The sequence below is a fragment of the Triticum aestivum genome, chromosome 4B (genome assembly GCF_018294505.1).
Source record: "Triticum aestivum cultivar Chinese Spring chromosome 4B, IWGSC CS RefSeq v2.1, whole genome shotgun sequence".
NCBI lineage: Eukaryota > Viridiplantae > Streptophyta > Magnoliopsida > Poales > Poaceae > Triticum > Triticum aestivum.
The window spans coordinates 594435317-594507405 of NC_057804.1; the positions used below are offsets into that span (position 1 = coordinate 594435317).

General features: G+C 44.5%; 1 protein-coding gene across 1 annotated transcript; it reads right to left on the minus strand.

Annotated features, from left to right (window-relative positions):
* Window positions 1-19077: 19077 nt before the first annotated feature.
* LOC123093459 (probable mitochondrial adenine nucleotide transporter BTL3) lies at window positions 19078-25853 on the minus strand. Its single transcript, XM_044515435.1, has 4 exons — window positions 25146-25853; window positions 20604-20907; window positions 20049-20516; window positions 19078-19475 (listed from the first exon to the last, which is right to left on the minus strand). The coding sequence occupies exons 1-4, from the start codon at window positions 25565-25567 to the stop codon at window positions 19407-19409; spliced, it is 1263 nt and encodes a 420-aa protein (XP_044371370.1). The 5' UTR covers window positions 25568-25853; the 3' UTR covers window positions 19078-19406.
* Between the last annotated feature and the right edge of the window lie 46236 nt (window positions 25854-72089).

The following is a 72089-nucleotide window of genomic DNA, read 5'->3' on the forward strand; positions in this document are numbered from 1 at the left end:
TGTGCTGAAATTCTTGAGTTATCCTTCCCTTGACATGGAGAAGGGCATTATAAAGACGGTGTTAACTGTTAATGTAAGGTAGTCTTTCTAAAGCCTTTATCCTCAACTGCTGTTTAATTTGCTCATACTCCCTATCGTTTACTGCTATTTAGTTTGCTGTTTCTACCAAAATGCATGTTTGTAAGAACCGTAAGTTCTAAGTTTTACTTGTAAAACCAAATTTCTTATTCATACCATGCACATTACTTAATACTCCCTATATGTATGCTTGGTTTTGTGGATCTATAATCCAGTGTGTGGTGAAGCAGCCCACATTTGCACCTTGTCATCTCCTGTTTTATCTTACTGATGTGGCTGATGATATGAACAACATGCCATGCACATTATCCAAAATAGATACAATGATTTTCTTTGCCCTTCATCTATGCTTATTATGTTGACATGGTAATCCAGTAGTGTGGTGAAGCTCCCCGCATTATGAACAATGCCAAATTATGCTATTGATATTTTGAACTTACTCTTTATTTTCTAATTTGAAATTGGATAGAATTGACAGAACATTTATCATCTTTGTTTATACACGTGCAAAACCTGTCATCTCTCTACTTTATTTCAGGGTGATATGCCTGATGGCATGCACAAGTCTGCTGAAGGTTGTGAGACAAACCCAACATATATTGCAGCAAAGAAGGCAAAACATCTTGAAGATAGCGAGACAACTCCAAAGTCTTGTCTTGATGCAGTGTTCAAGTTACTTGAGACTAACAGTCAGACAAGCTCACAGAATTCATTGTCTAAATCAGTTGGACTTCTTCAGTCCCAAGTTCTAGCAGAAAGGCATTCTGCAACTCAACTTCGACTTGAAGTCCTATCTCTAAGAAAGATTGCGGAGAACACCAATGAGAACCTCATCGCTCAACAGCTACACCTGGAAGCTATGACCGACATGCTAGGCCGGTCTCACAGCCTTGCTCAGCAGCTTGCGCAGCAGTTCCCCTGCAAGGCTAACCTTTCTTGAACTGTCTTGGAAGTGGTCTCGGTTCAGTATTATTTTGTTACGCTGCAATGGTGCCCCGTTTTTGTAATCTTCTTCTTCGTTGCGCTTTATGATCACTGGTGGCGAACTTCGATGCCCAGTGGATGTAATATACCTTAAATCCTTTATTGTATAGTGTAGGTTTATTCTTAGTTACTATGCCATAATTTCTTTATTGTACATAGTAGGTTTGTTCTTAATTCCTACTAGTTACTACCATCATTCGCTATCTGAAAAAAAATCAGATGTAGTCGACCGGGCCGAAACATTCGACTCTAACGGGCCAGGTTTTTAGCGGGCCACAATTGGGCCGGCCTACGTCTTTCTTGGGCCCGAATGATTGGGGCCTTCACACATTGCGCCAGGCCCAAACTTACACCAGCCTATATTTTAGTTGGGCCTTTTGTCGACCCAACGCTTAGTTTGGCCTAGGTAGCGTTGGGCCATTAACAGGCTGAATATTGTACTGGCCTGTTACGGCCGAGATGAAACCACGGGCCTTTAGCAGGCCAAAATGCATGTTGGGCCTCAATTTTCACTAGTCGTCGACGGGCCTTCAGTAGGCCGAAATGTAGACCGGGCCGTTATGGGCCCAGTTAGCTCATGGGCCGTTAGCAGGCCGAAACATATCTCGGGCCTTAGTTGACCCACTGATATCATGGGCCTTTAAGAGGCCGAAAGCTTAGTACAGGCATCAACGGGCCAAATTACGCGACAGGCCTTTAACAGGCCCAAAGTCACGTTGGGCTTAACTGTTGCCACCTTTAGCACGGGCCGTTAGTGGGGTCGATGTCCCGTCGAACCATATATGGCCCATGGGCAGCACGGGCCATTCCCAGGCCGAAAGTCACACCGGGCTAAAATGGGCCCATGTCTACATCAGGCCTCTAACAGGCCAAAAGTCACTGGCTGTAGTTGGGCCCGAATATTCGGTGAACAATTAACGGGCCAGATCGAGCTTCGGGCCGCAAATGGTCCCAAATATTGGGCAAACAATTAACGGGCCAAATCTGGCTTCGGGCCGTAAATGGGCCCAAATATTGGGCGAACAATTAACGGGCCAGATCTGGTTTCGGGCCGTAAATGGGCCTTTATTAAGCAGGTTGTTATTGGGTTGGCCCACTAGTACCTGATTAAGTTCTACGGGCCTTTGACTGGGCCGGCCTTTTTAACCTATATGGGCCTCTGTTGGGCCCAGCCATGTGTCAACGTACCATAGGCATGTCTCCTCCAATGGACGGACGACATCTGGCCCACTGACGAGCTGACAGGTGTTCCCTTCGGCCAATCAAAATTTTACACGTGGAAATTTCCCATTGGTCGGAGCTGTTAACGGGTTATCAGATCCAAAATCCGACCCGATAGCTTAACGGCGTTCCGTTACGGTGGATGCCACGTGTCGGTCACCCTTGACGAAAGCACTTCTGTGACGCGTGATTTATCGTCATGGAAGTGGACACTTCCATGATGATAATTTTGGTAATGTCATGGAACACTTCTACGACAGCACAGGTATGACTATGTTGATTCTGTCATAAATTTGTCATGGATGTACATGCATGACAAAAAACGTGACCTAATGTGACAAACATGTATCATCACGGAAGTGTATTTTTTTGTAGTGTAATGAGTCTAGGTTTAACATCTTTATTTTCCATAAGATATTTTATAGCAGCATGATCGGTGTGAATGGTCACTTTCGAATCAACAATATAGGATCTAATTTATCACAAGCAAACACCACTACTAAGAATTCTTTTCCAGTAGTAGCATAATTTCATTGAGCATTGTCTAGAGTTTTATTAGCATAGTGGATAACATTTAGTTTCTTATCAACTCTTTGTCCTAGAACAACATCAATAGCATAATCACTAGCATCACACATAATTTCAAAAGGCAAGTTCCAATCAAGTGGCTGAACAATAGGTGCAGAAATTAAGGCTTTCTTGAGTGTTTCGAAGGCTTCTAAACAATCATCAACAAACAACAAAAACAACAACAAAGCCTTTAGTCCCAAACAAGTTGGGGTAGGCTAGAGGTGAAACCCATAAGATCTCACAACCAACTCATGGCTCTTGCACATGGATAGTAAGCTTCCACGCACCCCTTTCCATAGCTAGCTCTTTGGTGATACTCCAATCCTTCAGGTCACTCTTAACAGACTCCTCCCATGTCAAATTCGGTCTACCCCGACCTCTCTTGACATTCTCCGCATGCTTTAGCCGTTCTCTATGCACTGGAGCTTCTGGAGGCCTGCGCTGAATATGCCCAAACCATCTCGGACGATGTTGGACAAGCTTCTCTTCAATTGGTGCTACCCCAACTCTATCTCGTATATCATCATTCCGGACACGATCCTTCCTCGTGTGACCACACATCCATCTCAACATACGCATCTCCGCCACAGCTAACTGTTGAACATGTCGTCTTTTAGTCATCCAACACTTAGCGCCATACAACATTGCGGGTCGAACCGTCGTCCTATAGAACTAGCCTTTTAGCTTTTGTGGCACTCTCTTGTCATAGAGAATGCCAGAAGCTTGGCACCACTTCATCCATCCGACTTTGATTCGATGGTTCACATCTTCATAAATACCCCCATCCTCCTGTAGCATTGACCCCAAATACCGAAAGGTGTCCTTCTGAGGTACCACCTGGCCATCAAGGCTAACCTCCTCCTCCTCACACCTAGTAGTACTAAAACCGCACATCATGTACTCGGTTTTAGTTCTACTAAGCCTAAACCCTTTTGATTCCAAGGTTTGTCTCCATAACTCTAACTTCCTATTTACCCCCGTCCGACTGTCGTCAACTAGCACCACATCATCCGCAAAGAGCATACAACATGGGATATCTCCTTGCATATCCCTTGTGACCTCATCCATCACCAATGCAAAAAGATAAGGGCTCAAAGCTGACCCCTGATGCAGTCCTATCTTAATCGGGAAGTCATCAGTGTTGACATCACTTGTTCGAACACTTGTCACAACATTATCGTACATGTCCTTGATGAGGGTAATGTACTTTGCTGGGACTTTGTGTTTCTCCAAGGCCCACCACATGACATTCTGTGGTATCTTATCATAGGCCTTCTCCAAGTCAATGAACACCATATGCAGGTCCTTCTTTTGCTCCCTATATCTCTCCATAAGTTGTCATACCAAGAAAATGGCTTCCATGGCCGACCTCCCAGGCATGAAACCAAACTGATTCTTGGTCATGCTAGTCATTCTTCTTAAGCGGTGCTCAATGACTCTCTCCCATAGCTTCATTGTATGGCTCATCAGCTTAATTCCACGGTAATTAGTACAACTCTGAACATCCCCCTTGTTCTTGAAGATTGGTACTAATATACTCCGTCTCCATTCTTCTGGCATCTTGTTTGCCCGAAAAATGAGGTTGAAAAGCTTGGTTAGCCATACTATCACTATGTCCCCATGACCTTTCCACACCTCAATGGGGATACAATCAGGGCCCATCGCCTTGCCTCCTTTCATCATTTTTAAAGCCTCCTTGACCTCAGACTCCTGGATTCGCCGCACAAAATGCATGCTGGTCTCATCAAAGGAGTCATCCAGTTCAATGGCAGAACTCTCATTCTCCCCATTGAACAGCTTGTCGAAGTACTCCCACCATCTATGCTTAATCTCCTTGTCCTTCACCAAGAGTTGGCCTGCTCCATCCTTGATGCATTTGACTTGGCCAATATCCCTCGCCTTCCTCTCTCGGATCTTGGCTATCTTATAAATGTCCCTTTCGCCTTCCTTTGTGCCTAACCATTGGTAGAGGTCATCATATGCCCAACCCCTTGCTTCACCAATAGCTCGCTTTGCGGCCTTCTTCGCCATCTTTTACTTCTCTATGTTGTCTGCACTCCTATCCAGGTATAGGCGTATGAAGCAATCCTTATTCTCTTTAATCGCCTTCCGGACATCATCATTCCACTAGCAGGTATCCTTATCTTCGCTTCTCCTTCCCTTGGACACTCCAAACTCCTCTGAGGCCACCTTATGAATGCAAGTCGCCATCTTCATCCACACATTGTCCGCATCCCCTCCTTCCTCCCAAGGGCCCTCCTTAACGACCCTCTCCTTGAACGCCTGAGCTACCTCCCCCTTGAGCTTCCACCACTTTGTTCTAGCGACTTTGGCACGCTTATCCTGTTATACACGAATCCGAAAGCGGAAGTCAGCAACCAACAACTTATGCTGGGGTACAACACTCTCTCCAGGTATCACCTTACAGTCTAGGCACGCACGCCTATCTTCTCTTCTCGAGAGGATGAAATCAATCTAGCTAGAGTGTTGGCCACTACTAAAAGTCACCAAATGTGATTTTCTCTTTCTAAAGAGGGTGTTAGCTACAATCATGTTGTAGGCTAGAGCAAAGCTTAAGACATCTTCTCCTTCTTGATTCCTGATGCCATAGCCAAAGCCCCCATGCTCCCCTTCAAAAACTGTGTTAGATGTACCCACGTGGACATTGAGGTATCCTCCTATGAAGAGCTTCTCACCAATCGGTACACTCCTAACCATGTCTTCCAGGCCTTCCCGGAACTCCCTCTTGGTGTTCTCATTGTGGCCTACTTGCGGAGTATACGTGCTGATAACATTGAGAACCAAGTCCTCAACTACCAGCTTGACCAGGATAATCCGGTCCCCACGTCTCTTGACGTCTACCACTCCATACTTGAGGCTCTTGTTGATCAAGATGCCTATGCAATTTATGTTTGCAGCCGTCCCCGTGTACCACATCTTGAAGCTGGTATCCTCCACCTCCTTCGCCTTCTGTCCTCTCCATTTGGTTTCTTGGACGCTAAGGATATCAACACCTCTCCTCACCGCTGCATCAACTAGCTCCTGAAGCTTCCTTGTCAGAGACCCTGCGTTCCAGCTACCTAAGTGAATCCTCCTAGGCTCGGCTAGCTTCCTTACCCTTCGCACTCGTCGAGTCAAATGCAAAGACCCTTGCTCATTTTCCACTACAACTGGGCACCGATGTAACGCGCCACCAAGGATGCGACGACCCGATGCTCACTCACTTGCCACCGTATTCAGATCAAGATACGGCGCGCCACCTTGGGGGTGACGGCCCGGTCCTTGCCCATTTTCCACCACACCCGGGTTCCGATGTAGCGCGTCGCTGAGAGGGTTACGCCCTAACGAAATTTTTTTGGGTTTCATCTCCATAAGAGTGGCTGAGTTTTTACGTTGGCTCGCCAAGCCTATCACAACCCCCCTCCTTTACCCGGGCTTGAGACCGGCTTCTAAACAATCATCATCAAAAACAAAAGGAGCATCCTTTTGCAAAAGATTTCTAAGAGGCCTAGAGATTTTAGAAAAGTCTTTGATAAATCTCCTATAGAAACTAGCATGACCAAGAAAACTACGAATACCTTTGATATATTTAGGACATGGCATTTTCTCAATTTCATCAACCTTGGCTTTGTCCACTTCAATACCTCTTTCAGAAATTTTATGGCCCAAAACAATACCTTCGTTAACCATAAAGTGGCACTTCTCCCAATTCAAGACAACATTTTTTTGCTCACATCTCTGCAAAAATTGATAAAGATTGCTTAAACAATCATCAAAAGACTTCCCATAAACAGAAAACTCATCCATGAAAACCTCAACAATCTTTTCACAAAAATCAGGGAGTATAACAGTCATACATCTTTGAAAGGTAGCAGGTGCATTGCATAGACCAAAAGGCATACATCTATAAGCATAAGTTCCAAAAGGACAAGTAAAAGTGGTATTTTCTTGATCAGGTTGTGAAACAGGTATTTGTGAAAAACCAGAGTATCCATGAAGGAAGAAAAAATGTGTGTGCTTAGACAATCTTTCTAGCATTTGATCAACAAAGAGCAAAGGGTAATGATCTTTTCTATTTGCTTTGTTTAATTTTCTAAAATCAATTACCGTTCTATAGCCTGTGACAATTCTTTGTGGAATAAGCTCATTCTTATCATTAGGAACACAATGAACATGACTTACCCATCTACTATCAGCTATAGGATAGATTATACATGCTTCCAGAAGTTCCAATATTTCCGTTCTTACCACCTCTTTCATCTCGGATTTAACCAATGTTGGTGATCAACAACAAGTTTAGCATCAGGTTCCATACTAATCTTGTGCTAGCATAGAGTGGGACTAATGCCCTTAAGATCATCAAGAGTATATCCAATAGCAGCTCGGTGCTTCCTTAGAACTTTCAATAATCTTTCTTCTTCATGTTCTGAAAGGTTAGCGCTAATAATAACATGATATATCTTTTTCTCATCAAGATAAACATATTTCAAAGTGTCTGGCAATCATTTTAATTCAAACACAGGATCACCTTTAGGTGGAGGAGGACCTCCTAGAGTTTCAATAGGCAGATTGTTTTTAAGCAGAGATTGTTGTTCGAACAAGATCTATCTATTTCATTTCTTTCACGCATATGCAAATCATTTTCATGGTCTAGAAAATATTGTTCTAAGGGATCAGTAGGAGGTACAACAATACAAGCAAGACCAATAGTTTCATCCTTACTGGGCAAATCTTTCTTATGAGGTTTTCTACTAAACTTAGAAAAATTAAACTCATGAGATTCATCACCAAAGCTAACACCAACAGTTTGTTTCTCACAATCTATTTTAGCATTAACGGTGTTCAAGAAAGGTCTACCAAAGATAATGGGACAAAAGTCATCTTGTGGGGACCCAAGAAAAATAAAATCAGCAGGGTATTTTATTTTCCTACACAAGACTTCAACATCTCTAACTAACCCAATTGGTGATATAGTATCTCTATTGGCAAGCTTAATAGTAACATCTATGTCTTCTATTTTAGTGGTGCTATGTCATTCATAATTTCTTGATATAAGGTAAAAGGAATAGCACTCAAGCTAGCACCTATGTCACATAAACCATGACAACAATGATCTCCTATCTTAACTGAGCCAACAAGCATGCTAACAATAGCTCTATGTTTATCTTTTTCATCGGGTTTGGCAATTCTAGCAGCTTCAGCACAGAAGTAAATAACATGCCCATCAATATTATCAACCAAGATGTCTTTAACCATAGCAACACTAGGCTCGACTTTAATTTGTTCACCTGGTTTAGGTGTTCTAATATAACTTTTGTTGACCACAATTGAAACTTTAGCATGTTCCTTCATCCTAATAGGGAAAAGTGGTTTTTTCATATAAGAAGTGGGAACAACTAGGTCAACATTATAAATGATAGTTTCTTCTTTAGCTTTTACCGGTTCTTTCATTTCTTCTTTAATTGGTGGGTGATATTTGAACCACTTCTCTTTAGGAAGATCAACATAAGTAGCAAAAGATTCACAAAAGGAAGCTATTATGTCAGAGTCAAGTCCATATTTAGTGCTAAACTTTTGAAAAGCATCGGTATTCATAAAAGATTTAACACAATCAAACTTAGGCTCAATACCTGACTCTTTACCTTTGTCAAGTTCCCAATCTTCAGAGTTGCGTTTATTTCTTTCTAAAAGATCCCACCGGAATTCAATAGTCTTCTTCATAAAAGAGCCAGTACAAGAAGTATCGAGCATGGATTGGTCATTATGAGAAAGTCGAGCATAAAAGTTATGAATAATAATTTCTCTTGAGAGCTAGAGCGATACTTTCTACTTCATGAGGCCAAAATATATATATATATATAATTCCGATCATGATGAACTAGATGCATATGGATAATTTTTTTTTATGGAATTCCAATTTCAACCGATTTCAGTTCCAAGATCCAATATCATCGCATAGCCTATACCATGTCAATGGCTTTCCCTTCAAAGATAAAGGGAAAACCTTCTTCTTAGCTTCATCTCCGGGTAAACTTGCAAGCTTAAACAATCTACAAATTTCATCCACGTATATCAAGTGCATATCAGGATGTTCGGTTCCATCTCCTGCACAAGGATTAGCTAGCAGTTGTTCTACCATACCCTAAGGAATTTCATATTAAATATTTTCAGTAGGTGCAGTGGGTTGAGGGGTAACTAATTTTGGTTCCGGTCAAGGTGAACATACCCCAAACAAACCCTTCAAAGGATTGTTTTCCATAGTAACAAGTGAGAATAAATTTCAGCATGTAGTAATAATTTTGCCTTACCAATTTCCACTTACCAAGAGCGCTTCACTCCCAAGCAACGGTGCCAAAAAAGAGCCCTAATGATCCACAAGTATATGGGATCAATTGTAGCCTTTTCGATAAGTAAGAGTGTCGAACACAACGAGGAGCAGAAGGAAATGACAAGTGGTTTTCAGCAAGGTAATGTCTACAGGTGCTGAAATTGTAAGTAACCGAGTAGTTTGATAGCAAGATAATTTGTAACGAGCAAGTAAGGGTAGTAGTAACAAAAGTGCAGTAAGGTAGCCCAATCATTTTGAGGCAAAGGACAGGCCAAAAATGGTCTCTTATGATAAGCAAAGTGTTCTTGAGAGTACATGGGAATTTCATCTAGTCACTTTCATCATGTTGGCTCGATTTGTTTTTGCTACTTTGATAATTTGGTATGTGGGTGGACCGGTGCTTAGGTGTTGTTCTTACATGAACAAACCTCCTACATATGATTACCCCCTCGCAAGCATCCGCAACTACGAGAAAAGTATTAAGAATAATTTCTAACCATAGCATTAAACTTTTGGATCCAATCAGTCCCTTACAGAATAGCGCATAAACTAGGGTTTAAGCTTCTGCCACTCTCGCAACCCATCATCTAATAACTACTCCACAATGCATTCCCTTAGGCCCAAATATGGTGAAGTGTCATGTAGTCAACGTTCACATGACACCATTAAGGGAATCACAACATACATATCATCAAAATATCAAACACATACCAAGTGCACATGATTACTTGCAACATGATTTCTCCCGTGACCTCAAGAACAAAAGTAACTACTCACAAATAATAATCATGCTCAAGATCAGAGGGGTATTAAATAGCATAATGGATCTGAACATATAATCTTCCACCGAATAAACCATATAGTAGTCAACTACAAGATGTAATCAACACTACTAGTCACCCACAAGCACCAATCTATAGTTCCGGTACAAAGATTGAACACAAGAGATGAACTAGGGTTTTAGAGGACATGGTGTTGTTGAAGATGTTGATGGATATTGCCCTCCCCATATGGGAGAGTTGTTGGTGATGATGATGACGATGATTTCCCCATCCGGGAGGGAAGTTCCCCCGGCGGAATCGCTCCGCTGGAGGGAAAAAGTGCTCCTGCCCACGTTCCGCCTCGAGATGGCGGAGCTTCCTCCCGAAAGTCCTCTCCTCATTTTTTCTAGGTCAAAATGACTTAGGTACCAGAAGAGGGGCACTAGAGGTGGGTCAAGGTGAGCACAACCCACCAGGGCGCGCCCAGGTGTGTTGTGCCCACCTGGAGGCCCCCCCCTCTGGTACTTATTTGCTCCAGTAATTATCATTTATTCCATAAAAAATCATCGTGAAGTTTCAGCTCATTTGGAGTTGTGCAGAATAGGTAGCCTAACGTAGCTTTTTCAGGTCCAGATTTCCAGTTGTCGGAGTTCTTCCCCTTTGTGTGTACCTTGCATATTATGAGAGAAAAAACATTAGAATAACTCGAAAAGCAATATTATGCAATAAAACAACATAAATAACAGTAGGTAAACGTGATGCAAAATGGACGCATCATAGGACAATAGCAATTTTTCCCTCAAGTGGATGATCTGAGGTTTATCAATCCGTAGGAGGCGTAGCATGAAGATGGTCTCTCTCAAACAACCCTGCAACCAAATACAAGAAATCTCTTGTGTCCACAACACACCCTATACAATGGAAAATTGTATAGGTGTACTAGTTCGGCGAAGAGATGGTGATAAAAGTGTGATATGGATGGTAGAAATATATTTTTATAACCCAAATAAATAAAAACAGCAAGGTAGCAATTCATAAAACGAAGCACAAACGGTATTGCAATGATTGAAAAGAAGGCCTAGCGTCCGTACTTTCGCTAGTGCAATCTCTCAACAGTGCTAATATAATTGGATCATATAACCATCCCTCATGTGCGATGAAGAATCACTCCAAAGTTCTTATCTAGCAGAGAACATAAGAAGAAATTGTTTGTAGGGTACGAAACCATCTCAAAGCTATTCTTTCTGACCGATCTATCCAAGAGTTCGTACTAAAATAACACCAAAGCAAATTCAGATTCATAATACTCAATCCAACACAAAGAACCTCAAGGAGTGCCCCAATATTTCTACCGGAGAAACAAAGACAAGAACGTGCATCAACTCGTATGCATAGATTACCCCAATGTCACCTCGGGAATCTGCGAGTTGAGTGCCAAAACATATATCAAGTGAATCAATACGATACCGCATTGTCACCACGGGTATTTATAACAAGACATACATCAAGTGTTCTCAAATCCATAAAAGTATTCAATCCGATAAAATGAAATCTCAAAGGGAAAACTCAATTCACCACAAGGTAGATAGGGGAAAACACCATATAATCCGACTATATTAACAAAGCCTGTGATACATCAATATCGTGACATCTCAAGAACACAAGAGAGAGAGAGAGAGAGAGTGAGAGAGATTAAGAAGATAGCTACTGGTACAAACCCTCAGCCCCGAGGGTGGACTACTCCCTCATCATCATGGTGGCCTCTGGGATGATGAAGATGGCCACCGGTGATGATTCACCCCTCCGGCAGGGTGCCGGAACGGGGTCTAGATTAGTTTCTTGTGGCTAGAGAGGCTTACGGCGGCAGAACTTCTGATCTAGGGTCTCCGCGAGGGTCTTTGGAATATTTGATGATTTATAGGGCAAAGAGGGGGAGTGAGAGGCCACCAAGGTGGACACAACGCAAAAGATATAAGTGAAGATCAATGAGTAGTCGAATAATTACGTAACTATGTGAAGATTCTCTAACATTTAAGAATTTTTGATCTTGGGATATTATTCAAACAGCAAGCAAAACAAAATAAAATGGCATTGCAAGGATAGCACATATCATGTGAAGAAGCAAAAACTTAGGCTCAACCAAAACTGACCGATAGTTGTTGAAGAAGAAAGGTGGGATGCCAACCGGGGCATCCCCAAGCTTAGATGCTTGAGACTTCTTGAAATATTAATTAGGGATGCCTTGGGCATCCCCAAGCTTGAGCTTTTGTGTCTCCTTAGTTCCTCTCATATCATGGTTTTCCTAAATCTTAAAACTTTATCCACACAAAACTCAACAAGAACTCGTGAGATAAGTTAGTATAAATCCATGCAAAACCTTATCATTCTCTACTGTAGAAAATCACTAACATTATAATTTGAACTTGCATACTAAATGCCTCGGCATATTTAATACTCCCATCCTCGAATAGAATCATTAGACAAGCAAACATATGCAAACATAACAACAATCTGTCTAAACAGAATAGTCTGTAAAGAATGCAAGAGGAATCATACTTCCCTAACTCCAAAAATTCCAAAAAAATCCACTTAGAAAATTTGTTGTTACTCATTGTGTCAAAATTTCAAGATTTTATCATGTTCTGACTATTCCCCAATATTCAAAACATAACAGCAAACTTTCTGTTTTCAAGCAGCAACCTATAGACTTGTAAAATAAGCATGGTAAAGGCTATACTTGACCTTTTTATTGAACTAAAAGATAGAAAACATGTCTCTGAATAAAAGCAACCAAATATAAACAAAAAATATGATGCTCCAAGCAAAACACATAGCATGTGGTGAATAAAAATATAGCCTCAAGTAAATTTACCGATAGATGAAGACAAAAGAGGGGATGCCATGCGGGGCATCCCCAAAGCTTAGTTGCCTGGGTATTCCTCGAATATTACCTTGGGTGCCTTGGGCATCCCCAAGCATAGGCTCTTGCCGTTCCTTATTTCATAGTCCATCGAATCTTTACCCAAAACTTGAAAACTTCACAACACAAAACTCAACAGAAAACTCGTAAGCTTCCTTAGTATAAGAAAATAAAATCACCACTTTTGGTACTATTGTGAACTCATTATAAATTCATATTGGTGTTATATCTACTGTCTTACAACTTCTCCATAGTTCATACCCTCCGATACTACTCATAGATTCATCAAAATAAGCAAACAACACAATGAAAACAGAATCTGTCAAAAACGGAATAGTTTGTAGTAATCTGAAAACTTTCCATACCTCCGTAATTCCAAAAATTCTGAAAAAATAGGTCAACCTAGGCAATTTGCATATCAATCTTGTGTAAAAAATTCAGATCAGAAGCACGTTCCAGTGAATTTTCAAATTTCCTGCACTGAGCGCAAAAGTTTCTGTTTTTGCACAAAATCAAGTCAACTATCATCCACACTATCCCAAAGGCTTTACTTGGCACTTTATTGAAACAAAAGCTATAACACATGATTACTACAGTAGCTTAATCATGTTAACACATTAAAACAGTAGGGGTAAATATTGGATTGTCTCCCAACAAACGCTTTTCTTTAATGCCTTTCTAGCTAGGCAAGATGATGTCAATGATGCCCACATAAAAGATAAGAACTGAAACATAATGGGAGCATCATGAAGCATATGACTAGCACATTTAAGTCTAACCCACTTCCTATGCATAGGGATTTTGTGAGCAAACAACTTATGGGAACAAGAATCAACTAGCATAGGAAGGTAGAACAAGCAAAACTTCAAAACTTTCAGCACATAGAGAGGAAACTTGGTATTATTGCAATACTTAAAAGCATGTGTTCTTATCTCATAATAATTTTCAGTAGCATCATGAATGAATTCAACAATATAACTATCACAGAAAGCACTCTTTTCATGATGCATAAGCATAGAATTTTTATTACTCTCCACATAAGAAAATTTCTTCTCATTCATTATAGTGAGAGCAAATTCAATGAAATAACTATCATGTGAGGCATAATTGAATTGAAAATTAAAATCATGATGACAAGTTTCATGGTTATCAATATTCTTTATAGCATACATGTCATCTCCATAATCATCATAGATAGCAACTTTGTTCTCATAATCAATTGGAACCACTTCCGAGATAGTGGATTCACCACTAAATAAAGTCATGACCTCTCCAAATCCACTTTGATCAATATAATCATCATAAATAGGAGGCATGATTTCATCATAATAAATTTTCTCATCAAAACTTGGGGGACAAAAAATATCATCTTCATCAAACATAGCATCCCCAAGCTTGTAGCTTTGCATATCATTAGCATAATAGATATTCAAGAAATTCATACTAACAACATTGCAATCATGCTCATCATACAAAGATTTAGTGCCAAACATTTTATAAACTTCTTCTTCTAGCAATTGAGCACAATTATCGGAATCCTTATTTTCATGAAAGACATTAAAAAGATAAAGCATATGAGGCAACCTCAATTCAATTTTTTTGTTTTCTTTTATAAGCTAAACTAGTGATAAAACAAGAAACTAAAAGATTCGATTGCAAGATCTAAAGATATACCTTCAAGCACTCACCTCCCCGGCAACGGCGCCAGAAAAGAGCTTGATGTCTACTACACAACTTATTCCTTGTAGACGTTGATGGGACTCCAAGTGCAGAGTTTTGTAGGACAGTAGCAAATTTCCCTCAAGTGGATGACCTAAGATTTATCAATCCGTGGGAGGCGTAGGATGAAGATGGTCTCTCTCAAACAACCCTGCAACCAAATAACAAAGAGTCTCTTGTGTCCCCAACACACGCAATACAATGGTAAATTGTATAGGTGCACTAGTTTGGCGAAGAGATGGTGATACAAGTGCAATATGGATGGTAGATATAGTTTTTGTAATCTGAAAATATAAAAATAACAAGGTAACTAGTAACAAAAGTGAGCGAAAACGGTATTGCAATGTTTGGAAATAAGGCCTAGGGTTCATACTTTCACTAGTGCAAGTTCTCTCAACAATTATAACAGAATTGGATCATATAACAATCCCTCAACGTGCAACAAAGAATCACTCCAAAGTCACTAACTGCGGAGAACAAATGAATATATTATTGTAGGGTACGAAAGTCATTCTTTCTGATCGATCTGTTGGGCTATTCCTATAAGTGTCACAAACAACCCTTGAGTTCGTACTAAAATAACACCTTAAGACACATATCAACCAAAATCCTAATGTCACCTAGATACTCCAATATCACCACAAGTATCGCGGGTTTGATTATACGATATGCATCACATAATTTCAGATTCATCTATTTTAACCAACACAAAGAACTTCGAAGAGTGCCCCAAAATTTCTACCGGAGAGTCAAGACGAAAACGTGTGCCAACCCCTATGCATAAGATCACAAGGTCACATAACCCGCAAGTTGATCACCAAAACATACATCAAGTGGATCACGTGAATATCCCATTGTCAACACAGATAAGCACATGCAAGACATACATTAAGTGTTCTCAAATCCTTAAAGACTCAATCCGATAAGATAACTTGAAAGGAAAAATTCAATCCATTACAAGAAGGTAGAGGGGGAGAAACATCATAAGATCCAACTATAATAACAAGGCTCGCGATACATCAAGATCGTGCCAAATCAAGAACACGAGAGAGAGAGAGAGAGAGAGAGAGAGAGAGAGATCAAACACATAGCTAGTGGTACATACCCTCAGTCCCGAGGGTGAACTACTCCCTCCTCGTCATGGAGAGTGCCGGGATGATGAAGATGGCCACCGGTGATGGTTTCCCCCTCCGGTAGGGTGCCAGAATGGGGTCCCGATTGGTTTTTCGTGGCTACAGAGGTTGCGGCGGCGGAACTCACGATCTAGATTTATTTCAGGGGGGTTGTATATTTATAGAAATTTTTGGCGTCGAGAAGAAGTTAGGAGGAGCCCACAATACCGGAGGGCGCGCCCTAGGGGGGCGCCCTCCACCCTTGTGGAGGCCTCGTGGCTCTTCTGGCCCAACTCTTTTGCTTCGGGGACTTCTTTTGGTCCATAAAAAACCAGCGTAAATTTTCATGTCATTTGGACTCCGTTTGGTATTTCTTTTGTGTAAAACTCAAAAACAAGGGAAAAACAGAAAACTGACACTGGACTCTAGGTTAATAGGTTAGTCCCAAAAATAATATAAAATAGCATATAAATGCATATAAAACATCCAAAACGGATAATATAATAACATGGAACAATAAAAAATTATAAATACGTTGGAGACGTATCAGGGTTTTAGTTCCAGGATGAGAATGTTGTGACTGAGCATGGAGGAGTGGCAACGTTTGAACAGTTCACCTAATTTCATCATGATCTGCGTGATTGGGAAACTCATGTGCAACTGCAAAGTGATTTGGTTGAGTATATGTGGGCTCATGTTGGCAATCAATAGATGTATCTTTTTTATTCGGCTTGCACAATTACGTGAGACATTTTTACTTTTATTCGACTTGCAAAACTATGCTATTTTACTCGATTGAAACTATGATATTTATTTGGTTGTGGACTATATGTTTGAATGCAAAAGTAAACAATGCAAAAATTGAGCTATTTATTAAGAAAAGGCGGTCAGCCGGCCATGCTGGCACATATGGGTTGGTGCGTTGGACGCACTGCCGACCCAAATCTCAAACAGGGCGGATGCCGGACGAGCGGACGACCCAAACAAACAAAAAAGGACCATCCGTTTAGATCGGCGCGTTGGAGTTGCTCTAATTGTGCCGAAGAAATGGAGAATTTTCGCAAAGAATCTGGACAGGTATAAATCGGCATGTGTTGCTCCAACGTTGTCGTGCTCCGAACCACGCACCGCGCACCGCCACCACGCCCCGCAGCTCCTACCGCCACCACTCCAGGGGAAAGGACGGAAAGAGCAGGGAAAGCGATGAGTGCCGCGCGCGCGACGGTCGCCCTGATCCAATCCAAGAAAGATTCGATTCGCGGAGAAGAGAATGATGCTCTGTCTCCGCGTACGATCCCACCCCGAAGGAGCCCTTCTCGCGCGTCCAAGCTCTGGCGGGCGACGGGGGAGGGGAGCAGGGCGGTCGTTATCCGTCGCCGTCGCCCTCGCGCGCCCGTCCGTTGAGAGCTCCCCCGGGCCGTCCGTCCCTGTCGCTGTCCCTCTCGGCCTCGGCTCGTGGGCGCGCTCCCCGCCGTCTCGCGTACGCCTCGTTGTCGCTCATGACTAGTCCTCTTCTCCCCTTTTGGATTTCTGATGACTACTCTCTCTCAGCCCAAAATCGATGCTGATATTCTTTTCTATGCCACGCACTAACGCTTAGCCTGAAAGAAGTGATGATCGTGGCAAATGCTTCAAGTCTCCTGGCTCCTGCATGGGGCAGAAGAAGAGATAATAATTGACCTCCACGGAGCCGGAGCCAAGTGACCACACGTCCCGGTCGCTCTGATCACGGCGTGCTAGCCCGTCTCCCAACCGTGGTCTGGCTTTGGCACGCGCGCGCGCGCATGATTGCAGCCCGCGCTCACCGAGCTATCCACTGCTTGCTCCTTAGAAAATTCGCAGGATGGTAGTAAAAGATATAATTAACTTAAGCATCATCGATCGTGCCCTCCATCAGTCTACATCTACATGGAGTCTTGCAGCTAGCGGTAGCGGCTTTGCACCTAACCCCTGACCCTGAACCAGCTCGGCTTTCCAGCTCAAGCATGCATCCCACGCACGCCCGGATACCCCGGCCAACAACTCTGATGCGGAATCACGCATTGAATAATCGCAGATAGTAGGAACGCTGATCCTTGATCACCGGAGGCATACGCAGAGATCGACCGTGGATAGACGATAGACAGATCCACCGGCCACCGCTCTTGTTGAGCGCAAGATGCACAAAAAGGTGGATCCATCGCTACTGCTTGTCATGGAGACATGGACAGGCCTCCGCTCCCCAGGCGCACAGGTGTCCACGAAGTCGAAGTCGAAGCCGAGCGCGCGGAGACGTCGCTGCTACCGGCCGGCAGGCGCCATGTGCTCTGTGTTGGCCGATCAACAACAGGCAACCAAGTAATCAGCGGCAACTTTTAGTTTTAGAGTGCTCACCTCACACTCACAGTCACAGTCACCAGGGCGGCCTCGGGAGAGGATCCATCGGAACGGGTCTGCTGCCTGCTGGTACGATGAAGCTTCCGTCACAACGGAACGGGTGCAGCGGCAGCGGCCATGCCGACGTGCGTGCTGCCGCCAAGGCCAGAGCAACTGTAGACAGTATCCCCTACCCTACCCATTATTGCAACAATCACAGGCCTGTTTAGATACAATCAACAAGCCAATTCACATCCATCTCGCTCGCACCCGTGGCTTCCTCTTCCACTGTGTGCTAGTACGTACCATGAAGCAACTGGGCCGCACCAAAGCAGCTGACCGACGTCAAGAAGAACCGGGAGGTCGGCTGACCGTACCGTACTACAAGGCCGATTCCAGCACAGTGAGCAAAACACCGGAGCAGAACTAATTTCGCTGGCTGGGAAAGTTATTACCGTAATTAGATACTGAGAAACACAATGTTTTATTCCTTCGAAATGAAGCCATAATCAGAGTGTTACTCCCTCCCTAGCTAAATACAAGGCGTTTTTGCAGTTCAATTTAAACTGCAAAAGCGTCTTATACTTAGTTACGCAGGGAGTATTTGTTTTCTAAAGACCCTGAGCTTTTATATTTCATGGATATATACTGTAGAGCAGTTATGGCATTTGTCATGTGCAACGGGACAACTGCTATTACAAATTCATGGTTTCAGTTCATGTAGCCGTGATTTTCCTTTGCAACCGAGATAAACAAAAATTCCTACATTTTCCCTTTGTTCAATTCCTAGAACCAAAAGGGCCTAAACATTGTGTGCATCTTCACATAATAGACCAAATGGAAAATGGATCATCGAAATGGAGGTAAAATCATTAACAAGCAGTGAGCCAGTGCAAGTCTAAAGAAAGCAGGATATGCATGCATCCATACATCAAGCATTAAAATTTGAGGCCAACATCACTTCTCAAGAGCCTGTACCAAACAAAACCATTCCGGCTTGCAGACATGCATGCATCCATACATCAAGCATTAAAATTTGAAACCTTGTTAACTGAAATTTGAAGGCCAAATGTTTTCACTCGGGCACAAGCTCAATCTGGCTATAGATGAGCAAGAGAAAAGAGGCACGGGTGACCTCGCGCACAAGAATACTGTGACGCCAAGCTTCAAATGAATAATGCCTTGACCAAAATGAAGCTACATTCACAGCCTCTGAAGCTTTCGTGAAGTAAGCCTACCAGAAAAAAGAAAATGTGCTAGATGCACTGATAAATCGACGATTGCTTGCAACTTTTACCAAGGTAATGTCAGCTGAGCCACCTGAACTTGCTATGTTGGCACAAAGAATCAACTTGCACTCATTCCACTTTCAGGACTATCTTCATTAGCTCGTATACAAAATAGCTGATAGATGCCGATGGCAGAACCTGAAGAAGAGGAGAAAGATAATCAGTTACATCAGATAATCCAAAACAAAATTAGCATGTGAAGTTGAATACCACAGATACTAAGGTTAACAGATATATGTAGGTCTAAGTTACCCAATAACCTAGGCACACGTTAGGCTTGGTTACATCAGACAATCGGAAACAGAACTAGCATGCAAAGTTGAATGACCCAAATAGTCAGGATAACGAACATAGGCAGATCTAAGTTACTGAATAACCTAGGCACACGTTAGGCTTGGTTACACCAGACAATCCAAAACAAAACTAGCATGCAAAGTTGAATGACACAAATAGTCAGGATAACAAACATAGACAGATCTAAGTTACCGAATATCCTAGCCACACACTAGATTTGGTTGCCCCTTTCATAGGGAAATCAGAACCACTAGAATACCATTATCTATTAAATAATTTCACTGAGATCTGCTGACATTACATGGGAAACCATGAGCTAGGGCTCAAAGCTGATAACTAAATCCGAAATCAGATGGATGCATTGATAAAGCTAACCCTGAATGTGCAAATGGTTTTTTTTCTGGAAGAAACATGTACCTGTAACAAGCTGGGGATCAAGCCAACGTAGAGTGCTGGTACTCCACCTTTATCAACAATTTTTAGGCATGTTGCGAGTGCATTCATCTTTGTTGCTTTGACTTGCAACTGTAGCTGTCTCCTAACTACTTCAAAAGGGTATGTGGCTGCCTCAGCACAGCATCCAGCGATAGCCCCATAGAGTAAGGTCCTAACAGTGCCCAACTCAAGCTGATCTAATGCATTTGCCTCTTGACCTTGTTGTTTCATCATTGATATCCTCCTCTTTCCTTCGGGGGAATGCAGATAAGCCATCTTCAGTATGTCATACACCCCGTAGAATACAGCGCCAGAGGGTGCCATGCTAATAAGAGAAGGCACTAATCCCTTGTACAGTGAGAACAACCCTTCAGTCTGGATCATGTGGCGGGCAACACCAATAACCCCACCTAATGCTTCACCACCAGGAGCTACCATCTTTGTCCTAATCTGCAATCAACAGGTTAATCCAGACAGTACTTAGCAATTAATGATGGCACAAGAAAGTGAGATAATTCAGAACCCAAGAGAACATACCGTATCCATGGGTATACACATTATCGTTGCTGTAACACCAGCAGAAGCACCAGCAATAAATCTCTCAAGATTGGTTGTTTCTTCGTTACCAGACCATTTGAGAAGTTGCTTTCTGTAACTGTCATATGCATAGAAGTTCACCGCCTTGAATGGAGCAGTACGGAGGATATTGACCAAATTCCCTTTCCAAAAGCCTTTCAGCCCTTCCGTTGTTGCAATCGCTTGGATAAGCTCAAACAGATTCCTCTGCTCACCACGAACTATATACTCCAACTTTAGCCTTTCAAGAGGAGCAACAACTGTTCTACACGAGATATACAAATTAGGGAAGAAATATTCAATACTTAAAGCAGCAGAAATGGAAATACAGACTCACATATTAATTATCACAATCAAAATTCCATCCTGGACTACCCCCTGAAACTAGCCAGGAGGTGGTTTAGGGCATCTCCAACACTGATCCTCAAACCGGACAGGCGGACACCGTATCCGTCTGCAGACTGGTGGGGACCAGTCTGCGGACACTGACGCGGGAGCCGGCCATCCAAAATCCTATATCTTATATCTCCGCCTCTATAACTTTTAAAAAACGTCTTTCGCTAACCTTCCACCAAATAGCAGACTCAGCTAAATAGCCTTCCACCAAATCATATTACATGTTTGAAAAAACTTTGTGATGTAACTTTTTTGTTGGCAGAAGGCTAACTTCCGCCAAATCTAGTATGGTTAGCTATGTGATTAGTGGCTTTTTAGTAGCTTGCTTCCGCCATCCGCCAAAGTAATGAAATGTTTCACTAATCACTTTTAGCCTGCTTCCGCCATCCGCCAAATAGAATGGTAGCCTGCTTCCGGCTTTTAGCTAGCTACTTACTGTACGTGATTAGTAGCTTTTTTGCCATGGCCTACTAATCCCCTTGCCATTTGGCAAGAGAACACCTTTTGCCAAATGCATGGTCATTTTTAGACATGCTTCCGCCAAATGCTGCCTTTAAACATGCTAGCTTCCGCCAAATTAATTACTTAGCCAGCAGCGGCCTTCTGTCATCCGGGCAGAGAGAGGGCACATGGTGGCTTTTGATTGGCCAGAAGTATGTCCGGACTCCCGCAAAGCTCCCCCTGGTTTGGTTCCGGTTTGCAGGAAAACGGACGTCCGGACGCGTCGGCGGATCGATGAGGTACCGCATTGGACGGCAAACTGTGTCCATACAGGTCGGTCCGGAAGGATGCAGGCGGTTTGAGGGTCCGCTTTGGAGACGCCCTTAGTTTCAGGTTTGTCTTTATTTGCATTCATGTTTAAGTTTATACGTTCTAGGCTTCCAGCAGCATCAGAAAGTAACTGCGTACACATAATACATTGAAAGCGGGCAGAAAATAGCATCCCTAATTTGCAGGATTCCAAAAAAAAAAGAGGAACAGGGAACGTAAGGGTGTATTTTCTGTTAAGATAGAACAGTGACATAGTAGGCATGTCATATCAAGTAAATAGCTTGGAATGTAGTTTGTGGATGAAGGTCCAGATCTTTCTTGGAGGCTTGGAGCAGAACAAAATAGATGGCAGAGTCCAATTACACCAACTCACCAAGACAGACATCTAAAATAAGTAGCAAATACAGATAAATGCTCAAGAGAGGCCAGGGGCTATTAAAAGTTAGTACGATGATCTGTGTACATAGTAATGTGCAGTAGCATCGTTTAGCTATTGAATGAAGAGGCTTGAAGGACATTGTGCTGGGTGTGCTGGGGGTCGGAGCCAACATACCCCCATAACTACCACAATCCATCTCTATCAGGTCCTTGAGATTCTAAGAGACCATTTGCGCAAGGTCAGCCCACAGGGCAGAAAAGAGAAGTTACAGCTCTTCTATAAACTCAAGAACCTGATAGAAGTGGATTTTGGCAGCTAGAAGGGTAACCCAGAACAATATCCTTCAAGCCTCCTTAATCATTGTTCAATATCAAACAAATGCTACTACACAGTACTATGTACACAAGCTAACCGTATTAACTGCCAATGTGTTGCACCTAGAAGAAGCAATTCGACTGCTGTGAACCTAGTTTTCAACCGGATAAAAACCCATCTTAGAGGCAGAGGGGGGTCGGGCAGCGACGACTTGAAGCAGAACAGCAATAGGTGAAGGAGGCCACTAATTTGGGGGGAAAAGGATCTAGACTAGCAGGTCAAGGAAGATCATAGCAAAAGAGTATAGACCACTGACTTTGTTTACTCCTTATGCTTATAAAGAAGGCATTCCATCCTTCTAATAGGCAAGATAGATTTAATAACGAAAACAATAATTTCTAAATCCTACCTTCCATACGTGAAGCACCCCTGTGGTTAGCCTGATGCTGCTTCTTGTGTAGCCAGCTGGCCGTAACATAGCAGTACCTAACAAAGTAGCCGATGTTCTTTCTTTGTGGTAGCGCAATGATGCTGCTAGGGGCCAAGGCACACCGCCACAACAATCCACAGCGTTATGTGGGCAAGAGAAAGGCTAAACTATTGCCTCTGTTGTCTCTAGCTTCTGCTGTCACTACTGGTCAGCTCTATATTACATTGTGTTCTCGAGCTAAGTATATCTCCAAATTTAGTGAGCAATCAGCAACCCTAAATAGGAAATTCTAACAAATTCGTTTCGCTATATGTAATAGTGTATTTATCTCTGACATAATGTTCTCTTCAGCAAGTGGGCTGGCCAGGCCGTAAACTATGCTAATTGCTGAAGCCACAGCATTAATGAGCTCTGATTTGCTCCCTAAAAGCTGCAGAAACCACAAATTTTGAAATTTGTGTAGAATCACACACCGATTGCAATTCCATGCAGTCAACCTAGTAACATTGATCTTAACCTAAGTGATATTACCTTTCCTATTTCTAAGATCATGGCTCTATTTTGGCTGCCGTAAGAAATGGATGTAGTTTCCCCTGATAGATCAAACAAGACACAGCTCTTGCTGCCTCAACTTCAGGCTTACCTCATGCCTTTTGATGTAAAATTACTTCTTAACTGCATAGCTTGCATGCCCACAAAAACTTAGAATGTCCAAATGCTACTTATGACGTACTACCATCAGTTCTGTAAAGCTTGTCATTTCGAACATCGATAACGTCTATAAAGCACAATTTCGACCGCAAGTTTCTATTTCAGTATATTCATTAAACTGGCACTGTTATGAAAACACTTTTCAAGTGAAATCTACACAAAGGATCACGGTACTCAAAAGTTTCGGAAATTTGACTTCGCGTACACGTATGACCGAAAAGAACAAGTTATAGTTTCAAAAGTTTGACTTCACGTGCACGCATGACCCAAGACGACAAGTTTTAATGAAGTGGACAGTATAGCACTTGATTGTTTTTTTTCACCCATACGATCCAAAACAGGATCAGATTCCACTACCGTTATGATAACAGAACAAGAGAAAACCAGCATCCAGCGCAACAGAACAAACAACTAAACAGATCTTTTAATGAAGTGGACAGAACAGCAGTTAATTGTCGTGCCACAGAAGGCCAATTTGTTAGAGTCGGCTGCATCTAAAGGCCAATCGTCCAAGCACTCATAGCAATTGGCAAAACAATCTGAAATGACGTGATTCGCAACCAACTTATGTCATAGTCCATTTATCACAAAAACTAAGCGGTAGGAAAAATAAAAGGCTAAAATCCTAATAAAGGTAGTAGATGCTGCTTGCTAACAAACTTTCCAATCAATTTCATTCAATGGCAACCAGAACTCTCCAAGTACACCTGAACCTGAGCTTACAACACACAGCTTGGTTTAAACTCGTTAGTATCAGAAACGAATCTTTTGTTTCCCATGCTGTTGTAGGTCCAGGCTAGCTAGGGCCCCTAGGTCAGTTTGCTGAGGACGTTTTTTCTTCTTCTTCTTTTTTGGCTTCGTTGTTGGCGGGTGTTTGTAAATAGTGGTCTTTCGATCTATCTTGGAGATTTCTTAATAAAAAAAAAACAGGTTCCGGTAGACCAAAATTGAGATGCAAGGAGTCCGTAAAGAGAGATCTGAAGTACTGAATATCACCAAAGAAGTAGCCATTGATAGGGGTGCGTGGAAGTTAGCTATCCACGTGCCAGAACCATGACTTGGTTTCGAGATCTTATAGGTTTCAACTCTAGCCTACTTCACCTTGTTTGGGACTGACAAGCTATGTTGTTGTTGTTGCTGTTTGAAACATAACAGATTCCAGGCACGTTTGTGAAAATATAATTATCTGACACCCACGTTTTATGCCACTCCCGTGGTGTTAAAACGGAAGCGATGAACCTAACCGAAAGAGGATAGTCTGACATGCGATTCGAAGTCTCGTACCAGTGCGCTGCATTTGCCGATCCTATCAAGTTCAATTCATTTGACCAGAAAGGGAACGGCATTATAGGCTATAGCTATGGTATTTGGGACCAGTGTTCTGCTGCAAGTTTATTCGATTTAACTGCATCATAACTATGGTGTTTCTCAGCATACCCGAACAATGCACCTCGGAGTTTCAACAACCATACTTTGATAATGCTTGGGACTGTGGCGATACCTTGAGACCATGGCAGCGACGGCCCCAGACCAGAGATGCTTGGTGGTGTTCATGGCGCCGGCTCCAGAATGAGCCTCCTCCTCCGTCAGCTTCCCGTCGGCCTCCACCAGCACCACCCCCTCCGCGCCCCTCCCGGCGACCAGCCCCTCCGCCACCTCCACCCCTCCGCCCTTGTCGTCCCCGCCCGTGAGCAGCCCCACGGGGGCCGGCGCGAACTCCCTGCCCCCCTTGACCGACATCGTCATCGAGAGGAACCCCGGCGGCGCCCTCCCAGGCCGCCGCCGCGGCACGCCGAAGGAGGCCGAGCAGCCGGGCATGGCCGCGAGGAGCGCGCCGTGCGCCGCCGCGTCGCCGGCGTCGAGGAACAGCCCCGCCGCCGCCCCCTCGCCCGCGGCCGGCAGCCACATCTCCAGCCAAGACATGGCGGCGTGCCCAGGTCCGAAGACGCACGCAGGCGGATGCTACAGGCCGCTAGGGTTAGCGAGGCATCGGTTTTATCGACCGGGGCCTGAATCCACAAGAGCTGAAGGAAGGGAACAAAACCACCGATCAGCTCGGGGTGGGGTGCGGTGGCGAGGAAGTAGATGCGGGTTGGCGGCGGCGGCACGAGGAAAGGAAAGACCGGATTTTTATTCTTGTTCTTGAAATGCCTCCGGCTCCTGGCCTTGGGCTTGGATCTTGCCGCCCGGAGGCAGGAGAGGCCAAGGAGCGGCGAACGAGGCTGCACAAGGTGCGAATTTTTTGTCATTTGTAAATTTCTTGGATAACGTTTTCTGTAGAGTTTTTCTTGTTCCTCTTTTTTGTCCATTCGTTTACGTGGATGCTAGCACGGCGCAGGGACGATGGATCAAATGCCCACCCAAAAGGAGGCCGTATGTTGGGTTAATCGTGCACGTTTCAGATCGTGAAAAAACTGGTCATCTTTGCCTGCACGCTAGCCTTGGTGATGATGTAAACTAGTACTACTCCATCCGTTTCAAAATGTAAGACTTTTTCTTTCAAGAGATAATGTAAAACCATTTTTGGCAGTAGCATGGTTTTACACTATCACGAGGAATGGAGGGACTAACGGGGAACGTTGCATGGGAAACAAAATATTTCTTACGCTCACCAAAATCAATCTAGGAGATGAACATCTACGAGAGGAGAGATTGCATCTACATACCCTTTTAGATCGCTAAGCGGAAGCTAAAGAAACACAGTTGATGTATCGAACGTCTTCGCGATCCAATCACGATCCGTCCACGAACTCCTGATGAAGTGTCGAACGGACGGCACCTCCGCACGTACGGCTTGATGACGCCTTCACCTCCTCGATCCAGCGAGCGATGGTGAAGTAGTAGCTCGAGTTTCCGGCAGCACGACGGCGTGGCGGAGCAATCTCAGCAGAGCTTCGCTAATTAAGCAACGCAGAGAGAGAGGGAGGGCAACGTCGTGGCATAGATGGTGTGGTTGCCCTTCCTCTATCCCTCTATATATAAGGGGAAGGGAGGGGCAGGTGCGCCCTAGGTTTCCCCTTAGGTGGGGCGGCGGCCACCAAGGGAGGCGCCCTAGGGTTTGGGGGGCCTAGGAGCCTTGCCTCCCAAGCAAGGGGGCGCACCAAACCCTTGGCTGAGTGGGCTGGTGTGCCCCTTCCCTTGGCCATGAGGCCCCTCCAACACTTGTCGGGGGCTCCCGATACGTCTCCAACGTATCTATATTTTTTGCTTATTTCATGTTGTTATATTACCATTCTCGGATGTTGTACAATCATTTTATAGCAACTTTATATCATTTTTTGTGACTAACCTATTGACATAGCGCCCAATGCTAGGTGTTGTTTTTTGCTTGTTTTTACTCCGCAGAATATCCCTATCAAACGGAGTCCAAATGCAGCGGAACTTTTTGGAGATTTTGGACCAGAAGACAACTTGGGGGCCAAGGAAGGACCAGAGGGGAGGCCCGTGGGGACCACAAGACACCAGGGCACACCTAGGAGCCCAGGCGCCCTGGTGGATTGCGGGCCCACGGGGGTCTCATGCATCGCCTCTTCGCCCTATAAATTCCCAAATATTTCAGAAACCCTAGGGGGGTTGACCAAAAATAATTCCAGCCGCCACAAGTTCCAGAGCATGAGATCCAATCTAGAGCCCTATTCCGGCACTCTACCGGAGGGGAACACGATCACGGAGGGGTTCATCATCCTCATTGGTGCTTCTCCGATGATGCGTGAGTAGTTCACCACCTACGGGTCCGTAGGCAGTAGCTAGATGGCTTCTTCTCTCTTTTTGATTCTCAATACAATGGTCTTTTGGAGATCTATTTGATGTAATGATTTTTTGCGGCGTGTTTGTTGGGATCCGATGAAGTTCGAGTTTATGATCAGATCTATATCCATGAATATTATTTGAGTCTTCTTTGATCTATTATATGCATGATTATTTATAGCCTCGTATTTCTTCTCCGAATCTTTGGTTTAGTTAGGCCAACTAGATTGATTTTCTTGGCAATGGGAAGAGATGATTTGTGATGGGTTCGATCTTGCAGTGTCCTCTCCCAGTGACAGAAGGGGCAGCAAGGCACACATGTATCGTTGCTATTAAGGATAACAAGATGAGAGCTATTTCTACATAAATAGATCTTGTCTACATCATGTCATCGTTCTTATTGCATTACTGTGTTTATCCATGAACTTAATACACTAGATGCATGCTGGATAGCGGTCGATATGCGGAGTAATAGTACTAGATGCAGGCAGGAGTCAATCTACTAATCTTGGACATGATGCCGATATATTGATCATTGTCTTGGATGTCTTCATAATTATTTGTTCTTCCATCAATTGCCCAACAGTAATTTGTTTACCCACCGTGCGCTATTTCCTCGAGAGAAGCCACTAGTGAAATCTACGACCCCCGGGTCTATCTTTTATCATATTTGCTTTTTGACCTATTTTTGCCGCATTTGTTTTCAGATCTATTGTTCCAAACCCAAAAATACCTTGCTACACTTTTTATTTATTTATTTTATTTTGCGTTTTATCGAGATCTATTTACCCAATCTATCACAAATTTATCTATCTTTTTACCGAGAAGGGATTGACAACCCCTCTTACGGGTCGGGTTCCAAGTATTTATTCTTTGTGTGGAGGTACCATTTACATAGTGTTGCTTGGTTCTCCTATTGGATTGATACCTTGGTTTCACAACTGAGGGAAATACTTACTGTGGATGTGTTGCATCATCCCTTCCTCTTTGGGGAAGTACCGACGCAGTCTAGCCATGCCAAAGGAATTTATGGCGCCGTTGTCGCGGAGACATCATCAACATCTATCAGGTTCCTAATCACAGGTCTCATCTCCTTGCAATTTATATTATTTTTCATTTGCCTCTCGTTTTCATCTCCACCACTTCACAAAAAATTGACTTTTTATTCACCTTCTTTTTCATTCACCGTTTTCTTGCCAGATCTATCTTTTTTGCTTGCATTCTTGTTTGCATAATTCGATGTCTAAAGAAAATTCCAAATCGTGTGATTTTTCCAATACCAATAATAATGATTTTATTAGCACCCCGATTGCTCCTCCCGCCACTAGTGCGAAGTCTTGTGATATTAATGATGCTTTGCTGAATCTTGTGATGAAAGATCAATTTTCCGGTACTCCTAATGAGGATGTCGCATCCCATCTAAACATATTCGTAAAATTGTGTGATATGCAAAAGAAAAAGATGTGGACAATGATATTGTGAAATTGAAATTATTTCCTTTCTCTTTGAGGGATCATGCAAAAATTTGGTTTTCTTCTTTGCCTCGGAATAGTACTGATTCTTGGGATAAGTGCAAAGATGCTTTTATTACTAAGTATTTTCTGCCCACAAAAATTATTTCCCTCAGAACTTAGATCATGAATTTTAAGCAACTTGAGCATGAAGATGTTGCACAATCTTGGGAAAGAATGAAATTGATGCTAAGAAATTGTCCTACTCATGGTTTAAAACTTGGGATTTTTATTTCTGTGCCCCTGGTTCGTTAGTTGTACTCATTCATCCAAACGATTTTTTCTTTTGCTCACTTTTTCCCACTCCCTTGCCTGAAACCCTCATAACAGGTTACAACAGACGTTGACGTCGGGTCAATGCCTTTGACCGTTAACTCTGACGAGTGGGGCCGCGTAGGGCCGAGTCCACCTTTGACTGTTTACCTGTATAGTGGTTTCATATGCTGACCGTACAATGGTATTCGTATACGTGGGCACATGCAACTGACCACGGTCGTGGGGTAACACGTGTTCATTGGGCATGCCCGAAATGTCCCATCGTATAAAGAGGGTCAACCACTTCAATCGTCCCTACCATTTTCCCTCAAATCCCCTCCCTGCCGCATCGCCTTCCTTTCCCTCACTGGCGTCGTCTCGCTCTCCTCCACTGCCTCCACCGCACCATCTCGCTCTCCCCCACCGCATCCTCTTCCTCACCTTCATCGCCTCCATTTGTCCGATGGCCGAAGCTCATGGCGACGCTGGCACAGCGACCGGAGATGTGGTGGAGTTACAGGGCGCGGTGACCGCGAATGTCGGCGGCGTCCATGGTGGTGTAGGGGAACTTGCAACCACTGCAGATGTGAATAAGGAGGTGGCGGGCTCCGCCTCAGTGCTGCATAAGGTGACGGTGTCGAGCGGTGCAATCCATCCCGATACCCTCGATGCGCAGCCTGGCGAGGAGCAGGAGGTATTTGCACTTGCTTTAGGATATTAGCTTGTAGAGTTAGTTGCTCCCTAGTTGCATTCGTTAGATTGTGATTCATACGATAGTTCAGATGGTTAGAGTAGTTGGTTTGACGGATGGGCCGGGGTTTTCTATATTGGGGGGGATGGGGGTTTTTGTACTAGGGTTTGTTGGGTAAATTCGTTGCAAAAATGCTAGATAGATCTGTATGAGAGATAGGGATCTCTGTGCTTCAATGCTACACACATGTATGCTTATTAGATTTGTTTTTAATGCTCACAGATTGGGGTTTTAATGCTATAGACATGTATGCTTATTAGATTGGGTCCCTATTAGATTTGTTTTTGAATGCTGCTTAGATTGGGGTTTTGAATGTAATTTGCCCAAATGGAATCCATTGATTAAGAAGTTACTTTATTCATTAGTATATAAAATTTGTCCACAATATGTAGTTATATTAGCTCTGTTGTTCAACGTGTGTGCATGACAATGGAAAATGGAAATAGGATCATAGTATATTGAGAGTATATTAGCCCTATGATCAATGTGTCATGTGTGCAGATCTAAATTTTCAATTGGCTTTCGTAATTACTAGTGATGGATGTAATTGTATATTTAGGAGGATGATGGTTGGGGGGGGGGGGTAAAAAGAGGAAGTTGGCCAGTACGACCCTACTACGTCTTGAGGTTGTGTTGGTTTTCCTTGAAGAGGAAAGGGTGATGCAACAATAGTAGCATAAGTATTTTCCTCGGTTTTTGAGAACCAAGGTATCAATCCAGTAGGAGGCTCCTCAAAAGTCCCACGCACCTACACAAACAAACAAAGAACTCGCAACCAACGCAATAAAGGGGTTGTCAATCCCTTCACGGCCACTTGCAAAAGTGAGATTTGATAGAGATAATATGATAAGATAAATATATTTTTGGTATTTTATGATATAGATTGGAAAAGTAAAGATGCAAATAAAAGTAGATTGAAAGCTTATATAATAAAAGATAGACCCGGGGGCCATAGGTTTCACTAGTGGCTTCTCTCAAGATAGCATAAGTATTACGGTGGGTGAACAAATTACTGTCGAGCAATTGATAGAAAAGCGAATAATTATGAGATTATCTAGGCATGATCATGTATATAGGCATCACGTCCGTGACAAGTAGACCGACTCCTGCCTGCATCGACTACTATTACTCCACACATCAACCGCTATCCAGCATGCATCTAGAGTATTAAGTTCATAAAGAACAGAGTAACGCATTAAGAAAGATGACATGAGTAGAGGGATAAACTCATGCAATATGATATAAACCCCATATTTTTATCCTCGATGGCAACAATACAATACATGCCTTGCTGCCCCTGCTGTCACTGGGAAAGGACACCGCAAGAATGAACCCAAAGCTAAGCACTTCTCCCATTGCAAGAAAGATCAATCTAGTAGGCCAAACCAAATTGATAATTCAAAGAGACTTGCAAAGATAACTTAATCACACATAAAATAATTCAGAGGAGATTCAAATATTTCTCATAGATAAACTTGATCATAAACCCACAATTCATTGGATCTCGACAAACACACCGCAAAAAGAGTTACATTGAATAGATCTCCAAGAAGATAGAGGAGAACATGGTATTGAGATCCAAAAAGAGAGAAGAAGCCATCTAACTAATAACTATGGACCCGAACGTCTGTGGTAAACTACTCACAACTCATCGGAGGGGCTATGGTGTTGATGTAGAAGCCCTCCGTGGTCGATTCCCCCCTCCGGCGGAGCACCGGCGAAGGCTATAAGATGGGATCTCGCGGATACAGAAGGTTACGGCGGTGGAACTAGGTTTTTGTTGTCCCCTTGGATGTTCTCGGGTACGTGGATATATATAGGAGGAAGAAGTACGTCGGTGGACGCCCGAGGGGCCCACGAGATAGGGGGGCGCGCCTAGTAGGGAGGACGTATCAAGTCCTCTGGATCACGTTTGTTCCAAAAATCACGCTCCCGAAGGTTTCATTCCATTTGGACTCCGTTTGATATTCCTTTTCTTCGAAACACTGAAATAGGCAAAAAAATAGCAATACGGGCTGGGCCTCCGGTTAGTAGGTTAGTCCCAAAAATGATATAAATGTGTAAAATAAAGCCCATAACATCCAAAACGGGTAATATAATAGCATGGAACAATAAAAAATTATAGATACGTTGGAGACGTATCAAACATCCCCAAGCTTAATTCCTGCTCGTCCTCGACTAGGTAAATGATAAAAACAGAATTTTTGATGTGGAATGCTACCTAGCATAATTCTCAATGTAATTTTCTTTATTGTGGCATAAATGTTCAGATCCAAATGATTCAAAACAAAAGTTTATATTGACATAAGAAATAGTAATACTTCAAGCATACTAATCAAAGCAATCATGTCTTCTCAAAATAACATGGCTAAAGAAAGTTCATCCCTACAAAATCATATAGTTAGGCTATGCTTCATTTTCGTCACACAAAAATGCTCCCATCTTATACACCCTCGATGACCAGCCAAGCAATTGTTTCGTACTTAAATAATCTCAAACATTTTCAACTTTCACGCAATAAATGAGCGTGAGCCATGGATATAGCACTATGGGTGGAATAGAATATGATGATGGGGATTGTGTGGAGAAGACAAAAAAGGAGAAAGTCTCACATTGCCGAGGATAATCAACGGGCTATGGAGATGCCCATCAATTGATGTCAACATGAGGAGTAGGGATTGCCATGCAACGGATGCACTAGAGCTATAAATGTATGAAAGCTCAACAAAAGAAACTAGTAGGTGATGACCCACAAGTGTAGGGGATCTATCGTAGTCCTTTCAATAAGTAAGAGTGTCGAACCCAACGAGGAGCAGAAGGAAATGATAAGCGGTTTTCAGTAAGGTTTTCTCTGCAAGCACTGAAATTGTAGGTGATAGGTAGTTTTGTGATAAGATAAATAGTAACGAGTAACAAGTAAACAAAGTAAATAAAGTGCAGCAAGGTGGCCCAATCCTTTATGTAGCAAAGGATAAGCCTGGAGAATTTCTAATAATGAGAAAGGAGCTCCCGAGGACACATGGGAATTATCGTCAAGCTAGTTTTCATCACGTTCATATGATTCAAGTTTGGTACTTTGATAATTTGATATGTGGGTGGACCGGTGCTTGGGTACTGCCCTTACTTGGACAAGCATCCCACTTATGATTAACCCCTATTGCAAGCGTCCACAACTACAAAAGAAGTATTAAGGTAAACCTAACCACAACATTAAACATATGGATCCAAATCAGCCCCTAACGAAGCAACGCATAAACTAGGGTTTAAGCTTCTGTCACTCTAGCAACCCATCATCTACTTATTACTTGCCTATGCCTTCCTCTAGGCCCAAATAATGGTGAAGTGTCATGTAGTCGACGTTCACATAACACCACTAGAGGAAAAGACAACATACATCTCATCAAAATATCGAACGAATACCAAATTCACATGACTACTAATAGCAAGACTTCACCCATGTCCTCAGGAACAAACGTAACTAGTCACAAAGCATATTCATGTTCGTAATCAGAGGAGTGATAATATGCATTAAGGATCTGAACATATGATCTTCCACCAAGTAAACCAATTAGCATCAACTACAAGGAGTAATCAACACTACTAGCAACCCACATGTACCAATTTGTGGTTTTGATACAAGATTGGATACAAGAGATGAACTAGGGTTTTGAGAAGAGATGGTGCTGGTGAAGATGTTGATGGAGATTGACCCCCTCCCGATGAGAGGATCGTTGGTGATGATTTCCCCCTCCCGGAGGGAAGTGTCCCCGACAGAACAGCTCCACCGGAGCTCTAGATTGGTTCTGCTAAGGTTCCGCCTCGTGGCGGCGGAGTTTCGTCTCGTAAGCTTGCCCACAATTTTTTCCAGGGTAAAAGCCCTCATATAGCAGAAGATGGACACCGGAGGGCCACCAGGGGGCCCAGGCACCCTCCTGGACAGGATGTGGGCCCCCTGGTGTACTTCTTCTGCTCAATAATTCTTAATAAATCCAAAAATATGTTTCGTGGAGTTTCAGGACTTTTGGAGCAGTGCAGAATAGGTTTCCAATGTTTGCTCCTTTTCCAGCTAGAATTCCAGCTGCCGGCATCCCCCCTCTTCATGGTAAACCTTGTAAAATAAGAGAGAATAGCCATAAGTATTGAGATATAATGTGTAATAACAGCCCATAATGCAATAAATATTGATATAAAAGCATGATGCAAATGGACGTATCAACTCCCCCAAGCTTAGACCTCGCTTGTCCTCAAGCGGAAGCCGATATCGAAAAATATGTCCACATGTTTAGAGATAGAGGTGTCGATAAAAATAAAATACGGACATGAGGGCATCATGATCATTCTTGTAACAGCAACATATATAGATTTTATCATATGATTTCTTATGCTCAAGTAACAATCAATTCACAATGTCAAGTATGGTTCAAAAACTTCAATTGAGAACTAACAAACTATAATCTCAGTCATTGAAGCAATCGCAATTTATCATAATATCAGAAAGAGTCAACAATAGAGCTTTTCAGCAAGTTCACATACTCAACTATCTTGTAGTCTTCTACAATTGCTAACACTCACGCAATACTTGTGGTTATGGAGTTTCAGCCAGACACTGAGAAAGATAGGGGCTTATTGTGTTGCCTCCCAACGTATTCACCTTTAGGTGATGTCAACAATAATAGCCCATGCTAGCTTACATCCAATTGGATATATATATATATCATGATCTTTCAAACACAAAGAGATTGCCAAAGGATAAAATGAAAAAGGGAAAGGTGAGGATCACCTTGACTCAAGCATAAAGTAAAAACATAAAGTAGAAGATAGGCCCTTCGCAGAGGGAAGTAGAGGTTGTCATGCGCTTTTAGGGTTGGATACACAAAATCTTAATGCGAAAGAACGTCACTTTATATTGCCCCTTGTATGTGGACCTTTATTATGCAGTCCGTCGCTTTTATTACTTCCACAACAAGATCGTACAAAGCTTATTTTCTCCGCACTAATAAGTCATGCATATTTAGAGAGAAATTTTTATTTCTTGCACCGATGACAACTTACTTGAAGGATCTTACTCAATCCATAGGTAGGTATGGTGGACTCTCATGGCAAAAACCGGGTTTAAGGATATTTGGAAGCACAAGTAGTATCTCTACTTGGTGCAAGGAATTTGGCTAGCATGAGGGGGAAAGGCATATTAATTGCAATATGTGAACCTCTCTTTCCTTATCACTTCCTATTAATTGCAACGATGACCAAAACTACGTTTATCAACTCTCAACAATTTTTATGCCTCATACTTTCTATATGTGAAGTCATCACTCACCATAAGATCAATATGAACTCTTTAATTCTTTCTACTTCCTCAAGATCATAGCAACATAGCAAAGCCCTTGACTCAACACTAATCTTTATTATAGATGGCTCACGGACTCGATTACAAAAAGTGAACACAAAGCAAAACTTAAAACTACTTGATATCAAAAACTTCAATCTACTAGATCAAGATACTACTAAAAGGATCGAACTACATAAAATCGTAAAGATAGGAGTGTGATGGTGATACGATACCGGGGCACCTCCCCCAAGCTTGACAGTTGCCAAGGGGAGTGCCCATACCCATGTGATTATGTCCTCGAAGGTGGTGAAGTAGGAGTTGTTGATGATGTAGGCTTGTCGTCCATCTTCCAAGGCATAGGCTCACCATCATAGAAGGATGATCGAGTCTCCGGGATCCTTAAATCTACAGCCAAACTCATCCTCTTGAATCTATATTCATACTCATAGTTCTGGTTTTGCAGGTCATAGATCTGGGCTTGGAGGTGCTCGATCTTCTCTTGAAGCTTAAAGATGGTTTCCCCAACGACTTTGGCATCTAGCTTGTGGTTGTTGCTGAACTCCATGATCATCATCTGGTTGGCGTTGAGTCCATGCTCCACCAATCCTTGGCACTTGAAAACTTGCTGCTCCACGGCTTCGAGCTTTGTCTCCACGCTTCCGGTATGCCTTGGTCCCTCCACATCGCGGATGTGCAGCACCCCTCATGCATCTCAATGGTTTGAGGGTGTTGCAAAACCTCTGCGAGATAGGGGTTGATAACCCTCTCGAAAAACTTGTCCTTGGGAGCGCTTGGAGATGCCATGATGCTCTAGATCTAAAACAGAAACAGCTCGAAATGAAAACAGAGGATATTTGCGTGATACGGTGGTCAAAACCTTCGGGAGTATATATAATGAATTTTTACCGACCAAAATACGTAACGTGCAAGAAAACGGAGTCCGGGAGGCACACGAGGTGCCCACGAGACAGGGGGCGTGCCCAATAAGGGTGGGCGCGCCCTCCACTCTCGTGGGGGCCTCGTGTCCCTTTTGGACTACTTCTTTCTTCCTAAAGTTCTTAAATATTCCAAAACTGATAAAAATTGCCATTGGAGTTGTTTTGGAGTCGGTTTACTTACCGTACCACATACCTATTCCTTTTCGGAGTCTGAAACATTCTGGAAAGTGTCCCTTATGTATTCCTCCGGGGTTACGATTTCAATAATATTAGTTTCAACATTAATAGGATTACCTGAAATACAATGTTTAATTCTTTGACCGTTTACCACCCTCGGACTTGTGCCTTCGAAGTTGTTGATTTTTATGGCACCAGAATGATAGACTTCCTCGATAGCGTAGGGACCTTCCCATTTAGAGAGAAGCTTTCCTGCAAAAAATCTTAAGTGAGAGTTGAATAATAACACATAATATCCTACGTTAAACTCACGCTTTTGTATCATTTTATCATGCCAACGCTTGACTTTTTCTTTGAATAGCTTGGCATTCTCATAAGCTTGGGCTCTCCATTCATCAAGTGAGCTAATATCAAACAACCTCTTCTCACCGGCAAGTTTGAAGTCATAATTGAGCTCTTTAATAGCCCAATATGCTTTATGTTCAAGTTCAAGAGGTAAATGACATGCTTTTCCATAAACCATCTTATATGGAGACATACCCATAGGATTTTTGTATGCAGTTCTATAGGCCCATAACGCATCATCAAGTTTTTTGGACCAATTCTTTCTAGATCTATTCACAGTCTTTTGCAAAATTAATTTGAGCTCTCTATTGCTCAACTCTACTTGACCACTAGACTGCGGATGATAAGGAGATGTGATTCTATGATTGACATCATACTTAGCAAGCATCTTACGGAAAGCACCATGAATAAAATGTGAACCACCATCAGTCATAAGATATCTAGGGACTCCAAACCTCGGAAAAATAACTTCTTTAAGCATTTTAATAGAAGTGTTATGATCAGCACTACTAGATGGAATAGCTTCTACCCACTTAGTAATGTAATCAACAACGCAGACTAAGGCATAGCCTTGTGGTGGGAAGGGGCTGATGCCTTCCCACCCACCCAGGTTCAAGGCACGGTCCTTGCAATTTGGGTTTGTTGCACCAATTATACTGTAGGGGGTTCCCTTACAGTCTTTCTGTCAAAAAAATGTAATCAACAGCAACTAAAATATGTGTATAACCATTAGAGGCAGGAAAAGGTCCCATATAATCGAAGCCCCAAACATCAAACGGTTCAATAACAAGAGAATAGTTGATAGGCATTTCTTGACGTCTACTAATGTTACCTATTCTTTGACATCCATCACAAGATAAAACAAACTTACGAGCATCCTTGAAGAGAGTAGGCCAATAAAAGCCAGATTGTAGTACCTTGTGTGCAGTTCTATCTCCAGCGTGGTGTCCTCCATAGGATTCAGAGTGACACTTGCATAAGATCTGTTCCTGTTCATGCTCAGGCACACAACGTCTAATAACATCATCTACTCCTTCTTTATAAAGGTGTGGGTCATCCCAAAAGTAATGTCTCAAATCATAAAAGAACCTTTTCTTTTGCTGGTATGTGAAACTAGGAGGTATAAATTTAGCAACAATGTAATTAGCATAATCAGCATACCAGGGAGCAATACAAGAAGCATTAATGATCGCTAATTGTTCATCAGGAAAGCTATCATCAATAGGCAGTGGGTCATCAAGAACATTCTCTAACCTAGACAAGTTGTCTGCAATGGGGTTCTCAGCTCCCTTTCTATCAATAATATGCAAATCAAATTCTTGGAGTAGGAGAACCCATCTAATGAGTCTAGGCTTAGCGTCTTTCTTTTCCATAAGATATTTAATAGCAGCATGATCAGTGTGAATAGTAACTTTGGAATCAACAATATAAGGTCTAAACTTATCACATGCAAATACAACTGCTAAGAATTCTTTTTCAGTAGTTGCATAATTTCTTTGGGCAGTATCAAGAGTCTTACTAGCATACTGGATAAGATTTAATTTCTTATCAACTCTTTGCCCTAGAACAGCGCCTACAACATAATCACTAGCATCACACATAATTTCAAAAGGTAAATTTCAATCAGGTGGCTGAACAACAGGAGCAGTGATCAAAGCTTTCTTAAGTATTTCAAATGCTTCCACACAATCATCATCAAAGACAAAAGGAATATCTTTTTGTAACAAATTAGTCAGAGGCCTAGAGATTTTAGAAAAGTCCTTAATGAACCTCCTATAAAAACCAACATGACCAAGGAAACTTCGTATACCTTTTATGTCCTTGGGACATGGCATCTTTTCAATAGCATAAACTTTAGCTTTATCAACTTCAATACCTCTCTCGGAAATCTTGTGCCCTAAGACAATACCTTCATTAACCATAAAGTGACACTTTTCCCAATTAAGAACAAGACTAGTGTCTTCGCATCTCTGCAAAACTCGATCAACGTTGCTCAAACAATTATCAAAAGAGGATCCATAAACGGAGAAGTCATCCATGAATACCTCACAAATCTTTTCACAAAAATCAGAGAATATAGCCATCATGCATCTTTGAAAGGTAGCAGGTGCATTGCATAAACCAAAAGGCATACGTCTATACGCAAAAGTACCGAAAGGGCAAGTAAAAGTAGTTTTTGATTGATCTCTCCTGACACAGGTATTTGAGAGAAACCAGAATAACCATCTAGAAAGCAAAAATGTGTGTGTTTGGATAGTCTTTCTAGCATTTGATCAATAAAAGGTAAAGGGTAATGATCTTTCTTAGTAGCCTTATTTAATTTACGAAAATCAATTACCATCCTATAACCTGTAATAATTCTTTGCGAGATCAATTCATCTTTATCATTAGGAACTACAGTAATACCTCCCTTTTTAGGAACACAATGGACATGACTTACCCATTCACTATCAGCAACGGGATAAATTATACCTGCCTCAAGGAGCTTTAGTATCTCCTTTCTTACCACTTCTTTCATCTTGGGATTTAGTCGTCGTTGAGGATCTCTAACTGGTTTGGCATCCTCCTCCAATTTAATTTTGTGTTGGCATAACGTGGGACTAACGCCCTTAAGATCATCCAGAGTGTATCCAATAGCAGCCCGGTGCTTCTTCAGAGTTTTCAATAATATTTCTTCTTCTTGCTTTGAAAGGTTAGCAATAATAATAACAGGATATATTTTATTTTCATCAAGATAAGCATACTTAAGATTATCAGGTAAAGGTTTGAGTTCAAACACGGGATCACCCTTGGGTGGAGGAGGATCCCCAAGAAATTCAACGGGAAGATTATGTTTCAGCACAGGTTCCTGTTTAAGGAACACTTGATCTATTTCCCTTCTTTCCTTCATAAACATATCATTTCATGGTCTAGCAAATATAGTTCTAACGGATCAGTAGGAGGCCCAACAATGGAAGCAAGACCAATAATCTCATACTCACTAGGTGATTCTCTATCACGAGGTTGTCTATGAAACTTAGCAAAGTTAAACTCATGAGACATACCATCTAAGACAACGATGACAATATCTTTTTCACAATCAATCTTAGCACTAGCTGTATTCAAGAAGGGTCTACCAAAAATAATTGGACAGAAGGCATCTTGTGGGGAAGCAAGAACAAGAAAATCAGCAGGGTATTTAACTTTCCCACACAAAACTTCAACATCTCTAACAATCCCAACAGGTTTAATGGTATCCCTATTAGCAAGCTTAATAGTAACATCAATGTCTTCTAATTCAATGGGTGCGATGTCGTGCATAATTTCTTTATGTAAATCATATGGTATAGCACTAACACTAGCACTCATATCACATAAACCATGATAACAATGATCTCCTATTTTAACAGAAATAACAGGCATGCCTACGACAGGTCTATGTATCTTAGTATCTGGTCTAGCAATATTAGCAGTTTCATCACAGAAATAAATAACATGCCCATCTAAATCATCATCTAAGAGATCTTTAACCATAGCAATACTAGGTTCAACATTGATTTGCTTAGGAGGTGTATAAGTCCTAGTATTACTCTTACGAACAATAGTCGAAGTTTTAGCATGATCCTTTATCCTAACAGGAAATGGGGGTTTCTCAACATATGTAATAGGAACAATAGGATCACTATAGGTGATAGTCTTTTCTTCAACTGTAATAGGTGCAACTACTTTCACTTCAACAGGAGGATTATATTTATACCACTTCTCTTTAGGGAGATCAACATGAGTAGCAAAAGATTCACAGAAAGAAGCTACTATCTCAGAGTCAAGTCCATACTTAGCGCTAAATCCACGAAAAGCATCATTATCCATAAAAGATTTAACACAATCGAACTTAGGTGTCATACCTGACTCCTTACCATCATCAGAACCCAAATCTTCAGAGTTGCGTTTAATTCTTTCCAATAATTCCCATTTGAAATCAATAGTCTTTAGCATATAAGAACCAGCACATGAAGTATCGAGCAGGTTGCGATTATTAAGAGAAAGCCGAGCATAATTTTTTTGAATAATCATTTCCCGGGAGAGCTCATGATTGGGGCATGAATATAACATTGACTTAAGCCTCCCCCAAACTTGAGCGATGCTTTCTCCTTCGCGAGGCCAGAAATTATATATGTAATTACGATCACGATGAGCAAGATGCATAGGATAGAACTTGTGGTGAAATTCCAACTTCAATCGTTTATAATTCCAAGATCTCGTATCATCACATAGCCTATACCATGTCAATGCATCTCCCTTCAAATATAAAGAGAAGACCTTCCTTTTGACAACATCATCGGGAATACCTGCGAGCTTAAATAATCCACAAACTTCATCCACAAAGATAAGGTGTAAATCGGGATGCAATGTTCCGTCTCCTGTAAATGGATTAGCTAGCAACTTCTCTATCATACCCGAAGGAATCTCAAAGTAAATATTTTAATAAAGTTCAGTAGGTTGAGGAGAAACTATTTGCTCTTCTGGTCGGGGTGAAGATACCCCGAACAAGCCCCTCAAAGGATTAGTTTCCATAGTGACAAGTAACAGAAAATTTCAGCACACTATATAAATGTTTCCATACCAAGTTCCACTTACCAAAAGCGCTACACTCCCCGGCAACGGCGCCAGAAAAGAGTCTTGATGACCCACAAGTGTAGGGGATCTATTGTAGTCCTTTCGATAAGTAAGAGTGTCGAACCCAATGAGGAGCAGAAGGAAATGATAAGCAGTTTTCAATAAGGTTTTCTCTGCAAGCACTGAAATTGTAGGTGATAGATAGTTTTGTGATAAGATAAACGGATTTGCCCCTAGTTTCGAAGCATGCTCAAATTTACCCCTCTGCCATTATGTGCCATTACAGAAATGCCCTTCCGTGCCATTTCCGTTTGGTCAAAGGGCTTTGACCGTTTTCCTGACGTTTAATGGACATTTTTGCCCCTCAATGCACTTGCCACTTACAGGTGGGGCCTACCCCAGGAAAAATAACTCTCTTCCTCTCATCCCCTCTCTGACTTACACATGGACCCCACCAATATAAAAAAACTCTCTCCCTCTCTCGGAATCTCTCTCTCCCTCTTGGCGGCTCGGCCGGTGGCTGGCGCCGGCGAGGGCCAGCGTGCCTGCGCCTAAGGACCACAGTGGCAAGCTCAGGGTGGTACGGCTGAGGGGGTGGAGCCGCCGCCCGCAGCTATCGCCAGAGCTATCATCGGAACTAAATCCTGAGAGCACGTGAGATCTTCTGCCGGCGACGCCGTTGCTAGCCACCGCGGCCGGAGTCCAAATCAAGCAGCACGAGCATGTCCATGAGCTTTGGCGGGCGCCTCTCCTTCGTCCTGCGCAGTGGATCTGGCCTGGGGCTGCCCGTAGACGACGCCCGGGACGTCGAACTCCGCCATGGCCATTGCTCTTCCCGTCCTAAATTCAGCCGCTCTAAGCCATTGTTGACCTACCCAACCCCTGTTCCGTCGTCAAGGAAAGCAGGTGCCCCTACTCCGCTCTTCCCCTGCCCGATTTCGTGCCCGGAGCACCCTGACAGAATCCGGCTGCCATGACCAACCTTGGTTGGCTCGGTCGTGCACGCGCCCATCTACACCCTGCCGCTCCTACTGAGCTTGGCGCATCTCGCGCAGCTTGCGTGCCTCGCGCAGTAGGCGCCGTCCTCCCATGGTCATCCTCCTCCCCTATGGCGAGCCGCCGGTGAGTGCAGGTGCTCATGGCTGGGAACACATGGACCGGGGGTGTTTACCCTCATAGTGGGTCCCGTCGGGAGGAGATGGATGAGAGATTTTTTTCGTTTTTTCCTGGGTAGGTCCCACCGGTAAGTGGCTGACCCACGGGAGGGCTGAGTTGGCCTAGTTTTCCTTTTATTTTTTAGAAGGGGTCCCGCATGTAAGTGTCACATGGATTCAGGGGCAAGTTGTCCAACTAACGTCCAGAAAACGGTCAAAGCCCTTTGACCGGACGATAACGGAGTGGAAGGGCATTTCTATAAGTGCACATAACGGCGGAGGGGCATTTTTGAGCAGGCTTTCGAATTAGGGGTATATCTGATTAGGTGGTTCGAGTTAGGGACAGAAATGCAAATGACCCAAGTAAATAAAGGCAGCAAGGTGGCCCAATCCTTTTTGTAGCAAAGGATAAGCCTGGACAATTTCTAATAATGATAAAGGAGCTCCCGAGGACACATGGGAATTATCGTCAAGCTAGTTTTCATCACGTTCATATGATTCGTGTTCGGTACTTTCATAATTTGATATGTGGGTGGACCGGTGCTTGGGTACTGCCCTTGCTTGGACAAGCATCCCACTTATGATTAACCCCTATTGCAAGTGTCCGCAACTACAAAATAAGTATTAAGGTAAACCTAACCACAACATTAAACATATGGATCCAAATCAGCCCCTAACGAAGCAACACATAAACTAGGGTTTAAGCTTCTGTCACTCTAGCAACCCATCATCTACTTATTACTTCCCATGCCTTCCTCTAGGCCCAAATAATGATGAAGTGTCATGTAGTCGACGTTCACATAACACCACTAGAGGAAAAGACAACATACATCTCATCAAAATATCGAACGAATACCAAATTCACATGACTACTAATAGCGAGACTTCACCCATGTCCTCAGGAACAAACATAACTACTCACAAAGCATATTCATGTTCATAATCAGAGGAGTAATAATATGCATTAAGGATCTGAACATATGATCTTCCACCAAGTAAACCAATTAGCATCAACTACAAGGAGTAATCAACACTACTAGCAACCCACATGTACCAATTTGTGGTTTTGATACAAGATTGGATACAAGAGATGAACTAGGGTTTTGAGAGGAGATGGTGCTGGTGAATATGTTGATGGAGATTGACCCCCTCCCGACGAGAGGATCGTTGGTGATGACGTTGGTGATGATTTTCCCCTCCCGGAGGGAAGTGTCCCCGGCAGAACATCTCCGCCGGAGCTCTAGATTGGTTCCGCCAAGGTTTCGCCTCATGGCGGTGGAGTTTCGTCCCGTAAGCTTGCCCACAATTTTTTCCAGGGTAAAAGCCCTCATATAGCAGAAGATGGACACCGGAGGGCCACCAGGGGGCGCAGGAGATAGGGGGCGCGCCCAGTAGGGGGGGCACCCTCCTGGACAGGGTGTGGCCCCCATGGTGTACTTCTTCCTCAATAATTCTTAATAAATCCAAAATATGTTTCGTGGAGTTTCAGGACTTTTGGAGCAGTGCAGAATAGGTTTCCAATGTTTGCTCCTTTTCCAGCCAGAATTCCAGCTACCGGCATCCCCCTCTTCATGGTAAACCTTGTAAAATAAGAGAGAATAGCCATAAGTATTGAGATATAATGTGTAATAACAACCCATAATGCAATAAATATTGATATAAAAGCATGATGCAAAATGGACGTATCAGTGGGTGTGCATCCAACTTGCTTGCTCACGAAGACCTCGGGCATTTTGAGGAAGCCCATCATAGGAATATACAAGCCAAGTTCTATAATGAAAAAATTCCCACTAGTATATGAAAGTGACAGCATATGAAACTCTCTATATGAAGAACATGGTGCTACATTGAAGCATAAGTGTGGAAAAAGATAGTAACATTGCCCCCTTTTTATTTTTATTTTCTTTTTCCTTTTTCTTTTCTTTTTTCTTTTGGCCCTTTTTTCTTTGGCCCTTATTTTTTTCTTTGGCTCTTATTTTTTTCTTTTTGGCCTTTCCCCTTTTTTTGTTTGGGGACAATGCTCTAATAATGATGATCATCACACTTCTATTTATTTACAACTCATGAATTACAACTCAAAACAAGATATGACTCTATATGAATGCCTCCGACGGTGTACCGGGATGGGCAATGAATCAAGAGTGACATGTATGAAAATTTATGCATGGTGGATTTGCCACAAATACGATGTCAACTACATGATCATGCAAGGCAATATGACAATGATGATGCGTGTCATGATGATAAACGGAATGGTGGAAAGTTGCATGGCAATATATCTCGGAATGGCTATGGAAATGCCATAATAGGTAGGTATGGTGGCTGTTTTGAGGAAGATATAAGGAGGTTTATGTGTGATAGAGCGTATCATATCATGGGGTTTGGATGCACCGGTGAAGTTTGCACCAACTCTCAAGGTGAGAAAGGGCAATGCACAATACCGAAGAGGCTAGCAATGATGGAAAGGTAAGAGTGTGTATAATCCATGGACTCAACATTAGTCAAAAGAACTCATATACTTATTGCAAAAATCTACAAGTCATCAAAAACCAAGCACTACGCGCATGCTCCTAGGGGGATAGATTGGTAGGAAAAGACCATCGCTCATCCCCGACCGCCACTCATAAGGATGCACAATTTAAGAACACCTCGTGTTTCAAATTTGTTACACAACTTTAACCATACGTGCATGCTATGAGACTTGCTAACTTCAACACAAGCATTCTTTCAATTCATAATCACCCAACTAGCATGACTTTAATATCACTACCTCCATATCTCAAAACAATTATCAAGTATCAAATTGATCATAGCATCCAATTCACTTCCTATGATAGTTTTTATTATACCCAACTTGGATGCCTACCATTCTAGGACCAATTTTATAACCATAGCAAATACCATGCTGTTCTAAGAGACTCTCAAAATAATATAAGTGAAGCATGAGAGACTAACAATTTCTACAAAATTAAGCCACCGCCGTGCTCTAAAAGATATAAGTGAAGCACTAGAGCAAAAGCTATCTAGCTCAAAAGATATATGTGAAGCACATAGAGTATTCTAATAAATTCCAATCAAGTGGGCTTCTCCCAAAAGGTGTGTACTACAAGGATGATTGTGGAAAACTAAAAAGCAAATACTAATATCATACAAGACGCTCCAAGCAAAACACATATCATGTGACAAATAGAAATATAGCTCCAAGTAAAGTTACCAATGAACGAAGATGAAAGTGGGGATGCCTTCCGGGGGCATCCCCAAGCTTAGGCTTTTGGCTATTCTTGAATATCTTGGGGTGCCATGGGAATCCCCAAGCTTAGGCTCTTGGCACTCCTTATTCCATAGTCCATCAAATCTTTACCCAAAACTTGAAAACTTCACAACACAAAACTCAACAGGAAATCTCATAAGCTCCATTAGTGAAAGAAAGAAAAACCACCACATAAGGTACTATAATGAACTCATTCTTTATTTATATTGGTGTTAAACCTATTGTATTCCAAGTTCTCTATGGTTCATACCACTTAATACTAGCCATAGATGCATCAAAATAAGCGAAAGCATGTTTCTGTGAATTAACAAAATTATTTTCGTGCGTGCAAAGTTTCTATTTTTCAGCAGAATCAAATTAACTATCACCATAGGTTATCCTATAGGTTCTACTTGGCACAAACACTAATTAAAACATAAAAACACATCTAAATAGAAGGTAAGTGCAAGATTTATTACTAAACAGAAACAAAAACAAAAAACACAAATAAAATTGGGTTGCCTCCCTACTAGCGCTATCGTTTAACGCCCCTAGCTAGGCATAAAAGCGAGGATAGATCTAAGTGGGGCCATCTTTGGCACTCAATTCATAAGTAGCTCACATGATAGATTCATAAGGTAATTTAACTTTCTTTCTTGGAAAGTGCTCCATGCCTTTCCTTAATGGAAATTGGAATCTAATATTCCCTTCCTTCATATCAATAATCGCACCAATCGTTTTAAGGAAAGGTCTACCAAGAATAATAGGGCAAGAAAGATTGCAATCTATATCAAGAACGATAAAATCTACGGGCACCAAATTTGTATTTGCAACAATGAGAACATCATTGATCCTTCCCATTGGCTTTTTAATGGTGAAATCTGCAAGGTGCAAATTTAAAGAGCAATCATCAAGATCATAGAAACCTAGAATATCACATAAAGTTTTCAGAATCATGGAAACACTAGCACCCAAATCACATAAAGCATAACACACATGATCTTTAACTTTAATCTTTATTGTAGGTTCCCACTCAACATTAAGTTTTCTAGGTATAGAAGCTTCCAAATTAAGCTTTTCATCAAAAGATTGCATCAAGGCATTAACAATATGTTTGATAAAAGCTTTATTTTGACTATAAGCATGAGGAGAATTCACAACGGATTGCAACAAGGAAATACAACCTTCTAAAGAACAATTATCATAATTAAATTCCTTGAAATCCAAGGTAGTGGGTTCAATGCTATTTAAAGTCTTGACCTCTCCAATCCCTCTTTTACCAAATTTAGCATCAAGATCTAAGAACTCCAAATCATTGGGACGCCTTTTAACTAAAGTTGACTCATCTCTAGTCCCATCATTATTAAGATTCATATTGCAAAACAAAGATCTAATAGGGGATACATCAATAACTTTAAGATCTTCATCATTATTTTCATGGAAACTAGAAGAACACGCCTTTACAAAGCAATCTTTCTTAGCACGCAATATAGCGGTTCTTTCTTTGCACTCATCAATGGAAATTCTCATAGCTTTGAGAAACTCATTGATATCATGCTTAGGAGGAGTAGATCTAAGTTTCAAAGAATCAACATCAAGCGAGAGTCTATCAATATTCCTAGCCAAATCATCAACTTTGAGAAACTTTTCTTCAAGCAAGGCATTAAAATTCTTTTGAGAGATCATACATTCTTTAACACCATTCTAAAAATCAGAGGGCATCTTATTAAAATTACCATAAGAATTATTGTAGGAATTTCCATAATTATTAGAGGAATTACTAGGGAATGGTCGAGGATTAAAGTTTCCTCTATAAGCATTGTTTCCAAAACAATTCCTACCAACAAAATTCACATCCATAGATTCATTATTATTCTCAATCAAAGTAGACAAAGGCATATCATTGGGATAAATAGAAGCACTTTTAGTAGCAAACAATTTCTTAAGTTCATCCATCTTTCCACTCAAAACATTAATTTCTTCTATAGCACACACTTTTTTACTAGTAGATCTTTCGGTGTGCCATTGAGAATAATTAGCCATAATATTATCAAGGAGTTTTGTAGCTTCTCCTAAGGTGATTTCCATAAACATGCCTCCCGCGGCCGAATCTAAAAGATTTCTAGAAGCAAAATTCAATCCGGCATAAAAAAATTGTATGATCATCCATAAATTCAAACCATGAGTAGGGCAATTGCGAATCATCAATTTCATTCTTTCCCAAGATTGGGCAACATGCTCATGATCAAGTTGTTTAAAATTCATAATATCGTTCCCAAGAGTGATGATCTTAGCGGGAGTAAAATACTTAGAGATATAAGCATCTTTGCACTTGTTCCATGAATCAATACTATTCTTAGGCAAAGATGAAAACCAAACTTTAGCACATTCTCTAAGTGAAAACGGAAATAACTTCAATTTAACAATATCATTATCCGTATCTTTCTTCTTTTGCATCTCACACAAATCAACAAAGTTGTTTAGATGGGTAGCGGCATCTTCACTGGGAAGGCCGGTGAATTGATCTTTCATAACAAGATTCAGCAAAGCAGTATTGATTTCACAAGACTCAACATCATTAAGAGGAGCAATCGGAGTACTAAGGAAATCATTATTATTGGTATTGGAGAAATCACACAATTTGGTATTATCTTGCGCCATTGCGACAAGTAATCCAACACACAAGCAAACAAAAAGAGGCAAACGAAAGAGAGAGGAGATTGGGAAAGAGAGGGCGAATAAAATGGCAAGGGTGAAGTGGAGGAGAGGAAAACGAGAGGCAAATGGCAAATAATGTAAATGCGAGGGAGATGAGTTTGTGATGGGTACTTGGTATGTCTTGACTTGAGCGAAGACCTCCCCGGCAACGGCGCCAGAAATCCTTCTTGCTACGTCTTGAGCTTGTGTTGGTTTTCCTTGAAGAGGAAAGGGTGATGCAGCAATAGTAGCGTAAGTATTTCCCTCAGTTTTTGAGAACCAAGGTATCAATCCAGTAGGAGACTCCTCAAAATTCCCACACACCTACACAAACAAACAAAGAACTCGCAACCAACGCAATAAAGGGGTTGTCAATCCCTTCATGGCCACTTGCAAAAGTGAGATCTGATAGAGATAATATGATAAGATAAATATATTTTTGGTATTTTATGATATAGATTGGAAAAGTAAAGATGCAAATAAAAGTAGATTGAAAGCTTATATAATAAAAGATAGACCCGGGGGCATAGGTTTCACTAGTGGCTTCTCTCAAGATAGCATAAGTATTACGGTGGGTGAACAAATTACTGTCGAGCAATTGATAGAAAAGCGAATAATTATGAGATTATCTAGGCATGATCATGTATATAGGCATCACGTCCGTGACAAGTACACCGACTCCTGCCTGCATCTACTACTATTACTCCACACATCGACCGCTATCCAGCATGCATCTAGAGTATTAAGTTCATAAAGAATAGAGTAACGCATTAAGAAAGATGACATGATGTAGAGGGATAAACTCATGCAATATGATATAAACCCCATCTTTTTATCCTCGATGGCAACAATACAATACATGCCTTGCTGCCCCTGCTATCACTAGGAAAGGACACCGCAAGATTGAACCCAAAGCTAAGCACTTCTCCCATTGCAAGAAAGATCAATCTAGTAGGCCAAACCAAACTGATAATTCAAAGAGACTTGCAAAGATAACTTAATCACACATAAAAGAATTCAGAGGAGATTCAAATATTTCTCATAGATAAACTTGATCATAAACCCACAATTCATCGGATCTCGACAAACACACCGCAAAAAGAGTTACATTGAATAGATCTCCAAGAAGATCGAGGGGAACATGGTATTGAGATCCAAAAAGAGAGAATAAGCCATCTAGCTAATAACTATGGACCTGAAGGTCTGTGGTAAACTACTCACAACTCATCGGAGGGGCTATGGTGTTGATGTAGAAGCCCTCCATGGTCGATTCCCCCTCCGGCGGAGCACTGGCGAAGGCTCCAAGATGGGATCTCGCGGATACAGAAGGTTTCGGTGGTGGAACTAGGTTTTCATTGTTGCCATTGATGTTCTCGGGGTACATGGGTATATATAGGAGGAAGATGTACGTCGATGGACGCCTGAGGGGCCCACCAGATAGGGGGGCGTGCCCAGTAGGGGGGGCGCCCTCCACTCTCGTGGCTGCCTTGGCTGCTTCTTGACTTGCACTCCAAGTCCTCTAGATCATGTTCATTCCAAAATCACGCTCCCAAAGGTTTCATTCCGTTTGGACTCCGTTTGATATTCCTTTTCTTCGAAACACTGAAATAGGAAAAATAAACATCAATACGGGCTGGGCCTCCGGTTAGTAGGTTAGTCCCAATAATGATATAAATGTGTAAAATAAAGCCCATAAACATCCAAAACGGGTAATATAATAGCATGGAACAATAAAAAATTATAGATATGTTGGAGACGTAGCAGACCCGTACGATCCAGAGTTTAGTGACAACGAAGAATATGAGGTAAGCCTAGTTGAAATTTAGATTGGTCATTTAGTTCCTTTGACATGGTGTATATGAATCTATAATGTATTAATGTAACTGATTCATGTGTGCAGTATGATTCTGGAGAAGATGTGTACAAGGGCAATGTCGCGTCCTTCACAGCCAAGGAGGTGGTGAAGATCAAGGCCAAGGGAGTTGCTTCCTTCTACGACTTCAAGATCAAGAAGTGGCACTGCCCCTACTGCACCACCAAGCCAAAGCCAAGGGATGGCCGCTTCGATCACCTTGTGTCTCATGGAGAGGATGTAGCGATTCGCGGGGAGGACTACATGATCAGGGGGCAGCATGCTGCCCTCACGAAGGCCCTAACTCCGGTGTGATGTGATGCTGTGATGAAATGAATCTTTATCTTTATCTTTTGGGTTACTTTTAGTAAACTGAATCTGGCTGTTTATGGTTTGTTGAATTGAATCTATGGTGTTGCTAGTAATGTATTGTGCTATCTATATTTGTCTGTCCTTAAATGTGCCTGCGGTGTATGGTTAGTTATGTTTAGATGTTATGAACTATGAGTTTAGGTGCTGTAATGATCACACATGTTGTTTCAATGTTGCTTCATTGATCAGACATGTTGTTTCAGTGTTGCTTCACTGACCACACATGTTGTTTCAGTGTTGCTTCACTCATCACACATGTTGTTTCAGTGTTGCTTCACTGATTAGACATGTTGCTTTTTCACTAATCATAAAGGAGTATTATCCTAATTATTTGTCTCATGTTCATTAATCAAATCAAATGCATGATTTCCCCCCCAGCATGTTTCATTATCCGATGTTTTGAACTGACATTCGAAAGGACAGTATAAATTCAAGAAAATTCAAAAAGAATAAAACCTTGGCAAACTATCTATGTTTGTGTAGGAGAACATGTGTGCAAAATTTGAGGTGTTTAGAGGAGTTCAAAGAAATTTGAATTTGAGAAATGTGCTCGAAATGAGCTCCCAGGCTAGGGTAAACAGCCCATTTGTAATCAAGTTTTTTTGGACCTACTCTAAATGAGCCAAATGTTTTTTATTAACACCTATTCACTTTGCATAGTGTAGATTCTATGATGCCCTTGATTCAATCGTACACTAATCATACACGCAAATATGTACGATCAAGATCAAGGACTCACGGGAAGATATCACAACTCAACTCTAGACACAAATTAAAATAATACAAGCTTTATATTACAAGCCAGGGGCCTCGAGGGCTTGAATATATAAGCTTGACTACACAAGAGTCCACGGAAGCAACAATATCTGAGTACATACATAAGTTAGACAAGTTTGCCTTAAGAAGGCTAGCACAAAAGCAACATCGATCGAAAAGGCAAGGCCTCCTGCATGGGAGCCTCCTAACTACTCCTGGTCGTCAGCGGTCTCCACGTAGTAGTAGGCATCGGCGATGGCATCTGGCTCCCAGGCTCCTACATCTGGCTGCATCAACCGGAAAGAAAAAGAAAGGGGAAAAAGGGGGAGCAAAGCAACCGTGAGTACTCATCCAATGTACTCGCATGCAAGGATCTACACTACATATGCAACATTATCAAAGGAAGGCTGTATATGTGGACTGGGCTGCAGAAATGTCATAATAGAGAGAAGGCCTAGTCCTATCGAAGACTAGCATCTTCTGGAAACCACCATCTTGCAGCAAACAGGAGGGAGTAGAGTAGCATAAAGTAAAGTAGTAGTAGTGTTATCAACCTCGGCTAGAGATCATTTCTTGACTCTGTAGGACCTTGAAGTATGTCTAGAGGGGGGGGGGTGATTAGACTACTTGACCAGTTAAAAACTTAACCTTTTCCCAATTTTAGAGTTTGACAGATTTTAGCAACTTTGGACAAGTCAAGCAATCATCACACAAATCAAGCAAGCATGCAAAGAGTATATAGGCAGCGGAAATTAAAGCATGCAACTTGCAAGAAAGTAAAGGGAAGGGTTTGGAGGATTGAAATGTAGTTGGAGACACGGATGTTTTTGGCGTGGTTCCGATAGGTGGTGCTATCGTACATCCACGTTGATGGAGACTTCAACCCACGAAGGGTAACGGTTGCGCGAGTCCACGGAGGGCTCCACCCACGAAGGGTCCACGAAGAAGCAACCTTGTCTATCCCACCATGGCCGTCGCCCACGAAGGACTTGCCTCACTAGCGGTAGATCTTCACGAAGTAGTCGATCTCCTTGCCCTTACAAACTCCTTGGTTCAACTCCACAATCTTTGTTGGAGGCTCCCAAGTGACACCTAGCCAATCTAGGAGACACCACTCTCCAAGAGTAACAAATGGTGCGTTGATGATGAACTCCTTGCTCTTGTGCTTCAAATGATAGTCTCCCCAACACTCAACTCTCTCTCATAGGATTTGGATCTGGTGGAAAGAAGATTTGAGTGGAAAGCAACTTGGGTAAGGCTAGAGATCAAGATTCATATGGTAGGAATGGAATATCTTGGCCTCAACACATGAGTAGGTGGTTCTCTCTCAGAACTGGTAAGTTGGAAGTGTAGGTTTGTTCTGATGACTCTCTCCACGAATGAAGAGGAGGTGGAGGGGTATATATAGCCTCCACACAAAATCTAACCGTTACACACAATTTACCAATCTCGGTGGGACCGAATCAATAAACTCGGTCAGACCGATTTAGTAAACCTAGTGACCGTTAGGATTTTTGGTGGGACCGAAACGCAACTCGGTGAGACCGATATGGTTAGGGTTAGGGCATAACGTAATCTCGGTGAGACCGATTACACAAACTCGGTAGGACCGATTTTGGTAATTAGCTAACCAGAGAGTTGGTCAGGTAAACTCGGTGGGACCGATTTGCTCTTTTCGGTGAGACCGAAATGTTACAAAAGGGAAACAGAGAGTTTACATTGCAATCTCGGTGGGACCGATCGCTCACTTCGGTTAGACCAAAACGTTACGAAGGGAAACAGAGAGATTACAATCCCATCTCGGTGAGACCGAGATCCCTATCGGTGAGACCGATTTGCCTAGGGTTTGTGGCAGTGGCTATGACATCTGAATTCGGTGGTGCCGGATAGAAAGAATCGGTGTGACCGATTTTGGCTTCAGGTTTAGGTCATATGTGGATGTGAGAAAATAGTTGAGGGTTTTGGAGCATATCACTAAGCACATGAAGCAAGAGGCTCATTAAGAAACACCTCATCCCTCCTTGATAGTATTGGCTTTTCCTATAACTCAATGTGATCTTGGATCACTGAAATATAAAATGAAGAGTCTTGAGATTTTGAGCTTGAGCCAATCCTTTGTCCTTGATATTTTGAGGGATCCACTTTCATCATCCATGCCATGCCATTCATTGAGCTTTCCTGAAATATATGTCTTGGAATAGCATTAGCTCAATGAGCTATATGTTGTTATAAATTACCAAAACCACCTAGGGATAGTTGTACTTTCAGACTCCCTGCGAGAAAGCAATCCCAGAGCCATACTATCCAATTATCACCTCATCACAATCCAATTCTCATCACAAGTATCCAGTTCTAGTTGTATCGATCGGGATACAACTCCAAGTGTCCGTTACTGCAGGACAGGCTATCGATAAATGTTTTCTTCCCTACAGGGGTGCACCAACTTACCCACCATGCTCGATTAACTCCGGTTGGACACACTTTCCTGGGTCATGCCCGGCCTCGGCCAAACAATACGCCGGAACCCGACCTAGGCTTAATAGAGAGGTCAGCACACCGGACTAAACCTAGGCCCCCAGGGGTCATGGGCCATCACCCCAGGAACTCCTGCACATTGCGTACGCGGCCGGTGAGCAGACCTAGCTACCTCCTTTAAAAAGGCAGGTGCTTACCAGTCCAACCCGGCACGCACCGCTCAATTGCTGACGTCTATTAAGCTTCGGCTGATGCATATGATGCAGAACGCCCATACTATGCCCACGTGATGGTTAGTGCTATCAGGCCAGAGGCCCGTCGGATCAAATATCCAAATCGTAGTGGATTAGGAACATGCGGTAACAAGCAGAGACTCACGAAAGAGGTGACCCTGTTTCCCCGTCTCGAGGACTTGCGGCAAGGGCTAAGAATGCCCGGCCATGCCTCGTAATTATCTCGCGGGCACCTTCCAGGTCAACCCGACTCCACATCACTCGCAATTATGCTTGCGTGGGTACCCCCCAGGGTCGACCCGTCTTTAGTAACATGGTTCAGTGTAAAGTCATAGTAATCATAGTAACTGTGTGTCTAAACATCAAGGGGAAAACCCGAGGAATCACTCCCGGTGAACTCCACTCGATGTAATCATCAAGGTGAACGTAAGAGGGACCACCCTCGAGGTTCACACTTGAGGGGTTGCACGACAGAGTCGTATCAGAAGTGGTTAAAGAGGAAATCACCCTCGATGACCACGACCGAATAGCTACACTACAGGGTTAACATCAGAAGTGTTGTAGAGGTCTCACCCTCGGCACTCGATAGTAATACAATAGTGTTGAGCAACTAAGGGGAAAGTGATGTGCGGTGCCGGGGCCTGGTCTTTGATCCCGTTGATCGAGTCTTCAATGATGAAGCAGGGGCAACAAGGACAAGGTGGGGGTCACTGATGGGTCACCAACCAACCTATACTAAGCAGTTTAGGATAAGCAGGTTACAAAAGCAGGCTATGCATCAGAATAGGAGCAAACAGTAGCAATAGCAAAATCTAATGCAAGCATGAGAGAATGGAATGGGCGATATCGGGATGATCAAAGGGGGCTTGCCTGGTTGCTCAGACGAAAAGGAGGAGTCATTGGTGACGTAGTCGATCACAGGGGCATCAACATCGTCACGGGGTCTACCGAAGAGAAGAGGGGGGGGGACAGTAAATACATAGCAAGCAAGTGCATAACAGGACAACAGGTAGAGCTAGACGTGTTCTAACGCGGTGCTACACGATACCGGCGAAGGGGAAAGTCATCCGGGAATGTTTTCCTGGTTCCGGACCTGTGTCAGACAGATGACCGGAGGGGGAAATGTTCCATGTTCAGATAGTTAGAGGCATCTGACAGGTAAATGGTCCGCGTATTCGGAGTCGTCTCGTTTTTCTGAGCAACTTTCATGTAGAAAACATTTTCATATGCAGGGAAGGAAGTGTTGATAAAAGCGGTTGCTCAAACAATCCCAGTTTATTCTATGGCATGCTTCAGATTACCACGTGGCATTTGTGAGAGCGTGACATCTATGATTCGACAATTCTGGTGGGGTAGTAAAAGGGGTAAGAGGAAGCCTTGTTGGGTCTCTTGGGACATTTGTACTAAACCCAAATCTTTGGGAGGGCTCGGCTTCCGAGATATAGAGATTTTCAACTTGTCCCTCCTTGCCAGACAAGCGTGGAGGTTGATTGAGGGTCCAGCCACCTTGAGTGCAAGGATATTAAAGGCAATATACTAACCATCAGTTTCACTTCTTGAGGCTGAACTGCGAGCCCATCCATCGCAGATTTGGAGGGCGATATTGGATGGCTGTGATGTGGTTTCCAAGGGCATTATCAGAAGAATTGGAACGGGAGAGAGTACTAGTATCTGGAAACATAATTGGCTGCCGCGTTCGGGACTAATGAGGCCAATCACGTCACTAGTATCCCAGCCGCCTTTATTAGTTTCGGAACTTATCAATGCCTCATCATCGTCTTGGCGAAAGAATGAGTTAAGAAGAGTTTTTGTTCCTATTGATGTGGAGGAGATAATGAATATACCGCTATGTACGATGAGGATCGACGATTTTTGGGCCTGGGGAGAGGACCACCAAGGCAAGTTTTATGTGAAATCAACTTACAAGATGTTGTACAATTTGAAGTGTCAGCAAGCGCATCTCCTTGAGGGCGCCGGGGGGACGTCTGCTGTTGACAGAGAGATGAAGGCCTGGACAACGATATGGCATATAAAGGTGCCTTCGAAGCTGAGGAATTTTGTTTGGAGACTGTGTAATGAATCAATCCCTACGGGGGATGTATTGTATCACCGCCACATGTCAACTACGTTTGCATGTCCCTTTTGTTCGGCTCATGATGGATGGAAGCACACACTTGTTGATTGTGTTATGGACAGGTGCATTTGGTCACTGTCTTTAGAAGAACTAGTTGAGAAGATGTGCGATAATCTGAATTTAAACGCCAAAGGTTGGATATTCACACTGCATGAAATACTATCAGAAGAGGAGTTCACTCACCTGGTGGTGACATTATGGGCGATCTGGAGAGCTAGGAGAAGAGCCGTTCATGAGGACATCTTTGATAGTCCGTTGCAGACTCACACTTTTATCAATTCTTACTTGAGGGACCTGCAGGTACTAGTGAAGCCCAACCAACACGTATGCTTGAGCATGAGGAGCAGAATGTCTCAGCGGTTACCACCGCCTTTGGAGCATGTAAAAATGAATGCTGATGCGGCAGTGTTAAACGGGACAGTGGGGGCTGTTGCAGTTGTTTGCAGGGATATACATGGAGTCTTTCTCGGTGCGTTAGCTATTACTTTTAAGCACATCCATAATCCAACCATACTTGAGGTATTAGCAGTGAGGGAAGCATTGGCAGTGGCAGAAGATTTATATGTTCAGAAGATCTACGTTGCGTCTGACTGTAAGAGCGTGGTGGAAGAAATCAAGTAGGGGTCGTCGTTGGCAGGCCATGTGGCTATTATACATGAAATCATAGCTAGATCTCATGCTTTTTCTTCATGTAATATAATCCATGAGTTTAGGAGCTCGAATTTCGAGGCTCACAATCTCGCTAGACATGCACTTTCACTCGGGTTGGGCCGCCATGTTTGGTTAGGCCAACTTGGGGATCTTAGTTTCATTCCTGTAAATGTGGTGGCAGTTTGAATAAAGTCTAGCGAGAATGTCTCAAAAAAATGTAGAAAACATTTTCATCCGAGCTAAGGTTTATTTTCTATTAATTTTCAAAGATCTAAAGTTTTTCTGAAATTCCTGGATTTATTACTAATTCGAATTTAAAAGGAAAAAGGCTATGGGTACCCAAAAGTGTACCCAGCCAGAAGTATAGAGAAGCTGACATGTGGGGCCAGGGCCCAGTTGACTTAGTCAACAGCCAGGTCAGCAGTCAATAGTCAAAGTGTTGACTGGGGTCAAACGTGAACAATGTTATGGGTCCCACCTGTCATTGACTATAGTTAAATTAAAAGTTTTTTTGACTATTTACTGCAAGGCAACAGCCTCACAGTCTTTTATTAAAAACTAAAAAGAATAATAGTTACAAGTTTACACATTTACAGTAAAAGAGAAAGGATACTTACAAGAAAAGAGTCTAAGAGAGGTTAGCTATCCAAGACAGTAAACTATCTTTATACTTACATCTAATCCTATGAGACAGAAGAGAAATGTCATGGATAAAGTTCCTTCTCCAAGCTCTAAAAGAAGGTTGCTCATTTCTGAAGATCTTCCCATTCCTTTGTGTCCAGATATTCCAAGATCCAATGAAGACCACCTCAGTGAAGAAAGGATGACCGAAATCCCTCCTAACTGCTTGAGCCATTTCATATGTGGTTTGGTTCGGCTGAACAGACCAAGAAATCCCAAGATAGTTCCAAACCCTTTGGCTAAAATTGCAAGCAAAGAAAAGATGAGCCTGATCCTCATGATGTGCAAGGTTGCATAGCACACATGTGTCATCGTGGATGATCCAATGACGACGTTGCATCATATCCCTAGTGTTCAAACGATCCATTAAGAGTAGCCAGCCAAACACTTTGAACTTGAGCGTGCATGCACACTGCCAAATCCATTTGAAGATGGGATCAACCACTAGGTGTGAGAAGCAAGAGTCATAGTAGATCTTTGACATAAAAACACCAGACTTCAAAGGCCACTTCCAAATGTCTTTGCTCTCATCATCCAGATTGATCAAAGGCAGCAGAGCCTGGAGCCGTGAGAATTCCGGAAAGGCCTCCTGTGACAGAGGCAAATGGAAATGATCCAAGACATCAATCCGCTCCATAAACTCCTTGACAGTGATTGCATCATCAACGACAAATGAATGTAGCCTCGGGAAGTGATCATGTAAAAGGACAACATGATCTCCCAGCTGCCAACGGTCCAGCCAAAACGGCACCGTGTCGCCAACATGAACTTGTGGGACAGCTAGCTTGCAGAAATTAGGATATAAACGCATGACATCACGCCACCAAAAGGAGCCACAGACCTGGGTGCTTTGGGGTGGTGACGATGCATAGGAAGTGTCCCAAATCAATGATACCCAAGGCACGTCCACTTTATTTAGATGGGGGCCCACTGTCATTGGGCCATTAGGCTAATTAACACCTAACTATCTAATTACTACTAGCTAATTAGAATCGGAGCTCATGAGATTTTCTGTTGAGTTTTGTGTTGTGAAGTTTTCAAGTTTTGGGTTAAGGTTTGATGGATTATGGAATAAGGAGTGGGAAGAGCCTAAGCTTGGGGATGCCCAAGGCACACCAAGTTAAAATTCAAGGACAACCAAAGCCTAAGCTTGGGGATGCCCCGGAAGGCATCCCCTCTTTCGTCTTCGTCCATCGGTAACTTTACTTGATGCTATATTTTTATTCACCACATGATATGTGTCTTGCTTGGAGTGTCTTGTATGATTTGAGTCTTTGCTTTTTAGTTTACCACAATCATCCTTGTTGTACACACCTTTTGGGAGAGACACACATGAATCGGAATTTATTAGAATACTCTATGTGCTTCACTTATATCTTTTGAGCTAGATAATTTTGCTCTAGTACTTCACTTATATCTTTTTAGAGAACGACGGTGGTTTTATTTTATAGAAACTATTGATCTCTCATGATTCACTTATATTATTTTGAGAGTCCTTTAGAACATCATGGTAATTGCTTTGGTTAAAATTTTAGTCCTAATATGATGAGCATCCAGGATAGGTATAATAAAAACTATCATATAAAGTGCATTGAATACTATGATGTCGGGGAGGCTGATCCACGAACACCTATGGGGACCGGCGGACCGGGCCCCTTTCGGTTCGGCGGGAGGCGGAGATTGCATGAAGAGCGGATCGAGGCGAAGCACACAAGCGGTTTACCCAGCTTCGGAGCTCTCCGGAGAGATAATACTCCTACTGCTGCATGTCTGAGTGTATTGAGTTCTTGCTCGGGAGCGCTGAGTGCTACAGTACACACTAGCTGCTAACGAGGCCGAGCGTGAGTGTTTTTCTGCCTTTCACCCCCCCTCTACGTTGCGCATGGGCCTCCTTTTATATGCTCAAGGGGTCACCGATAGGTGGCAACATAGACAAGGGTAAAAATGGAAAAGGAATTGTGGTTGGTACAGCTACCTGTATAGTGTATCCTACCTAACCCTGACGGCAGGGGACAAAGGCATTAAATGCCCGTCTACGTCACCCAAATAGTGCAAAAAGGGTCCGTCAGGGGCGCCACCGCTCGCCACGATGGCAATCTTGTCAGCGCCGCTAGCCACCGCGCACCGCTGGCTGCACGGCCTCCTGCCACGCGCGCCTGGAAAGGCCCCAGGGTGACACGTTGGTGGATGTGCTGGAGCGTAGGTACAGAGTGGTAGCCTGCCGCGGCAAGTGCCTTGCCGCGGTCGTTTTCTTGTCGCGTCCGGAAGCTTGTCGCTCACCGGGCCTCGCTGGGACGCGTGGCGCGTCGCGGCAAGTTCCTTGAGATGCCTTGGTTGGCCTTCCCGGCAAGCTCCTCTTGCCGGGGCCTTGTCTCCTTGGCTTAAATACTTTGTTCTTGAATGGCTCCACAGGAACCACGGAGGACCTTGGCGGTCACCCGGCAAGCCTTGCCGCGGGGTGCTGCAACTGCCCGTGCACAAGTTCGGGATACTAGGGTACCCCTACTCTAGTACACCGACAGGAGCCCCCGGGCCTGCGCCACACACGGTGCCGAGCGCTGTTGGGCCAGGCCCAAAACAGGGCACGGGCACGCGCGGCCTGGGTTACGCCGTATCTCACTCCGTATCCACCGTGCCCTCCCGAACGGCATGCATCGAATGCGGCGTCGTGGGAGAGATTGTGGGTGGTTTCTTTATTTGGAAAGACGGAGCGTCCGCCCCCTCCCTCTTTATAAGCAGGGGAAACAGGGGCAGTTCGCCCATCTCGCCGGTTGCTACTCCAATATCAGAAATCTCCGCCGCTGCCCCCTTCTTCCCAAAGCTGAGAGAGAGCAGCGCTCCGCCCCCCATCACCACCAGCATCACCAACGCCGTCGATCTCCCCCACCACCTCCGCCATGGCTCCGAAAGCCGACAAGGGGAATGTCGTGAAGTCGGCCGAGGCGCAGTGGCTCGCGGCGCTGCGAAAGGAGCGGGCAATCTTCCCCCCTCAGCTCGCCGCGAAGGAGCTGAGGGAGTACTACTACCTCTTCTGGTCGACGGAGACGCGAGCGCACCCGCGTACGAAGGTACTCCCAGCAGCCGCTTCGGACCTGGCTCCGAATGGATACCCTTTCTTCGCGCTGTTCTTCTACTGCGGGCTCTGCCCGCCTTTCCCTGAATTTTTCTGTGATATCATGAACACCTACGGATTCCGCCTCCTTGACTTCACCCCCAATGCTGTTCTGACCATGGCAGTTTTCGCACATCTCTGCGAAAACTTTGTCGGAGTCTATCCAAACGTAGCTCTTTTCTGCCACTTCTTTATGCCCCGAGTTGAGAGAGGGGAGCCTTTGTCCGGCGGAATCGCCCGGATCTTGAGAATTGGCAAGAAGGAAGCTTATCTGGAGGGAGAGCTCCGCAGCAAGTGGGAGGAATGGAGAGCAGACTGGTGCTGGATCGTCGACGAGAACCCGCAGCCCTTTACCACCCAGCGCCAAGCCCCAATAGCGCGCGGCAACGATTGGAGCAACGTGGCCCCAGAAGACGATAGGCTGAGGATTGCCGTCACCCGGATCCTACGCCTCAGGCTTGCCGGGCTCACCGTAGGCGCCGTTGGCGCAGATTTTCTTCGCTGCCGCATCACCCCCCTGCAGGAGAGGACGAGACCCGCCTGGGAGTTCCAGAATGCAGCGGATATCATGAGGCTGCGCCCAGGCCTCAATTTCAACTTCACTATCTTGGAACTGGATGCGATGATCCTGGAATTGTTTAAGCGCGATCCTCAACATCCCAAAGCGTTCATGTTGCCGGGGGGTGTCGTTCCGCTGTGCAACAATTCCTCGCTCGACCGCATCCGTGCAATGATGCCGCTGTGCGATTCGCATGGAATCGTTCCAACTTGGCAAGAGCCTGCAGACGACGTCGTGCAGGAGTTCTTTGACAGCTTGGTAGAAGTGGCGGTCCGCTCTGATGAACAGAAGAGCCTCACCTCACGAGACCACCGAAGCGGAGATGCAGCGCATCGCCACTAGGCTGGAAGAGGCAGTGGCAGCAGCTGCCGCGGGCGAGTTTGGATTCACCATGGAGGAGGCAGAGGCAGCAGAGGCGGCAAGCCTTGTCGAGCGAGAGGAGTTTGCCGGCGAGGAAGAGCTTGTCGGGCCTGAAGCCGAGTCGAGCGAGCCCGCCGAGGGCGCGAGCGACTCGTTGAAGATCGGCTCCTCCTCCTCCCCACCTTCAGCTAGCTTGCTGCAAGCAGAGCCCCCAGCTCCACCAAGAAGGCGTCTCCGCAAGGCCGGGGACGTGGCGGGGCGGCAGACGAGTCAACAACCGCCGTGCCATGCGACACGCTCTACCGCGGCAAGCAATGTTGTCGTGGGAGCGCCTCACGCCGCTGTGGCAACTGGAGCGGGGTCTTCTCGGTCCACCGCTACTGCTCCTGCCAAGCGGACAAGGGGACCTACTCCTCCGCCTCGTCGCACCAGAGGCGAGCCGGACTTCGATCTCTCCGCGCACAGCTCCGACGAGGAAGAAGAAGAGTAATATTTTTTTGCTGTACTTGTAGTTCTTCAATTTTGTTGCCTTGTCTTGTATCTGATTTGCTTCACTCTGATCCCATTCCTTTTCAGGACGTTGGCCCAGAGAGCGGCAAAGAGAGCCAAGGTCTCGGTGATTGTCATCGAGGACGAACCCACCGCAACGGCAGGGGGTGTGTCCGAGACCACCTTGCCGGACCCGGCAACCATTCCTCATAGCAGCCCCCAGCGCAGCCCCCAGTGTAAGTATATGGTTTACTTCCTACTGTCAGGCGCGCATGGGTGCTCTTTTTTTGCTGACATCTGACTGTTGGTTTGTGTAGGAGCAGAGCAGCTCCACCAGGAATGCCCAGAAGCCGCTCCCGAAATGCCATCTGCTTCAACTACACCGCCAAGGGAGGATTCCCCGGCAAGGGAGCGTTCTCCGGCAAGGGAGAATTATCCGGCAAGGGATGGCACCAGCAACCCTTCGGTGGTTGAGACCATGACTGTAGGTCCCAGTACAGGTAATCCTCTTGCCTGAAAACTTCCATTGGGTTCTTCTTCTTCGGACTTTGTTTTTGGATATTTGCTTGATTCTTCTCCTTTTTCCGTTCGTCAGATCCATCTGCCACGGAGCCGATGGAAACCGAGGTTGCCGGCGAGGAGAATGCGCGCAGCAATACCGACGACGCCGTTGCCACCGAAGGAGAAGCCGGCGCTAATGATCCCGCCGGCGAAGAGGCCGCCAAGGCTGCCGCTGCAGAAGTTGGCGAGGGATCCGGTGATCGCACTGACGGCCCCGAGGCCGCAGGAGCGCCAGGCGCTACGCCGACCGCCGATCCCTCCGCCGCTGCTGCAGCGCCAGGCTCCGAAGAGCCCCAGCCCGGCGCCTATTTGAAGGCCGGCGACGACATCTTCATCAAGCTCCCCTGGGCGTCAAGCTCCAGGGCGCCGGTTGAAGGAGAGATGTTGGATGGAGAAGTGCTTGCCTCCGCTGGGCTGACGCTGGTTGACGCGCCAAGCAGCAGCAGCGACAAGCCTGAGGAGGAGCAGCTGCTGCGGAAGCTGTTGTCGCTCTACCGCGCCCGACAAGCCAAGCTGGTATCCCGAGAAGCGCTTGTCGCGAAGGCGGGAGTGGATATGAAGAAGCGCGCGGAAGAGCTTCGGGGTTTCAGGCAGGAAGCTCTCCGGGCCCTGGCAGAGGAGCGGGAGCAAGTCACCGAGGAGCGGAAAGCCTTCCTCCTTGAGAAAGCTGAAGTTGAAGAGCAACACCAGCTTGTTGCCGAGAAGCTATCTGCGCAGGAAGGCGAGTTGGCGCAGCGCAAGGTCAACCTTGACAGCCACGAAGAGGAGCTTGCCGCACGCGAGCAAACATTCGGCGGGGCTCTCAAGGAAGAAAAGGATGCTGCCACAGCTGCCGAGGCCGCCAAGAAGGAGCTGGAGACAAAGATGGCGCAGCTGGAGGCCGATCTCAAGGCAAGCGGCGAGGAGCTTGCCGCGCTCAAGCGTGAGCGCGAGAAGGACGCCGCCGCTCATGGCGAGCTGCAAGGTCGTCTCGCTGAGAGGAGCAAAGAGCTTAGCGCCGCCAAGGACTCCAACGCGGATCTTGAGCTGAAGCTGGCTACTTTGACTCAGACGCTGGACGGCGCCAGGGAGCGGGAGGTGGCCATGTCGGAGAAGATCAAGGCTGACGAGGCGCTGCTGGCGAATGCTGCCGCCACCCATAACGCCTTTAGGGAGAATGTGGAGCACTGGACCGAGGGTCTCGTGGATGCTGCCGCAGCCATTGACAGGGAGCTGGCGCAGCTGGGGATGGAAGATTTCAGGTACTCCTCCGATGAGCACCTCCAACCCAGCGCCAAGCTCAGCTTGTTCTTCAAAGGCGTGGTGACGGCCCTCCAGCGACTCCGGGAGAAGATCCCAAAGCAGCTGGCCGACGAGTCGCGCAAGATCTGCGCGGGGGCTCTTCAAAAGGTGCTGGTGAAGGTGGCCTTCCGCAACCCAGGCCTCGACCTCACCAACGTCCTCAGGACCTTGCCGCTGGATGCTGATCTGGAAGCGCTCAAGACCCTTGTCGCACCCATTGTGGACAAGGTGAGCGGGATCAAGAGGGTTGAGGGCGATCGCGTAGATTAGGCCGCCCGTTTTTTTTGTCGCTGCTGGTCATGTTATGAGAACAGTTTATTAGAGCTACGACAAGCTATCTTGTAATATGACTCTATTTTGGGTAGCGATTGCTATGTTATTTCCTTTACTTGATTCCTTCCTTTGTATGTTTTTGCCCTACGCTTTTAGGGAACTTGTCGGCGCAGGCACCTTAGCCGCGAGCGCTGAGTGCGGGACGTCAGCAGCCTGCTGGCGGTGCCGCTACCGACAAGAAACCTTGTCGCAACTAGTCGCAGCTCACTTAAGTTGTTGAGCGGACTCGAAACAAAGTAAGGGCGCAACTAGCTACGAGTTGGTTCCTCCGCGCACAGGTTTTCCATACAAAGCACGGTCGTTCGAGGAAGATAACTTAAAAATTAAAACTGATTGCTCAAACTTTGGCAACTTAGCTTTTCTGTCGTTTGCTTTCCGGTAAGGCGAAACTTCCTTGAACGACGCCTGGTCCACACCATTATCTTCTCCTTTCCCCCCGGCAAACTTGTGGGCGAGGGAACCTTCCTTCCATTGAGAAAGAGAAAGAAGAGAAAATAAAGATATGGAGCCTTACGGCTCGTTATTGCTTACCGGGGGTAGGTGCTGCACAAAGTGTCAGATAATGCATGCAAAGAAAAGTAGAAAGCATGAAATTGACAAGATGTGCGGAGCACATGAGCTTTACTTATGCACGGGGTCTGCGCCCGGCTTTGTACAAAGGATTACATGCAACATCGGCAAGACTTGTACAAAAGGTGGTTGCCGGAACAGGTTCCGGCAACCGCGCCTTACGGGTAAAACTTACGAAGATGCTCAATGTTCCAGGAGTTGCTCACCGGAATGCCATCTTCGGTCTCAAGGCGGACAGCGCCAGGCCTAGTGACTCGTTTCACCCGGTAAGGGCCTTCCCACTTCGGCGTCAACTTGTTGGAATTCTTGGCGGACTGAACGCGCCGAAGAACAAGGTCGCCTTCCTCGAGACTTCTGGCATTAACTTTGCGGCTATGGTAGCGGCGCAAAGCTTGCTGGTATCGAGCAGCTCGTACAGCAGCCTGAAGACGGTCCTCCTCAAGGAGCAGCGCGTCATCTTGTCGCAACTGCTCTTGCTCAAGCTCATCATAAGCGAGCACTCGAGGTGACCCGTATACGAGTTCCGTGGGGAGAACTGCCTCTGCTCCATAGACTAGAGCGAAAGGTGTCTGGCCAGTGGCTCGATTTGGCGTCGTCCTGACCGACCAAAGAACCACCGGCAGCTCCTCAATCCAGTTCTTTCCGCACTTGCGCAGCCTGTCGAAAGTCCTGGTCTTGAGCCCGCGCAGCACTTCAGCATTTGCCCTCTCCGCTTGACCGTTGCTTCTCGGATGAGCAACAGAAGCGAAGCAGACCTTGGCGCCAAGATCTTGGACGTACTGCATGAAGGTGCGGCTCGTGAATTGCGTGCCGTTGTCGGTGATGATCCTGTTAGGGATCCCGAAGCGGCAAACAATCGACCTGAAGAACTTGACTGCTGACTGTGCTGTCACCTTCCTCACTGCTTCCACTTCCGGCCACTTTGTGAACTTGTCGATTGCAACGTACAAGTACTCAAAGCCCCCGACAGCTCGGGGAAAGGGGCCGAGGATGTCGAGCCCCCAGACCGAAAATGGCCAGGATAAAGGGATCGTCTGGAGAGCTTGAGCTGGCTGGTGTATCTGCTTGGAATGGAACTGGCACGCTTCACACTTGGTTACTTGTGCAGTTGCATCCTGGAGGGCTGTCGGCCAAAAGAAACCTTGCCGGAACGCTTTGCCGGCAAGTGCTCTTGCGCCAATGTGGTGACCACATATGCCTCCATGTATCTCTGCCAACAGCTTTTGTCCGTCTTCCCGGTGAATACACTTCAATTTCACGCCGTTGAGTCTTCTTCTGTACAGTGTGTTGTCAACAAACTGGTACATACTTGACTGCCGGGCTACTCTTTCCGCTTCTTCTTGCTCTTCGGGAAGTTCTCCTGTCTGAAGGAAACGGACAATCTGCTGTGCCCATGCTGGAGCTTGCGGCTCGACAACAAGGACTAAAGGCACATCTGCTGCTGCGGGAACATCCGCTTCTACGGCGAGAACCTGCGGCTCAGCCGGAGCTTGACGTTCCCCGGCAAGCTTGCCGGAGCAAAACTTGTCGGGAGCGTCTGCTTCAACGGAACAAACCCTAAGGCTTGCCGGAGCAGACTGCTCCTCAGCACCCTTGGTGTTGATCTTGGGGACCTTCTTGGCGGCGGCTTCGGGGAGCTCTGCCGGAAAATAGTCACCAGAAATCAACTTCCTCTTCTTGCTCTGTCCAGTTGATGGTGTTACAGATGGTTGAGTCAGTCTTGAGCACAAAGATCCCTGGTTCCACAGGTAACTTAAGTGCGGCGCACTTTGACAGGCCATCGGCAATGTCGTTCTGAGCTCTTGGAACATGTTCCATCTGTAGGCCGTCAAAGTGCTCTTCTAGCTTTCTCACTTCATCAACGTAAGCTTCCATCAACGGACTCTGATAATTCTTGTTAACTTGGCGGACGACAAGCTGTGAGTCACCCCTGACAATGAGCTTCTTGATCCCAAGGTCTGCTGCGATCCTGAGATCGGCAAGCAAACCTTCGTACTCTGCGGTATTGTTCGTTGCTTGCTCCTTGGGAAAGTGCATCTGGACTACGTACTTGAGGTGCTCTCCGGTGGGTGCAACAAGTAGCACGCCCGCACCGGCGCCTTGCAGCGAAAAGGCACCATCAAAGTACATCAGCCACTCTTTGCTTGCTTCCTTGACGGGGATGCTCATTTCTGGAATTTCTTCATCTTGTGTTGGTGTCCATTCTTCTATGAACTCCGCCAATGCTCTGCTCTGGATAGTTGAAGTGCTCTCAAACTTGAGGCCAAAGCTTGACAGTTCCAGTGCCCACTCGACAATCCTGCCTGTTGCTTCTGGATTTTGCAGTATCCTCTTCAGCGGAAAACGAGTGACGACTGTGATCTCATGTGCTTGGAAGTAATGGCGCAGCTTTCTCGAGGCCATGAGAAGGCCGAAAAGCAATTTCTGCACACCAGAGTACGTTGACCTAGCCCCCTGCAGAAGGGAACTGACAAAGTAAACTGGGCGCTGCACCATTCTTTTCTGCATCTTCTCTCGCGCCTGCGCAGATCCATCTTTGTCGGGACCAGAGCTTGCCGGTGAAGTCCTCTACTTGTCGCTGGATGCATCTTCCGTGGTTGCTGGCTCATCGTCCGCCTCCCTCTCCGCTACTAACGCAGCACTAACCACTTGATTGGTTGCCGCTATATATAGCAGCAACTTCTCTTGTGGCTTAGGTGCGACAAGTGTTGGAGTGGAGGACAGGTACCTCTTTAAGTCCTGAAGTTCAGCCTCCGCTTCCAGAGTCCATTTCATTGGACCTACCTTTTTCAATATTTTGAAAAATGGCAGGGCGCGCTCAGCAGACCTAGAGATAAACCTGCTGAGAGCAGCTATGCAACCGGCAAGTCTTCGTACATCCTTGACGCGCTTTGGTGCTTCAATCTGCTCAATGGCCTTGATCTTGTCGGGATTGGCCTCAATTCCCCGCTGAGACACGAAGAACCCGAGAAGCTTGCCGGAGGGGACTCCAAACACACACTTCTCGGGGTTAAGCTTGAGGTTGATCTTGCGCAGATTTGCAAAGGTTTCGTCTAAATCTTGAATCAGAGTCGCCTTGTCCTTGCTCTTGACCACTATGTCATCCATGTAGGCTTCCACATTTCTATGTATTTGCGGCTCAAAAGCGTGATGGACTACCCTTGCAAATATTGAACCAGCATTCTTTAAACCGAAAGGCATCCGTACAAAACAGTATGTGCCACATGGGGTGATGAATGCAGTCTTCTCCTCATCCTCTTCTGCCATGAACATCTGATGGTATCCTGAGTATGCATCAAGAAATGAAAGCAAGTCACATCCGGCCGTGGAGTCAACAATCTGGTCGATGCGCGACAAGGGAAATGGGTCTTTGGGACAAGCTTTATTGACATCGGTAAAGTCGATACAAAGTCTCCATTTACCGTTTGCCTTGCGCACCACTACAAGGTTGGCCAACCACGTAGGATGGAGCACTCCTCTGACAAGGCCTGCTGCTTCCAATTTCTTGATTTCTTCTATGATGAATTCTTGGCGCTCCACTGCCTGCTTCCTAACTTTCTGCTTGACGGGCCGCGCATGAGGGCACACGGCAAGATGGTGCTCGATTACTTTCCTGGCTCAACCCTCTTGATCCCGCTCACCCTCAACCCTCTTGATCCCGCTCACCCTCAACCCTCTTGATCCCGCTCACCTTGTCCACAATGGGTGCGACAAGGGTCTTGAGCGCTTCCAGATCAGCATCCGGCGGCAAGGTCCTGAGGACGTTGGTGAGGTTGAGGCTTGGGTTGCGGAAGGCCACCTTCACCAGCACCTTTTGAAGAGCCCCTGCGCAGATCTTGCATGACTCATCGGCCTGCTGCTTTGGGATCTTCTCCCGGAGTCGCTGGAGGGCCGTCGCCACGCCTTTGAAGAACAAGCTGAGCTTGGCGCTGGGTTGGAGGTGCTCATCGGAGGAGTACCCGAAATCTTCCATCCCCAGCTGCGCCAGCTCCCTGTCAATGGCTGCGGCAGCATCCACGAGACCCTCGGTCCAGTGCTCCACATTCTCCCTAAAGGCGTTATGGGCGGTGGCAGCATTCGCCAGCAGCGCCTCGTCGGCCTTGATCTTCTCCGACAAGGCCACCTCCCCCTACCTGGCACGCCAAAGATGTCGGGGAGGCTGATCCACGAACACCTATGGGGACCGGCGAACCGGGCCCCTTTCGGTTCGGCGGGAGGCGGAGATTGCATGAAGAGTGGATCGAGGCGAAGCACACGAGCGGTTTACCCAGCTTCGGAGCTCTCCGGAGAGATAATACTCCTACTGCTGCATGTCTGAATGTATTGAGTTCTTGCTCGGGAGCGCTGAGTGCTACAGTACACACTAGCTGCTAACGAGGCCGAGCATGAGTGTTTTTCTGCCTTTCAACCCCCCCTCTACGTTGCGCATGGGCCTCCTTTTATATGCTCAAGGGGTCATCGACAGGTGGCAACATAGACAAGGGTAAAAATGGAAAAGGAATTGTGGTTGGTACAGCTACCTGTACAGTGTATCCTACCTAACCCTGACGGCAGGGGACAAAGGCATTAAATGCCCATCTACGTCGCCCAAATAGTGCAAAAAGGGACCGTCAGGGGCGCCACCGCTCGCCACGATGGCAATCTTGTCAGCGCCGCTTGCCACCGTGCACCGCTGGCTGCACGGCCTCCTGCCACGCGCGCCTGGAAAGCCCCCAGGGCGACACGTTGGTGGATGTGCTGGAGCGTAGGTACAGAGTGGTAGCCTGCCGCGGCAAGTGCCTTGCCGCGGTCGTTGTCTTGTCGCGTTCGGAAGCTTGTCGCTCACCGGGCCTCGCCGGGACGCGTGGCGCGTCGTGGCAAGTTCCTTGAGATGCCTTGGTTGGCCTTCCCGGCAAGCTCCTCTTGCCGGGGCCTTGTCTCCTTGGCTTAAATACTTTGTTCTTGAATGGCTCCACAGGAACCACGGAGGACCTTGGCGGTCACCCGGCAAGCCTTGCCGCGGGGTGCTGCAACTTCCCGTGCACATGTTCGGGATACTAGGGTACCCCTACTCTAGTACACCGACATATGAGAAGTTTGATACTTGATGATTGTTTTGAGATATGAGGATGGTAATATTAGGGTCATGCTAGTTGAGTAGTTGTGAATTTGAGGAATACTTGTGTTAAAAGTTTGTGATTCCCGTAGCATGCACGTATGGTGAACCGTTAAGTGATGAAGTTGGAGCATGATTTATTTATTGATTGTCTTCCTTATGTGTGGAGGTCGAGATCACGCGATGGTTAACTCCTACCAACCCTTCCCCTAGGAGCATGAATGTAGTACTTTGTTTTGATAACTTTTAGATATTGCAATAAGTATGTGAGTTCTTCATGACTAATGTTGAGTCCATGGATTATACGCACTCTCACCCTTCCACCATTGCTAGCCTCTCTTGTGCCACACAACTTTCGCCGGTATCATACACCCACCATATACCTTCCTTAAAACAGCCACCATACCTACCTATTATGGCATTTCCATATCCATTCCGAGATATATTGCCATGGAACTTTCCACCGTTACGTTTATTATGACACGCTCCACCATTGTCATATTGCTTTGCATGATCATGTAGTTGACATCGCATTTGTGGCAAAGCCACCATTCATAATTCTTTCATACATGTCACTCTTGATTCATTATCCAGGTACACCGCTGGAGGCATCCACATAGAGTCATATTTTGTTCTAAGATTCTTGATTTGTAAGTAGATAAAAGTGTGATGATCTTCATTATTAGAGCATTGTACCATGTTAGGAAAGGATGATGGAAGCAATTATTCCCTCACAAGTTGGGATGAGTCTCCGGACTTTATGAAAAATAAAATAGACCAAAGAAGCCCAAATAAAAAAAGAGGCCAAAGAAGCCCACCAAAAAAAGGAAAAAAATGAGAGAAAAAGAGAGAAGGGACAATGTTACTATCCTTTTACCACACTTGTGATTCAAAGTAGCACCATGATCTTCATGATAGAGAGTCTCCTATGTTATCACCTTCATATGGTAGTGGGAATTTTTCATTATAGAACTTGGCTTGTATATTCCAATGATGGGCTTCCTCAAATTGCCTTAGGTCTTTGTGAGCAAGCAAGTTGGATGCACAACCACTTAGTTTCTATTGATGAGCTTTCATACACTTATAGCTCTAGTGCATCCGTTGCATGGCAATCCTTACTCACTCACATTGATATCTATTAATGGTCTTCTCCATAGCCCGTTGATATGCCTAGTTGATGTGAGACTATCTTATCCTTTTTGTCTTCTCCACAACCACCATCCTATTCCACCTATAGTGCTATGTCCATGGCTCACGCTCATGTATTGCATGAAGATTGAAAAAGTTTGAGAATAATAAAGTATGAAACAATTGCTTGGCTAAAACCGGGGTTGTGCATGATTTAAATATTTTGTGTGATGAAGATGGAGCATAGCCAGACTATATGATTTCGTGGGGATAACTTTCTTTGGCCATGTTATTTTGAGAAGACATGATTACTTTGTTAGTATGCTTGAAGTATTATTACTCTTATGTCAATATTAAACTTTTGTCTTGAATCTTTCGGATCTGAACATTCATGCCACAATAAAGAAAATTACATTTAGAATTATGCTAGGTAGCATTCCACATCAAAAATTCTGTTTTTATCATTTACCTACTCGAGGATGAGCAGGAATTAAGCTTGGGGATGCTTGATACGTCTCCAATGTATCTATAATTTTTGATTGTTCCATGTTATTATATTATCTGTTTTGGATGTTTAATGGGCTTTATTATACACTTCTATATTATTTTTGGGACTAACCTATTAATCGGAGGCCCAGTCTAAATTGCTGTTTTTTTGCCTATTTCAGTGTTTCGCAGAAAAGGAATATCAAACGGAGTCCAAACAGAATGAAACCTTCGGGAGAGTCGTTTTTGGAACAAACGCAATCCAGGAGACTTGGAGTGGATGCCAAGGAAGCAACGAGGCGGCCACGAGGCAGGGAGGCGCAACCCCACCCTTGTGGGCCCCTCGTGGCTCCCTTGACCGACTTCTTTCGCCTATATATACTCATATACCCTAAAAACATCCGAGAGCACCACGAAACACTATTTCCACCACTGCAACCTTATGTACCCGTGAGATCCCATCTTAGGGCCTTTTCTGGTGCTCCGCCGGAGGGGGAATCGATCATAGAGGGCTTCTACATCAACACCATAGCCTCTCCGATGAAGTGTGAGTAGTTTACCTCAAAC

Excerpts from the sequence above, each read along its gene's own strand:
- LOC123093459 (XM_044515435.1), bottom strand. The coding sequence starts at position 25,567 with ATGTCTTGGCTGGAGATGTGGCTGCCGGCCGCGGGCGAGGGGGCGGCG. Across the intron at positions 20,908-25,145 it reads GTCGCTGCCATGGTCTCAAG|AACAGTTGTTGCTCCTCTTG; the intron begins GTATCGCCACAG and ends TATCTCGTGTAG. Across the intron at positions 19,476-20,048 it reads TGATCCCCAGCTTGTTACAG|GTTCTGCCATCGGCATCTAT; the intron begins GTACATGTTTCT and ends CCTCTTCTTCAG.